This window comes from Rattus rattus, chromosome 4, assembly GCF_011064425.1.
Source record: "Rattus rattus isolate New Zealand chromosome 4, Rrattus_CSIRO_v1, whole genome shotgun sequence".
In the NCBI taxonomy this organism is placed as follows: domain Eukaryota; kingdom Metazoa; phylum Chordata; class Mammalia; order Rodentia; family Muridae; genus Rattus; species Rattus rattus.
Genome location: NC_046157.1, coordinates 3,686,226 through 3,757,586, shown reverse-complemented (window position 1 = coordinate 3,757,586; position 71,361 = coordinate 3,686,226). Strand labels below are relative to the sequence as shown.

Sequence of the window (71,361 nt, the reverse complement as noted above, 5' to 3'; positions counted from 1 at the left end):
GTTTGGGTAAGGACACAGGGAAGATGGTCACCCACAAACCAAGGGGAGTCTTTAGGAAAAAACCGCACTGCCTGCAACCTAACCTTGGATTTCCCCACTCCAAGGGGGAGACACGTTTCTGGTTTGAGCATGCACACTGCAGATTACAGGCCCACTCTGTCTCCACAGTGGCTCCCTCCAATGTAAATGGCTACTTACTCAGCTCAGTACTGAGTAACTCACCTGTGATGGTTTGAATAAGAATGGCCCCCATAGGCTCATACATTTGAATGCTTAGTCACCTGGATGTGGCACTGTTTAAAAGGATTAGAAGGACTAAGAGTGCTCTTGCTCTTGCTCCAGCTTCCTCCTGTTCTCTCTTGCCCCTTTGTCCCGTCTCTCCCCATTCCCCCCCTCCCTTCTCTCCACATGCTCATGGCTGGCCTCTACTTTTCTCTACTCTTCTATTTCTCTACTTCTCTCTCTCTTTCTCTGCCCTACTACCCTCTTAACTCCCCTCCTTATGCCTAGAATAAACTCTATGCTAAAAAAAAAAAAAAAAAAGGATTAAGAGCTGTGGCCTCGTTGGAGGAAGTACTATTAGCCCAGGCCAAGGCAAGTCTCTCCCTTTCTGCCTACAGATCAGGATGTAGCTCTCACCTACTTTAGCTGCTGTTTTACTGCCCCGTGAGCTACCATGCTCCCCACCATGATGAAAATGGACTAAACCTCTGAAACTATAAGCAAGTCCCCAGTTAAATGTTTTTCTTTTAAAAAGAGTTGCCTTGGTCGTGGTGTCTCTTCATAGCAATAAAACAGTGACTAAGGCATCATCCTACATGAGAAGGACCTTTGTAACTCAGGTACAGGTTTGTGGCTTCCTTTGGTCACAATAGTGGAGACTGGGTGATGCGGATCACTTATGACCCATGGTTCCCCATAGCACCAATTGGCTGTGTGGTACTTGTAGATGGGAGACCTGTTGGGAAGTGTTTCTGAGGTACAGCAGTAAACAGAGCACACCTAGTTTATTCCAAGACACACAGGATGAACAGCAAATGACAGGTGCCCACTCAGGTTACTGAGAATCTTAAGTTCTAGCTGATGCTGACAGAAGCTGTAAGAATGGCAATTTTACTCACCCAGCCCCTGCAACTGACTCTAGAAGAGGAACTCTTGTAGTTTTGTTGTTCATAATGTGATGACAGAGTCACAGAGGCTTAGACCTCTGCCAAGGCACAGTGCATATCATCCTCATTCTCCTGACCAGCCAGTGAGGACAAACGAAAAGTATTTTATATCCTCACCAATCGCACCTGCCATAGCCTTCGTAATCCTGGACACATAAAACTTAGCATCTTAGGAACTACTCACGTTTTTCTGCAGAACTGCTCTAGTTTGGATCTCAAAGGTTCTGCAAAGCACATGTGTTAGAGGATCAGTCCTCATCTTGACTCTGCTAGGAGGTGGTGGAAGCTTAGGTGGGGTCTCAGGGAAGATTTCAGGCCACATATGTAACTTTGAAGAGGATACTGACCTCTGCTCCTTCTCTTACCTTCTTATTCTGGATATGAAGTGAATGGTTTTACTACATGTTGTCACCATGATGAACTAACTACCAAACCTCTCCTCTTCACAAACTGAGATTCTCAGCACTTGTTACTATAGGAAGCTAACAAGCGTTTTTTTTGTTTTTTTTCTTTTTTTCGGAGCTGGGGACAGAACCCAGGGCCTTGCTCTACCGCTGAGCTAAATCCCCAACCCCCTAACAAGCATTTTTATGACCTTAAAAATAAGTCATCTTTGATTCACCTGGAGTGTATTGCACTGAGTAGGAACTCTGCCCTACTCCATATATGGTTCTGAATGATTTATCTATTGTTTCTCTCTATTCCAATATTCAAGCACTTCAAAAGTTGTAGCTTTACAAACCACTCCAACATCTCTGGGGGCTTTATTGCCATTACTTTCCTGTTTCCTTGGAGATTGGTCTTTTAAAAAGCTTTTGCTAGGGCCCGTGGCCTGTTGTCTGGAGATGAGAAGTCAGGGTATCTCCCAGGGAGGTTAGCAGCATACACTAAGCACAGGCATGACTGTCACCATTCCCAGGGGCAGCATGGGTAAATGACCCCAGGTCCTGCACACAGGCCTAATCTGACACAGCCATCTCTCCAAGGAATAGATCACCTGGTCACTGACTCTACTGGAAGCCGAATTCTGTTGCCACTGGAGACAAGCTACTTTGTTTTCATTTTAAATTTTTTTTTATTTATTTTAATTTTTTAAATTTTATTGGCATTTTGCCTGCATGCATATATTTGTGTGAGGGAGTTACAGGAAGTTGTGAGTTGCCATGTGGGTGCTGGGAACTGAACCAGGGTCCTCTGGAAGAGCAGCCAGTGCTCTTAACCGCTGAGCCATCTCTCCAACCCTGACAAGCTACTTTATAATGGTCTGGAAGACCACAATCCAAACTCTTGTTCCATCTACAGAGAGCCAGCGGCAGACAACCTGGTCACTGCAATTGTAAGGCCTCCTTTCTTAGGACCTAACACAGTAAGTGTACTTCTAAAGAGAACCCAGACTAATTTTCTAGGTCACCTAGACTCTGCTGAGTGCTCTCAAGCCTGCCAACCTTAGATGCCATGCAGCAGGCCTTCAGACATATGGCACACCATTACCAAGCCTTCAAGAGATGTCCCAGGAAGATCAGGGTCAGCAGGAGTGATGACAATTTCAAGCAGAGGGAAGACAGAGGCCATAGGGGCCAGCAACACGGCAAGAGCCAGTGAGTAATTAGAAAAATCATCTCGGAGAGCCATTCCAGGGTCCATTGCCAGAGTCACAGGCAGGCCCAGCCCAGCCACAGCCAATTAAAGAATAAGAGAGCAGTCCATTCTAGCCATGAGCAATCATGGAAGCAGCTGGGCAAACTGGAATAGAAGCCTAGTGCTACTGTAAGATCATCTCTGTTAGCAACATTCCCAGCTGTTTTATGTACGTGGACTCTGTGCTTTGAAGTAACTCACAAATAAACCACTGGGACCCAAAGCATCTCAGTAAGTAAACAAAGCAACACACCTGTTCCAAGTCTCACCAGGCGTTTGCTCATCATGGCTTCTCCTAGAGTAGCCAGATGTATTTCCAGCCTATGGTTCTCCTAAGTGTCTAGGACGGTTTCTTCTTGTTGCTTCCACAACTTTAAAACTGAAAGAGTGATGCTCTTGTCTAAGCGTTTCTAAGCAGGCACATTCTGTGTCCTGGGCAGCTGTGTCCCAGTCCTCAGATCAATTTGGCTCAAAGGGGCCTGCATGCCCAGCTCTCACTAAAAACTCACCCTTGTGCAGAACTGGTCTTTCTTCATTCCGATCCCAGGACTCACATTCCCATCTGCTACCTGCTATCCTCTCTACCTAAAGCTCCCAAGTCAGATCCCAAGGCCGCCCAACACCTGGCACTCCTTCCCTTCTAGCTCCAGCTCTTTCTGTCAGACCCTCTCACCTTCATAGGCTCCACTGAGACCCACCGCCGCACACCTGTGACACTCTGGCTCTGCTGACAGAATGAGTGCAGAATTTCTGTTCACAAAACAAGACTCTGTCAGCAGCCACCATACACTCAGCAGTTAAGTCAACTCAGATTTTTGAGATCAGTAATGCTTCCAGAAATATATATTTATGCTAGAACCCCAACACAGAGGCTCAATCTTTGCACACGAGTGTGTGTGCGGGGATGGGGGGAGGTAGGGTAGGGTTTTTGTTTTTTTTTTTTTCTCAGCATAACCAGGGGTAGTGAGAATACTGCCCTGTAAAAAGGGCAACAACTAGAGTTGAACCAAGCAAGAAGCTTAGATCCTACCTACCCTCTAGCATTCAAACCTCCCAGCTGCCCAGGGCTCCACAAGAAATAAGGTTCTCAGCCAAGATGTCATCTTATCCCTCAGAAGGAAGAATATGGTTGAAGAATATATATTAGGGTATTATCTAACCATTAAAAAAACAAAAAACAAATCCAAGCAACATGGAGCCAAAGGCACTGTTAATTGAACTAAACAGGTAGAGACACAAATGCCACATGTATCTGTATCTGTATGCGAAAGTTATCAGAGTTGATCTGACGGGAACAGAAGACAGATAATGGTAACGAGACAGGAAAGACCAGGAAGAGACAGGAAGATTAGATACCTCTTAAGCACAGTGCGCTTAAGAGTTAGCAAAAACATATTTCATCTTTTATAAGAAACCATGAGAGGGGTGTAAATACAATTCCATACAAAGAAATTATCAACATTTACGAAAAGGAAATGGTAGTCACCAGATTGGATCGCTATACATCTATATATCCAATTATACTATACTCCATAGATATACCATTTAAAGAAAAAGAGTTAGTTCTAGCACTCAGACGGCAGAGGGTTGAGAGTTCAATGCCAGCCTGGTATATATCAAGTTCCAGGAAGGACTATGCAGTGAAACATTATCTCAAAAACAAAAGAATCAAACCAACCAAAATATTTAAAAAAGGAGCAGCGGCTTCCTTCAAGCAGTCTTCTTTCCACTGTAGCCTAACATCAAACGTCACAGAGAGCAGGGCAGAGGCGGAGAAACACCAAGGTCACGTGTGGGGGCAGCACCTGGACACGGCGCTATAATCTGACGGTGGCTGATCACAGAGTCTTCCCTGTGAAACTGCCCAGGTAGAACAGCACGTCCAGTGTGGGCTAGGAACTCAGCTAGGGGCTCAGTACAGGGTAGGTGGAGTCATCTGTAGACAGCACTGTCCTGTCTGGGTGAAGGGCACTGCTGCATAACTAGAGTGTATTCAGAACACAGGGACAAGGAGTAGTGAACAGGGAGCTGGCTCTTGTGGGATCTCTGGAACATTGTTCACCCACCATGGGGCACCTGGATACAACTCCCGGTCTCCTTATGCTTTAGAATTCTTCTCTGTTTTCTGAGGTTCTAAGGTTTCCAGATAAGCTGGTTCTAGCTTCCAAGGAGAGGAGTTAAACAGATTTTAGAGGTATAAGTTGGGTGCTGCCTCCTTTAGATGGGAGCCATGTGGCCTCAGCACTACAATAAGGACTAAATGCAAAACAAGACTGGGTCAGGGACTCTCGGGTCCAGTGGAGCTCTCCTTGGCCAGCTGCTGCTGAGGTCAGGCCTCAGGGAAGTACCCATACTGAGTACTAGGGCTACTGAGAACAACTAACTAAATACTGCCTTACTGTGAGCAGCTATGGGGCCACCGGTGGCTGGCTTGAAGTGGAAGGCAGGAGACAGTGGCATGGTACACAACAAAACTGTTCGAATAACTTCTTCAAGATCCCGGCAGAAGAGTTCTTAATCATCAGGCAGGCAAGGTACCTACTGCAGTAGGGGGCGGCCCAGGCCCAAGCTAGGCCTATCAGTCAACTGAGGCTCTCTGACAGAGCTGAGATTGTCCTAACAGTGTTCAAAGTGGAAGACCTATAATCACCCAGCTGGGCCAAAAAAGCAGTCTAGTAGTCGGGAGAGCCATCAAAGGTACCAGGTCAGAGTCAGAACCCAGTGGAAGTCTGTCCTGAGTGGCCAAGGGTCTGGTATGCATCCAGCTGGAGGGCTCCTTTCTGCAGGCTTACTGCCAGGAGAATGGTTAGTTGTACTGTTCTGCTCCACGGGGGTGCACACACACACACACACATGGGGTCATGTCCTGAAGTACCGTCCATCTGCTGCCAAGGGTGTGCACTGGTGAAACTGGCTGCCATCTAGACAGGATTGCCAGGGCTCTGCCAATGGCACCTGCCATGAAGCACGCCAGGAGCAAAGGAAGGAAGTGCTGGTGTGGACAGAAGAGGCAGGCGCAACACAATAGGCCAAGGAACAGCTGGGCAGGGTGTAGCAGGCTGCCATTCCAGGTCAACGCTGAGGGCCAGGGGAGCTGAGCCAGTAAGAGTCGAGGGACTGTCAGATGCAGGCCATCATCCAAGGAAATCTGTCCAAAAAACAAGGTGGGGAAGAGCAGGAACCAGGCTCAACCATCACCACTGACTGGCAGGAGGAGGCAGCAGACAGAAAACCCTCAGGAACCTGATTAGTTGCTCTGCATTGGGGGAGGCTCCCAGGGGCTGGCCCTGGAACTTGGATACAGACAAATGCTGCCTGTGACTTTTAAGGTATGATGACAGATGCTGTCAATCCTAGAAGGGACCAGATCAGAACATCAGGGAACTTTAGGACAATGACAGAGGCAACTGTCATTTGTCCCATTTGTACTGAATGCTGACCACACACCACCCGCAAATTGGGTACTATTATCATTGCCAAGAAGAACGGTTAAGTGATGTGTATGCAGTCACATAACGGCTAGTAAACGGCAGCAGGGGAGCAGAACCTGGTTGCAGAGACAAGCTTAGCAACAGGTCACTTTGAAGGTTATGGGCTACCCTTCAGAGTGGAATGAGTGGGCTTGGCTGCTTGAACACTGTAAACTGCTAAGAACAGAGCACACCAAAACATCCCTGCTCATATAGCACCAGGCACGCCTGACAGAAGCAGGTTGCCTTGCATATCTGGATTTCCAGAGAGACCACCGCGGGCAAAGCTATCCAATCCTGAGCACTTTCCCCTCATCCTCAGCCCAGTCAATAACCTAGCACCCTCACCTCCAAAAGTGAAATTCTGAGTTCCACCCGGAGGTCCCCTCCTGTTGCCACCAGCACACGGCTGAAGCTGGAAAGCTCCTTTTGATGCTGGGGTCAGCATCATGCTGGGGTCACCAGAGGCCAGACAAGGAAAGAGGACAAGGAACCCTCCTCTAGGGTTCTCACACTCTGCTCCAGTCTCTCTAGGGAGGGAAGCCCACCACTTGAGACCTCCTCTCAACTCTTGGCTTCTTCCCAATACACATAGCCCAATTCTCCACAAGCTCTCTCCTAGGAGCACCGAGTCTTGCATGTGTCTTCACAGCCTGGTTTTTCATGTGTAAACCCAACCCAGAGTCAGTTTCTCCAAAAAGGTACAGCAAGGTTGATCTTTCTACCAGCATCTCCAAAGTGTCTTGCTACACTCAGCTGCCAGCACCACCAGCACTACGTCTACCACCCAAGCATTTTAGAACATCCCAGGTAGACACCTGACTCACACCTGAAAGCCCGGCCCTTGACCTGGGATTCCCACCATAATCATCAGCCAGATACAGTCTCTCAGCGAGACCTCGAAAAGCCCACAGCCAGGCCCCAATCCCAAAGCTCGGCTGCCCACAAACACCCGTCGCATGCCCAGAGGCCAGGGTGGCACCAAGACTTCTTGCCCCAACTGCGAACCTTAGATGTTATCTGCCTACTCACCTGCATGCCTCAGTGACCCTGGGCAACCTAGGAGAGAAGAGCCCCTACCCTTGCGCGAGCAGCCAACTTCTGCTTCTTACTAACTCTGAGCCAGTCACTAACTTTTTTGGGCCTCATGATCACCCCATGTCGCCCTCTGCATACCTGTCTGTTGAACTCTCTCGCTTCTTTGCGCCATCCCTGACTGGCACTAGGTAATTTCGCTCCTTTTCCCGGACTGGACAACAATCTACAGGAAGACGGAGGGCCGCGGCGCATGGTAATCCTTCTCCGCAGGCCGGGCAATACCTAATACTCTGGCTGAGTTCTGCGCTCCTGAGTCCCAGGAGACCCGGGAACAGAACTTGCCCGAAGCCAAAATGTGACTGGAGGACAGACTACCTGCACCACCCGTCCGCCAGAAACCGCCCTGCAGGACATTCAGATCATAAGCTCCCAGAAAGCGAAGCCCACCTACCTAAGACTGCGACAGGAGGGCCGCCAGGGTCAGAGGATCCGCTCAGGAACACCAGGCAAAGGGGCGTACTTCCGAGGGCAGGATCCCACAGCCACCTGCAAAGGGAAGAGCGAGATCAGGTGAGCGGGGACGGAACTCCTCAAGACAGAGCCCCCACCCAGGAGCCCCACCTCGCACCGCTACAGACCCCGCCGCGGAGATGCAAGCCTGACGCAGCCGGATCCTAGGAGCTTGCGGGTGCCTCGTCAGCCACGCCCCCTCGGCGTACGCGGCCACCCGCGACGTGCCCGCTCCGGAGCTCCGCACGCCCCAAGTTAGCCTTCCCGCGGGTCTGCGCGCGCACCTCGGCCCGCCGCGCCTGCGCCGTGAACAACGAACCTTCAGCCTCTCAGGCGTCCGGCGCCGGCGCGGGGAGTGATGGGAGCGCAAGCTCAGTACTAAGCAGAGAGGCCCGGTGCGCAGGCGCTGGGTGTCCTGGGTTCCGCAGGAGTAGGGACGGTTCCCACGCGTTCCCAGTCCTGGAGGACTTCCCAGGGACGGTGTGGGTCTAAAGGCTGAGGGCGTCTTGAGGCCTTCGGTACTGAGTGGCAGCTGAGCCTTGAATGGCAGCTGAGCCTTCAGGCCTGGGGAGCATATCTCCCTGAGTGGCAAGTGTCTGTGTCTTGTCCCTACGTAGCACTGACCCTTTGAGAGGCCAGGAGATGAGCCTATGTGCCCCTCACATGCTTTTGCATGGTTTGTCCCTGTAGCTCCTCCGCGTTCTTGTGGTGTCATCCATCCCACAACCCAGACATGTGTTTAGATAGGAACAGAAGAAGGCTTTGCTGCACCGTAATACTTCTGAAAGCAAGCACACACATAACACACCACCTCCCTGTTTGCCCTGCTCCGGTGACTCCTTTCATGAAAGATCTCTGAAACGTTATCTGCATTTACACCCAAACTCATTCTCTTTGATCCTTGAAACGGGAATCAAAGATCACATTGTACCTTCCAAGGGTCTGTGGGCCTTTCAGTAGCCTGGGCCAAAAGCAATAAAAGTGGCACCCGGCCAGGAAACACCTCCTTGAAGTGTGAATGAAACTTGGCTTTTTTTTTTTCTTCAGTTGTATCTTTCCTAATTGACCTGATAATTTAAACTTCCTCTCTTAAGGGAGGGGTTGTTTCTGTAAATTCCGATCACCCTCACGCCCCAAGCAGCTTGAGCCAGTTAACAGAGAGTGAACAGCAGGCTTGTGCAAAAGACTACCCACTCAAGCCCCTCCTACATAGGCCTTTTTCCAAATTGCCTTTTGGGTTTTAGGGCATCACCTCAAATGTCCACGACAAAATTTAACATAGTAACCATTGTAAAGCAGCAGAGGTAATGTTAATAAATTCACTATTGCCACCATTTCCAGAACTGTCTTATCACACTAGAAGCTATCCATTAAGCACTGACTCGTCTCTGAACCCTGAGCTCCCACCATTTTGAGTCTGAATTTGAAATGTCCATTTGTGAATGTATGTAATTTCGTATGTTTTCAAGGCTCACCCATGCTGTAGCATGTACCTAAATTGCCTTCTTTTTAAGTGCTGACTGAGAGACATGCGAGAAGGCTCTGATTGCTCTTGCATAGAACCTCAGTTTGTTTACCAGCACCTACACTGTGGCTCACAAATATCCGTAACTACAGTTCCCAAGTATCTGAGCACCTTTTCTAGTTTCTTGGGCTCTGAGCACATATATGGCCCACATATTACACGCAGGCAAAAGCACTCGTCCATATAAAAATAAACATTGTTTTTTAAAGAGCCAGTCTTTAATCCAGAACTCAGGAAGCAGAGGCAAGTGGATCTCTATGAATTCCAGACCAGCCTGGTCTATATATTTACACATCTGTATCAAAAACACTCAAAAATAAACAAATGAAAGCTAATTGATCCCTCCTCTGAATGTCTGCATTTTCTTTACCCATCATCCCTCGTGACACTGAACTGTTTGTCCCTTTGGCCATTATGGGTATGGAATAATAGTGTTGTGGAATCACTGTGTCTTACGGTTTTTATTGCTTTCATGAAACACCACGACCAAAAATCGAGTTGGGGAGGAAAGGGTTTATTTGTCTTACAAATTCAGATCATAGTCCAACATAGGAGGAAGTCAGGACTGGAACTCAAACTGGGCAGAAACCTAGAGGCAGGAGGTGATGCAGAGGCCACGGAGGGTACTGCTTTACTGGTTGCTTTTTGCAGCTTACTCAGCCTGCTTTCTTATAGAACCACCAGCCAAATGATGACGCCATCCACAATGGACTGGGTCCTCCCTCCTTGATCACCGAAATGCCCTACAGACTACCTACAGCCTGATCTTATGGCATTTTCCCAGGTGAGGTTCCCTCCTCTCAGGTGACTTTAGCTTATGTCAAGTTGGCATAAAACTAGCCAGAGCACACTATAAAAGATGTTTGAAGGAGTTGGGGATTTAGCTCAGTGGTAGAGCGCTTGCCTAGCGAGCACAAGGCCCTGGGTTCGGTCCCCAGCTCCGGAAAAAAAAAAAAAAAAAAAAGATGTTTGAGTCCCTGGTTTTAAGTTTTTTAAAGGGTTATTTATTCATTTTAGTTATATGAGTACACTGTAGCTGTCTTCAGACACACCAGAAGAGGGCATTGGATCCCATTACAGATGGTTGGGGGCCACCATGTGGTTGCTGGGATTTGAACTCAGGGCCTCTGGAAGAGCAGTCAGTGCTCTTAACCACTGAGCCATCTCTCCAGGCCGACAAAAGCATTTTTAAAAAGTCATTGGATACTGCATGCACAAGCTCACACACATTGCACACATGCTAGTAATCACAAACATGCGTTTCTTTATCTACAGAGCTTTTGTTTATTTTCTGTTGGTCTATGTGTCTGATTTAATGCCAATACCACACTGGTTTGAGTACTGTAGCTTTGTAGTTAAGTTTGAAATAAGGAAATATGGGGCCTTCAAATTTGCTAACTCTCTTTCTTTTTCTTTTCTTTTTTTCTTTTTTCTTTTTTTTTTTTTTTTTTTTTTTTTTTGCTAACAGTTCCTTTAGAAGTTATGCAAGTTTTAGCAACCCCCTTCTGTCTTACTGAGATAGTCTCATTCTGTAGCCTACATTGGCAGCTGAGGTATCTTGCCTCTTGCCAAATAGTTTCTATCACAGCTGTTTGACTGTGTTGATGCAAATCCACAAACACTGACGATTGTACGTGGGGTGCCTGTATTTCAACCTATGCACATATCACACACACACACACATGATTTATCTGAGATCCTGCTGTCTCAGCTTCTTCCCTCAAAACTGCAGGGATTACAGGCAGATACCACCACAGCTGGTTTAGAATAGGTTTTCTATTTTTTTTTTCCCAAAACACCATGGAAGCATTAATAGAAATCGCTTAAGTCATTAAATCACTTAAGGTGTATTGATGTTTTGAAATAATGTACTGGGATTCTGGGTGCGGTGGCACATACCTTTACTCCCAGCACTCAGAAGACAGAGGTAGGTAGATCTCTAAGTTCAATACCAGCCTGATCTACATAGCAAGTTCCAGGACAGACCCTGTCTCACATACCCTTTAATCTGGGGCTGAAGAATTTCATGTTGTTGGGGTTTTTTTTTTTTTCTCCATCTTTATTAAATTGGGTATTTCTTATTTACATTTCAAATGTTATTCCCTTTCCCTGTTTCCAAGCCAATATCCCCATAACCCCTCCCCATCCTCCCCCATTACCGCCTTCCCCCCAACAATCCCGTTCACTGGGGGTCCAGCCTTGGCAGGGCCAAGGGCTTCTCCTTCCACTGGTGCCCTTACTAGGCTATTCATTGCTACCTATGCAGTTGGAGTCCAGGGTCAGTCCATGTATAGTCTTTGGGTAGTGGCTTAGCCTCTGGAAGCGCTGTTTGGTTGGCATTGTTGTTCATATGGGGTCTTGAGCCCCTTCAAGCTCTTTCAGTCCTTTCTCTGATTCCTTCAACAGGGATCCGGTTCTCGGTTCAGTGGTTTGTCGCTGGCATTCGCCTATGTATTTGCCATATTCTGGCTTTGTCTCTCAGGAGAGATAAACATCCAGTTCCTGTCAGCCTGCACCTTTTTGTTTCATCCATCTTATCTAGTTTGGTGGCTGTATATGTATGGGCCACATGTGGGGCAGGCTCTGAATGGGCATCCCTTCAGTTTCTGTTCTAAACTTTGCCTCCCTATCCCCTCCTAAGGGTATTCTTGTTCCCCTTTTAAAGAAGGAGTGAAGCATTCGCATTTTGGTCATTCTTCTTGAGTTTCATGTGGTCTGTTCATCTAGGATAATTCAAGCATTTGGGCTAATAGCCACTTATCAATAAGCGCATACCATGTGTGTTTTTCTGTGATTGGTTACCTCACTCAGGATGATATTTTCCAGTTCCATCCATTTGCCTAGTAATTTCATGAAATCATTGTTTTTGATAGCGGAGTAGTATTCCATTGTGTAGATGCACCACATTTTCTGTATCCATTCCTCTGTTGAAGGGCATCTGGGTTCTTTCCAGCTTCTGGCTATTATAAATAAGGCTGCTATGAACATAGTGGAGCATGTGTCTTTGCTGTATGTTGGAGCATCTTTTGGGTATATGCCCAAGAGAGGTATAGCTGGGTCCTCAGGTAGTTCAATGTCCAATTTTTTGAGGATCCTCCAGACTGATTTCCAGAATGGTTGTCCCAGTCTGCAATCCCACCAACAATGGAGGAGTGTTCCTCTTTCTCCACATCCTCGCCAGCATCTGCTGTCACCTGAGTTTTTGATCTTAGCCATTCTGACTGGTGTGAGGTGAAATCTCAGGGTTGTTTTGATTTGCATTTCCCTTATGACTAAAGATGTTGAACATTTCTTTAGGTGCTTCTCAGCCATTCGGCATTCCTCAGCTGTGAATTCTTTGTTTAGCTCTGAACCCCATTTTTAATAGCTCCTTTTTAAGTTTTAAGTTTTAGTTTTTGAGACATATCTCATGTAGCCCAGGCTATTTTCAAGTTTGCTGTAGAGCCAAGGATGGCCTAAAATTCTTGATCCCCATGGCTTTACCTAAAAATACTGGGATTACAGGCACACATCTCTATGTCTGGCTATAATAATAGCTGCTTTAAATTTCAGTTCCAGGGGCTGGAGAAGTGGCTCAGTTATTAAGGACCTGAATTCACAATCACATGGTGGTTCCCCCCTCATATATATATATATATATATATATATATATATATATATATGTGTGTGTGTGTGTGTGTGTGTGTGTGTGTGATATGTATATATATCTCATATTTATACATATATATCATATATATCACACATATTATATATGTATATCCTCTTTGGGTAAAATAAAAAAAAACACCTTTCAGATACAGGATGGACTTTCTGTAGAAATCCTGAGCAGGTGCCTCACCTTGTCAGGTACTTGGGAAAACATCCATGAGGGAAACCCTGCACTGAATACTAACCAATCATTGGAGGAAAAGCCAACCGAGGCAGAAGGCTAAAGCGCCTCTCTGGGCTATGACAACCACATGGCAGAAAGACCAGCCGAAAGCTGACTCCGGTGGCTCAGTACTCGAGGCAGAGGCAGGCCGACCATAGGAAATCCCAGACTGGTCGGGCTACACCGAGACTGTTTCAAAAGCAAAAAAGAAAAGCTAGATAGAGTCGGTTGTGTGCTGTTGGAGAACGTCCATGGCAGAGGATCGCTTCGATCCACTTGGCCCCTGGTGGCATCAGGCATCAGGTCCTCACAGCAGTCTCTGGTGAAGTGGGTGGGGCAGAATGAGCTGGTGATTCTCTGTCTTTGTGTCTGGGTCTCCTAGTGGAGTTCCCCGCCCTGGCATGTCTCGGCGCTGGGAGGCTGACAGGTACAACACCTGAGAGAATAAGCAAGGGAGTGGAGACTTGGCCTTGCAGACAAGGGCTGATGGGAACAACAGATGCCATTTACACACAGTTTCACTCCCGAGACTTTGAAAACTAAATACTCCCCAAGCTATGGAAACCCAGCCACTGGCTGAGTGCTAGAACTTTATTATTATAATGGGTCGGCCCAATTCCAGCCACCACAGGCAGAACAATGAACCATTGAAGCTTTCTGAAGGTCTTGCTTCCCATCCACCCTCTCCCTCAGGCTGGAACCTGGTACTGAGGCCTGAGAGGGGAGGGCAGTAGGGCAGGCATGCCTAAGTCTTGGCTTTGCTATCAGCTCACAGGGACTCCTGTGGGGGGGTCTGAGAAGTGCTTTCCTCGTGCACCAAGCAGGGGCCCCATAAAAACTACAAGAAGAAAAGCATTTGCAAAAGGGCTTTACACTGACACTCCATTGTGCAGTGGGTCAGGAGCTAACTGTATCTGTTTCCACAGAAGTTCTGTGAAGATGCTGGAGACAAAAGGTGTTCTCATCATGCCTAGCATGTGTGCCTTTCTAACATACATACAACATGAAACATAAAAAATAAAACAACATGAAACATAGAACAAAGGAGACATCAGGGTACCTCCTGCCTCATGCCACGGTGCTCATCCTCAGACCCATGACCAGTGCAGAGCCCTAGGGTGGGTGGCTGGCAACTGGGGCAGGGAGCTGAGCCCCTCTGGCTCCCAACCCACAGTTGCTATGTAACAAGGTCACACTATATCTTGTTTATGGTCCTGCTTTATTCCCAAGCATTTTGTGTTATTTGATCATCAGTTTTAAGCCCAAAATATCCAATTTTATTGGGAGAGAAAAAAAATTTAATTTTATGGAACTACAAGGCCCAATCGCTGTCCCATGAAATCCTAGAGGGGTTTGGGCTGGGTCTGCCTTGCCCATTGCTTTTGCCTTTGCCCCTGGCTTTGAGTTTCCTCTCTGAGACAAGGCCTTACCCTGCCCAGTGAGGCAGCTGAGAGTCTGGTGTCAAGAGACTCCTCAGGTCTATCTGGATTGGATTTCCAGCCTATGAATGCCTAGCACCCTGCTCTGTCCCTGTTGAAGGTTAGTCTGAACACAGAGAGCCTATGAGGGGAGTCCTCTTACTGCCTATTGGGAAGGCCTCGTGTGCTCCTCAGATAGCACTGGGACGACTCCTGGGACCCCAGCTTGGGTTTCAGGATTAGGGTAACCCGAGTATCATAAAGCCCAGCAGGGCTGAGATTAAGCGGGCTCAGGTCTAAGATGCTTTGTCAGGCCCCCGGGAGATGGGAAGGTCTCCTCACTGCCCTTGCAGTCACAGGTGCTTGGCTGTGGACCAGAAACACGAGAGCTCTTGGAGGACTTAGGGAGCTGGGGATGGCAAGGGGAAATTGCAGAAGCCACCGCCAGCAGCAGGGATGGGTCTGCAGGAAAGTGAGGGCCAGCGGCTGCCAGGCCAATGTCTGAGCAGCCATGGCCTTGGCTGGCTCATCATCAAATGGTCCTTCTGTTCCTCCTCCTCCCAGGACAGCTCCCTGTCCAGAGTGGACAGAATCAATCGTGGAACACTGGTAGATCTGGGCCATACCAGGTGGGCAATGGCAGGCATGGATGTGACATGACACTACATGTCACAGGTAGGACTACCCTAAGCTGGTGGGTGAGCAGGGAAGTGTGGCTGCAGTTCCTTACTAAGGACCTGTGTGTGGCACCAATGGAGGTTCCGTCATTGTCTTCACCCACTGTCAAAACCTCACCTTGTCACGAGTTCTAGAAACAGGAGCCATGTCCCCAGCAGTGTGTCCTGGGCTTTGGAAGTAGGTTACAAATAAGGCATGTAAGACCTGATGCCTGGGGCTGGAGAGACGGCTCAGAGGTTAAGAGCATTGACTGCTCCTCCAGAGGTCCTGAGTTCAATTCCCAGCAACCACATGGGGGCTCATAACCATCTATAATCAGATCTGGTGCCCTCTTCTGGCCTGCAGGAATACATGCAGGCAGAAAGCTGTATGATGTGTACATAATAAATAAATAAATGTTTAAAAAAAAAAAAAGACCTGATGCCTCCTGCCGCAAGCCCTCTATCCATCAGCCTGTGGTCCAGTGCTATCTCCCAGCTCTCTAGAGGTCTCTTGGCACCCTGTGCTGAAGAATCTTCTGCCCAGTTATTTCATATCCTGACTATTTTGAGTCATGGTTGGGCAAGCCCTCACCAGCCTCTCTGGGAAACTTTTTTCTCTACCCTGTCTGGAATGGTTGCTGAGCAATTGGGCCAAGGCGATGTCAGGATAGAGGTGTCTCCACAGCTCTTGAGTCTCCTATGTCACCTGGAAGAAACCACTCACAGCACCAGGGAGACCTTCACCTGGCTGTGAGGGACAAGCAGGGACTGGGCCTAACAGCGCCCTCCTGCTGCCTTCTACTTAAGAGCAAGGCACACATGTGTGGTTCCATTTAGCCATTTGTGCCTTTGCCTAGTTCAGGAAGTACACAAGGAGCAGCCCACAGTAGTACAGCCTGATCCTGGATTGAAAATCACAGCCCTGTGCACTCTGCTGGCTCTAGGCTTCCAGCGGGACCAGCACTTTCTGGAGATGAGGAGAGGAGAGAGGATGAGGCCAGCTCAATGGATGGAGAGGCTTTTGTGCTGAGGGCTTATTAGGGCAGGTTTGGGAGCTGTGGTGGTTTGAATAAAAATGGCCCCCAGAGGGTTGGGGATTTAGCTCAGTGGTAGAGCACTTGCCTAGCAAGCACAAGGCCCTGGGTTCAGTCCCCAGCTCCGAAAAAAAAGAAAAAAAAATGGCCCCCAGAGGCTCATATATTTGAATGTTTAGTCATCAGGAAGTGGCACTACTTGGGAGGGATTAGGAGGTGTGGCCTTATTGGAGGAACTGTGTCACTGGGGATGGACTTCGGGGTTTCAAGGGCCTAAGCCAGGCCCAGTGCCTCTCTTTTCCTGCTGCCTGTGGCACCAGATGCAGAACTCTGTTACTTCTCTATCGCTGCTGTTCTCCTGCTAGGATGAGAATGAATTAAACCCCTAAAACTGTAAGCAAGCTGCAATCAAATGCCTTCTTTTCTAAGAGCTGCTGTGCTCATGGCGTCTCTTCACAGCACTACAACACTGGCCAAGACAGGGGTCGCTGCTTGAGTTCCCCAGATGACCAGGAGTCTGGAAACTCTTGTTCTAGCCCCTGCCCCAGTTAGTGTTGGGCTAAGGCTCTTACACTGAAGCCCTCAGGAAGCCCACAGCCTGCAAGTTTGGGGCCAGAATACACTTTCCTCCTGGACTGGAGGTGGCCCCCAGGAACCAGGCCTGTCTCAGGTCATTTGGATGGAGAATCAGTTCGCAGGTGCTTCCAAAGGGAGTCAGGCCTACGGCTCACTCCTAAGCATTCAGTGCCTATCTGCTGGCCTCAAGCTGCAGGAACGCCCACTTATGTCTGGGTGTGACTTCACTCAGTCCCTGTGTGTGTCCCAATTGAGACTAAGGATGGGCTGACTAGGGAGGTAGGAGGACAGACAGGCAGAGGTCAGGCCAGGCACTGTAAGGTGGTGGCCTTGCCTGGAGTATGTCACCCAAGGTTACTGGGTACAGAGAAAGCTGCATCCAGAGGGACGGGTAAGGCAGAGGGAAGAGGAAGCAGGTAAGGCAGAGGGAAGGGGAAGCAGGGACAGACAGGCCAGTTTAGATACAATCATGTGGGGGTTGGGGATTTAGCTCAGTGGTAGGCGCTTGCCTAGCATGCGCAAGGCCCTGAGATTGGTCCCCAGCTCCGGAAAAAAAAAAAAAAAAAAGAAAGAAAAAATAGATACAATCATGTGTTTCATATAGTAGAGCTTCTGATCAGCAGATCAGAAACCTTGAGCCTTAATAGTGACATGGCCTTGTTTGTTTGAGGCAAGGTTTCTCTGTGTAACTCTGGCTGTCCTGGAACTCACTCTGTAGACCAGGCTGGCTTCTAACTCAGAGATCTGTCTGACTCTGCCTCCCAAGTGCTGGGATTAAAAGCATGCACCACTGCCACCTGGGGTGACAATGGCCTTTAAATTCTGGATTTCCTGGAGGCACAGCCCCCTTAACAGATAGGCTTGACAACCATCTCAAGGTGTTCTAAGAAGTCTCGGCTGGCCCATAGCTCCAGGAAGCATGCAGTATGTGAGTGCTGGGAGTGGGGAAGGTAAGTTTGCCTGGTTCTGTATCACACTGGAGCTAGGGCCCCTGACCCTAGTGGCATCGCCTGGGTTCTGTTTTGGCACTACTGCTGAGGTGACTACTTGTGGAATGGAGTCATATGTCAAGGTAGCAAAGAACAAAAATGTAGATCTCAGGGGCAAGCTTGTATCTGAGGCCTCAGATAGACACTGTTGTTTCTTACAGGCTGGCAAGGGTGCCCAGTCGGGACACAGGGATAACTGTCACTCCCAGTAAGGTGGGAAGCGCGCATGCCCTCTGATGCCAGCCGAGCAGAGGTCGGATCCCCAGAGGGTTTTGTGATACTCAGAATGGGAGTGGGGTGCAATCTCAGCAACCGTTACCCTAAGAAGCAATAGCTCCTTTCCTATCCTCTGCTGAATGCTCCCAGAGCCTTACTGGGCTCTGACCTCCACTACTGTACCCTCAGTCTGGCCCTCAAAGCCACTGTCACCCTTCTCTGTGCACCTGTTGCACAGGGATCTCAGGACAGCATGCACGAAGTGGGGATGGTGTGGGCAAAGGCAAAATGCTAGAGATGGGCACTTCCCAAGACACTCAGGACAGTGAAGCAGGGAGGGGGCTCCTACCGCTCCTCTCCTTCACATCCTTGTGCAATCCAGAGCCACAAGCAGAGGTGTGTAAAACACTGCCGGGGGTAATTGCAGGTTACACGGAACAGTCTGAGGAATTAAAAACATATTTTCATTGCATCATAAAAACATGCAAAGGCAGGGAAGAGGCGGCCCAGGGGAGCACCTGGCCCTGGGTTGGGGAGCACCTAACCCTGGGGCATTCTAGCCTTTGTTGCATTTTCTGGTCCAGAGATGGGGCTGGCCATGCAGCGCTGTAGGGTAGACACTCAAGACAGATGCCATTGCTGCCGCAGGTCATCCACGGGTCCTGTTTCTGGCCCAGCTCTGCCTTCAGCACAACGGCCCTCGGTGAGTGGTCCAGGATAGTTACTCGTCTGCGCATTTGCCCCGATGGGGTCTTCCAGGTTTTGTTCTGCTCCACAGATAACTGAGTGAGGGCTCTGGGCCCAGGTCTCTCTTGAACACTGGGCTGCCTTTGTGGCCTCCTAAACCTCCCCCTTGTGCCCCACAGCCAGGCCAGTGTTTGCAGCTGTATGGGCCAGCTCACTCCTCTGGTGAGGCCTGGGCCTAGAGCCTTCCGTTGTCTGTGGAGCAGGACTAGGAGGACCCCAGTGGGGCAGTGCACAGACCAGTAGCTATCCTGAAGGGGCTTTGGGGACATGAATGTATGGATGTCACTGGCTGGCTGGGTAGTAGGCAAGAAGCTCTAGGCCAGTGTGTGCAAAGGACGAGTCGCGGCTGCCGCTATTGGATCATCACCAAGTACCAAGGCCACTTTCAGGTGCTTGCCCTCCTCCATGGCAGGGACTGGCCCCTCCAGGGCTGTGGTAGCCATGGAATGCACCTGGCCAGACTCCAGAAGGTTTCCATGAAGCAGCAGATGTTAGCTGACCTCTTCTGTCTCTGAGGCAGACGAAACCTCAAGCTAGAGGAGCACCCTGCCCCCCACCAGCCACGCCCCGGGATCCTGGCAGGCTGGGGCGCGCCACCAGTGGTGCATTAAATAGGACATGGCTGATCTGCCTCTGCACTTGGCACCTTAATTGGGCGTCTGAGGGAGACCTGCACACTTCCACTTCCAGCTGGGCTCCCGTAGGCCCATTAAGGTGCAAACACATTCCTTTGTTGGCTGACAAGCAGGGTCCCATCCAAGGCTCCTGGGCCAGGCTAAGTGCTGTTTTCTTAAGGAAGACATGAGATTAGCCTCTGCGAAAGCCTCAGCATACTGCAAGGCTCTGCCCCTCACCGTCAGGGCTGTCTCTCCCTACAGTGACTGACAGGCTCTCCCTAGCCCATCAGGCTTCAATGTGGAGGATTAGCCAAAACCAGTCCACAAGCTGACTTGGAGGGCCACAGTGGAAATCTCAGTAGGTGAATGAAGCTCAGTGCAGAGATAGAAAACCTCATACAACCCTGCTTCACCCTATCCTCCTATTCCTGACCCTTGATGGCTGCTGGGGCTAGGCCACCCTTGCTCCAAGATGTACACAGAGGCCTTACAGAGACGGTCCAGACCTCGGCAGGAGGTCCAGTGTGAAGCCCTAGAAGACATCTTCAGACCTGAGCCAGTAGTTGAAGGGAGGATGAGGATGGTGGGAAATGCTGGGTCCTACCAGGGTAAGGGTCAGGTCAGTTCAGGGCTGTTCCTCCCAGTGGCTGCTGGGAACTCTAAGACACGGCAGCTCCATATATTATGGTTCTGGTGATAGCAAATCCTGAGTAGAAGCTACTATCATGTGACACTGGGCAGTCCTGGGGACAGCACACACAGACACACTTTAGTAAAACACCCTCTTTATTAGCACTCCAGAAATGCCAGGGGTTCAAACCTGGGCAGCCCACGTGGGGGTTTCTGCGCAGGCCGTCATCATCTGACACTGGCAGTGTGTGAAGGCTGAGAGGATGTGGGGGCGGGGCAGCCATCCCTGCAGGACACACGCCATCTATTCAGATACAGATGCTCCATCCACATCTTCTCAGATCTCTGCGAGGCAGCAAGGCCTTCCAGTCCTGTCAATAACAGGTGGGGCTCAGCCTGGGCCAACCCTCAACTGGCCTAGCCATGTTTACCCCAAACCACACGAGCTCCTTGAGAGACTGAAAAGAAGCCCCTAAAGAGAAACCTCCCTACCACCCTCCCCAATCCGAACTAGGCAAAGAGAGCACTGCAGTTGCTACAAAAATATTTTGATAAAAACATAAACTGAGGGGGCTGGAGAGATGGCTCAGCGGTTAAGAGCACTGACTGCTCTTCCAGAGGTCGTGAGTTCAATTCCCAGCAACCACATGGTGGCTCACAACCATCTGTAAAGAGATCCGATGCCCTCTTCTGGTGTATCTGAAGACAGCTACAGTGTACTTATATATAATAAATGAATAAATCTTTAAAAAAAAAAAAAACATAAACTGAGTGCTTAACAACAACCACCAAAAACCCCTGAATGAGAGGAATAATATTCTGGGAAGAGCTTCCTTCCCTAGGGTGCTCGGTGTCAGATGCAGCCCTGGCTTGGAGACGCTCTGGTGGAGCAGGTGCACGAATGCCCAGACAGGCTCCTGTCAGAGAACCACTGCTCAGATGCTCAGACAGACAGCGGGCATCTTGAGGGGAAGGACTTTGTAGAGCCTCCTCAGTTCAGGAGAGTCATCACCAAGGCCCAGACCAGGAAGAGGTGACAGCCAAAAGAGACAACCAGGACGGGCTGTGGCTTGCAGATCAAGGACTGGGGATTCTGGAGGATGCTGTCAGACAGAGGTGTCACCTCAGAAAACTACAATGGCTGGTGATGCACTGGGACTTCTGGCTGCCCACTTGGCCAGCTTGGCTGCACAAGCAAAGCCATCCATGTGGTGGCCGGTGAGTCATGCACACGGCAGTGTCTCCACCCTCTGGGCACGGAGGAAATGAGCCCACATAGACTCACTGCCCACAGGGACAACTGGCACAAGAGAGCAGCACCTGACACTGCCAGCAGATACTGGGAGCCCAGCTCGTGACACCACTGCATGTGGGGAACAGCAATGACCAGGCAGGCAGGCATCTTTGATGGTTCCCCCTTTGGCCTTCTTTCTAGGCTCCAGGCCTGATGAAGGGGAGGAACTTACCTGTTCTAGGTAGCTTCACCATGTGCCTGGAATCAAGCTGGCACAGTGGCTCCCATGACAATAGCTAGGTCCAGGTGTCTGAGAGCCTTGTACTGGGCACATGGCAGGCACAGCGTGTGTCCTTAACTCAGCAGGGATGGTGACTTAACCTCAGCAGCCAGTCACAGTAGGATCCAGGCCAGAGCGCTTGGAGATGTGCAGCTTAACCACCTCTTCAGAGCAGGTGGGGTGGATCCCTACTGTCTGCATCACCTGTGCGTATGAAGCCCCACACCTGCACACATTGAGAGGGGAACAGTAAGTGGTCAGTGCAGGGAGGTCTGTCCATGGCACTCTGCCTTGGGGAAGGCCTCAGAAAGTGTGTGGTTTCCTTACTGAGTCAGCACAAGAATATCTATCCCCACCTATGCTGGACTGCCCACTGCCTCCCAGCAAACACCCACTATTCACAAATGCCAAGGTGCTACTCTCCTCAGGCCCTCCTAGCCAACCTTTCCTTGGGTTGCTGTCCTGGCTGCCTGCTCTCCAGTCCTAATTGCCCCTTCCTCGAGGCCTGCTCTATCACTGTCAAGTTATGGCAAGGATCGCCCAGTCCAGTCACTTTTGACTACAGCCTACACCGGCCCAGCCAGCTCTTCTGCTCAGAAATCTACCCATGGATATATGGCACCCAAGCACAAGGCCAGGAAGTTGGTTGTTCTGTGGATGGCATTCTGTCTACTCAGAGTAAGTGCATGAAGGGAGGTAATCTAGCCCAGACTAACCACTGGTCCTATGAGAAAAGCCTCCACTGTTAGCCATAGCATCTCTTGGCCTCTAAGATCTGGTCTTAACCCAGGTGCCCCAGCCTAGAGGCCAAAGATCTATAGATTACTTACTGCTGTGGGCATTCCACGTGGCTACATGTCCACCTGCATTAACACACATTCTCAATGAGTACGACCTAGCTCTTTGGAAGGTACAGCACTTACGGACACCCTGCTGTCCAGATGGTACAGAGTTGAAACAACAGCTTTCCTATGTGCGAGCCCTGTGCAATGCAGGGTTTGGCAGGTAAACGCCCCACTTGGACAACAGGTGCACACTTTTCAAATACAGCCAGGAGTTCCTAGTGAGAGGTCCACTCCAAGGCCTCCTGACCAGGTCTAAAATATCAGTGTGAGCTCTCCACCAGCCTCCTCAAACCACCACTGTCCCCACCTGCGGGCAGTGGAGAACCACTGTGCTCTACAGCCTCAGGGGTTGCTCTGCCACAACCAAAACTGTTCTCGGTATTTTAATAACATGGCCAAATGAGAGAGGCTGATTCCAGGCCTTGGTGTGCGAGGAAAGAGCTGCCCAGTGTGACTGTGTGTCTGAGTCCCCAGCTAAGGCTGGATGAGTTTTTGTGTGTTTTGTGTGTATTTATGTGGCATGTACGTGTATTCATGGTTCTGCAGATAGAACCCTGGAAGAAACAGAGGTGAGCAGGCATAGGGAAAAGCAGACAGGAGAAGGTGTGTGGATATCTAGGTCCCCAGTGGCCTAGGGGCATGTGTGGTCAAGAGCTGGGTTTTGGGGATGAGCGGTCTAGGGACAGGGGAGAGAGGATTTCAACAGAGGGACAGGGTTTGTGTTGAAGGACTGTGTGGGTGAGATGGGATTTGGGCCAGATCCCTAGCTGGGGCCACACCTATCATAGGACAGCAAACCTCAGGCTTACCTGACCTACAAATGTGTTAGGGCAATGGCTGGTGATAAAGTTCTTCCAGGCATGGGCTGTAAGTCCCAGATGAGCCCATCTTTGGAATGTGTATGTGTCATCCTTAGGAGACCTTCAGCAGAGCTACCACATGGGACTTTATTCCAGAGTAAACTACAGGACCCACGAGCAGGTGCGGCTTCTCCTGAGCATCATGCTGGAGCCTGTGTGGATGATGTCTACCATGGATGTGAGGTGTGGGTGACGGTAAGCAGAGCATCCACATGACCGGCTGGACCAGGGAGAGCCCTGAGATTGATGGGACAGGGCTGTCCCACAGCACATTTCCATCCATGGTGCTGCATGCGGAGTCACTGCCCAGATAATTCAGTTGCTGGAAGACTTTCTGAGAGTCTCTTTCTATAATATTGATATCCTTAACATGCAAAGAGTGTTTCATAACCCAATAATTGTAGCACAGACACTAGAAAGAAATCCACAGAATACACACAGACAATTCATAGACGATAGAAACAGAAACCAACAGTGGAGGGCTGGAGGAAGGAGGGTTCAACCTCCCTTATGTTGGCCATGCCCAGGGCTGCAGCCATCCCTGCTTAGGACCTTTGGCTAGAGAAAGTCCCTCTCCTGCCGTGTTTGCCATGGCTGAAGCAGGCTGAAGGATGCCTGCTGCAGACACGCACAAATTCCCCTCCCCCAGAAGTGTGTACCCAGCAGCTTCCACTATTGTCGAAACAGCAAACATACTGTACTATCAAAACACAGAGGGAAGCAGCTCAAAATGGCTGGGGTTCTTTCTATAGGACTTACTGGATCCCGAGAGCAAATCCTTGTGTGACTTCTCCAGCGTTGGGGCCAAGGAAGTGCAGGCCCAGTACCAGTTGTGGGGGCTCCCTCATGCATACCATCTGAAAGCCACAGTGTTTTTGACTATCACTTAGCCACAGGGGACCCACCCAACCGTAGGGGTCTGCTGTGTCCCGTCTCTGCAGCCCTCATGAGTTCCCATTTTCAGCAGTGAATATTTATAGTCAATTTGACAGGACCTACTAGACACCCAGAAGACAAAATCTATGAGGAAGTGTCTACATTGGCTTCATTGTGGTGGACAGACCCATTACAATTGGACAGCACCATCCCATAGCCTACCCATTGCAACTGTGAGCTGAACCACCCCATGGGTCACCCACTGTAACTGTGGGCAGTACCGTGACATGGGTCACCCGCTGTAACTGTGGGCAGTACCGTGACATGGGCTGGGATCCAGACTACATAAAAAAGAGAATATGAGCTAAGCATCAGCACCCAGCTGTTTGCTTCCTAACTGCAGATGCAAAGTGATCAGCTGTTTCAGCTCCTGCCACCACGCCTTCCCTTAAACTGTGAGACCGGCAAACCCTTCCTTCCTTAAGCTGCTTTTGCAGACACTCTGTCACATGGGGAAAGTGGCTAATATTTGCTGTTCTGCCCTGTGGATAGCAGAGCATTCTCCACTGGAAGCTAGCTTTTCCCCTTAGTCCCGGTGTACCCCACCCCTGGTCCCTAAACATGCTCACCTTTATGTAGCACTGCGATGCATCCCGATCTGCCACCGTGAACTCTAGGGGCTTATAATATGCATGGTAAACCTGGGAGACAAGACACCAGCACCCGGATCAGGGGCCATGCCCAAGACAGGTCTATAGTCTTATAAGATACAGACTTCCTGCAGGGAAGGCAGGATTCTCTGGGACCCAAGGGCACTGGTGTGACCCAAGGGTTATAGTACAAAATGTGGAGACATCTCAGCTGGTTGCAGAGGATACGTCCTCCTTTGTTCAGGCAGCCTGTCCCCACAGCCAGGTAGTCTGCAGACAGACCCTCGCCCGCCAGATCTCAGACTCCCCACCCACTGGACACCAGGGGACAGTAGGCATCAGGCTGCCGAGGTGACACTAGCCGTGAGACAACACAGAGCCAGTGGTTTGAGCATCCCCAAGAAGTAGATGTTGGGTGGATCCTGGCCTCCCCAAGGGCAATGCAGACTGGACAGGGAGACCTCGGGCAAATCGCTGGTGTGTGAATGGCCATCCTACTTGAGAAATGGCTCTCAGATGGCTGCCTGGTCTCCCCAACACACGCTGGTGCTGGCTTGGCCTGAGCCTCAGCTAAGAGGAGGGGCTGGGCAGGCCCCAGTCTCCCTGGAGCTGTGGAACAAGGGCTTTCAGCACCCATGAAGGGCTTGACAGTGTGTTCAGGGCTGCAGCCATATAAAAAATGAGCAGGGCCCCACATGTGCTACACAGCCATTATTAATTAATAGGGCTTCAGAGAATATTGTTCTAAGCAAGACAGAACTGAAGAAAAAACAAACAAGAATGTTTGGCCATTCAACATCATGAAACATAAAACATTATAAAATGCTATGAACACATGTCTCAGTGTACTTATGATGAATCTAACAAAAATAGCAAATAAAGTGTTGGGAAGGCAGGCCTGTCAGACCTGTCTCCATGATGGAGGGGCCTGGGTACATGGAGCGGGCAAACTCTACAGCCTAGTGACCTGGGCCTCACAGCTGCTGCATCAGGAAGGCCTGCACCAGTCTTTCAGCTTCTACTCTGTGGCAGCTTTCAAAGCTTCCAGCCACCTCAGCCTACCCTGAAGGTACCCTAGGGGCCACAGCCAGCCTGCTGCTGCAGACTCCCCAAAACATCCTGGCCCGATGAAAATCCTTTAGCCTAGGACGGTTCCAGTCTGAGCTGTTGGGCTTGGAGGCACTAGAAGAGCTTAGGAAGAGGACAGAAATTTGGGCTGGAGTCTTAGTGTCCTGCCTGTTGGAAACCTCAGGAGAGTCCCAGGAAGGTGGAGGGACAGGTGGGTAGGAGTGGACCAGCCTGGGCAAGAAGGTGGAGGAGCCATTCAGGTTAAAGGAGACTCTTCCCCCTAAGAGTTAGGGAGAGCCCTACAGAGCAGCACAGGACCCGAGACCTTCTGTTCCAAGCTTTCTGCACACTGAAGTAGAATGGGCACCAGATGTCCAAGGCTCTGGAGGGAATGCTAGGAACCCCAACAGTGCTTACTGTATATACAGTGAAGTCAGGGGCGGGGCACTGGAGGCTACCAGATCACAGGACCTCAGAGGAAGGCAGCAGAGACCCAGGAGGACACCCATACAGCAGGGTGGGACATTCAGTGGGACCACAGAAGCTTCGGTTGGCCACACTCTAAAGCTGCCAGAGCCTTCCCTTGTTCCTGGAGCTGCTCCCCGACGCTCCTGTCCTGTGGGGGCCCCACACTATGCCCTGCCAAGACCTCCAATTCATGGAGGGGCTCTGTGGGGGAGAGTCCCCTACCTCTATATGCTCCTGGCCGTGGAGAGCCACAGCCTCCTCCTCAGACAGCCCCACACAGCCATACTCCAGTGGTGTAAAGACAGTTGTGGGAACCTGGAAAGTAGGTCTGGAGTCAGATAGGCCTTTTGTGCATCGTTTACCCCTCACTCCAGCCCCACCCCAACACTCCCACATTCCCAAATTGAAACTGCATCTCCTGAGTGACACTTGAGCAGTAATCTGAGGCCAGGGACCCAGCCATACATTATTAGCATAGCAGGTGGCCACTCATTGTTCCTGGGCTGGACCAGGAGCAAAACTACATGCATCCCTTTCTCTAGAAGAGGGAATGAGCTGCCGGGGACAGCTCACTCACACAGGCATTACTCTGAACCCATCATACTGATGTGCTGGTCCCATGAGAGAGCTCAAAAGAGATCCTGCTCATAGTCCCCAATGACTAGAGGTCTGGTTCATATGGTCCTGAGGACTGTACCCTCCTGCTCATGGACGTACAGGTACTCACATTCACACGCTCACATCTGTGTGCATACACACCCATGCACATACACCTGTGCATGTATACATGTACATGAAGACACATCAGTGCAAACACCCCTTACCCCAGAAGAACCAGCCAAGCCTTTCCTAGCTTGGACTGGGTCCTTTAAAGGAACTCACGTTGCTGTAATTCATTAAGGTTGAGGATTTCCCGAAGAGCCGCTGAGACAGAAGCTTTCCTGCCTTGATAGCTGTGGGTGTCAGCTCAGGCCGCCCCTGGGGAAGAACACACAGCATCATACTGCAGGCAGCCTGTGCAGGCAGCCACCCATCGCCTTCCTAGCAGGTGGCTCCCTGTTGAAGACTCACAATGCCAGGCCACAGGCTTTGAAGACAGGGACATGAACTGTGAGGCGGTGGACATTACCACAAGCTGATGCAAGGCTGAATTCCCACAGTGACGATCCCAGGCCCCATCCCTTTCTCTAGAAGAAGGAACGAGCAGCCCAGATCATTGCACAGGCTTTTCTCTGAGTGATCTCAGAGTGCTGGTCCCATGACAGAGCTCAAAAGGGATCCTGCCCACGGTCCCCAGTGACTCAGGGTCTGGTTCGTATGGCCCCAAGCATGTCACGTGCTCCCGACACACAGCTTGACATGCATGCCATAGTCCATGACAAACCCCAAATCAGTGTCATTCCACAGGAGACCACTTTGTCTCAGGGCACACCTTGCCTCGGGTGTTCCTGCTTGCAGCAGCTCAGACCCCCACTGCCAATCACCTCTGTAGCAGGAAATGCAGATGCTGTTTGGCATTCCAGAAATGAGTAGAGATCTACAGAGATAAACTACACTTCCAGCCCGTACATTCCATGGGGCCTGAGTAACCCAGGAAACACCCCCCCCACCGCCCCCAGCACACCTTACCCCATTAAACAGTACCACTACTTCACCCTAGGCCCTGCAGCGCTGGCCTGACCGATGTTGTGGTATTACTCTATTGCTTGCAATTGCCCTTTAAACTGTGTATTGAATTTTTAAAATAAAGACATCTTTCCTGTGCCACATGCTGGTGGCAACCTAGCACTGTGGGCTAAACAGAGACTCACTTGATGTCTCTCTTTTGAGAGAACACGGGCGCTCTCTCACAGTACAGCGCTCACAGAACCACAGAGCTGAAATCTACAGTTGGAGAGTACAACAGCCACACCAGCAACAGGCAAAGACCAAGAAACCACACTGCCCAGGTTCATGGCCTGAGCCTCCATTAGACAGTGATGTGAGGGGCTAGAGAGGTGGCTCAGTGGTTAAGAACGCTGCTTGCTCTTCCAAAAGACCTGGGTTTCGGCATCCGCATGACATCTAACAACTGTGTGTAACTTCAGTTCCTGGGCATCTGATGCCCTCTCCTGGCTTCTGTGTGCACCAGGCACACATGTGGTACACAGATAGGCATGCAGGCGAAACACCCACATAAAAGAAAATTCAGGTGGTAAAATAACCAGGAAGGAGTGGGGCTCGGCAGAGAGCTCCGTGGTGTTCTCATGCCGTCCTCCTTGGAACTGCTACCTCTGAGGCCTTGTACGTAGCAGCAGTGGGAGTCAGAAACCTCTTAGAGAGTCACATGTTCCTAAACTTCGAACACCAATGACGGGCCTGATGGTATCTTGTGCAGTGGCCATGGCCCCTATCTGAGCATTTTCACGGTTGTGGGGGACCCCTCTGGTACTCCTCAGAGTCCAAGAGACAGGCTGACCCAGCAGGAGTCCCGCTGGGACCCATTAGACTCAACCCCTGGCTCCATCTCCCCAGATTCCACGTTTCCCAAAGTAAGTTCCAAAGGGGACCAAGGTGGCACAGCCACCTTCTCACTCTGGAAGGCACAGATGCCAGGCTCTCTTTGCTTTGCTTCCAGTCAGAACCGCCAGTTACCCACCTCACGGTCTCTCTATAACAACAGTGATGAACAAACCCTGACCCGGAAGTAGTTCCCCAGCTTATGTCTCCTACCCGGATGCACGCTCCCCCGCCCCCACAGTGCATGTCTCTGTGGTATAACTAGCGGTTCCTTTTGGTAACTAGGGTTGCTCAACACTCAAAAACTCAAGGTAGGAGCCCACCGGGGTGGGTTAAACAGAGGCCCCACCACCAGCAAAGGGGGAAAAACCTGCTTAGAACTTGGAAGTTGAGTTTATTTGGAAATGGGGTTTGTGTATAGCATACAGGGTTTACATGGGTCTTCAGTCTGATGAAGGATAATCTGCAGGAGACACAGGGGAGCATACAGCACCCGGGGGAGACTGTCAGCAATGATGCCACAGAGCTGGGGTTCAAGGACCACCTATGCACAGCATGGAGGAAGCTGAAAGTAACACCTAGAAGGTACCGAGGAGGACAGCCTGCCCACACTCAGATTTAACCTCAGGCCTCCGAGAGTGAGTGCTCTACACTCCTGAGTTTCTGGTGGCATAAACCACTTGTTACAGCAGCCCGGGGACAGAAACATACTCATGGGAGATACGACAAGAGGCCTGGGGACTCAGGGAGCATCCATCAGCATGTCTAAGCAGGGGCTCCTGAGCACCTACCTTCCCTGCGTTGCATCAGGATGGGTCTAAGGACGCAGAGACCCAGGACTGATGGAGTAGGAGGGGCCAGTAAAAGACAGGAATGGTGGTTGGCTGTTTCCCAAGCCAGGGCCTCACCAGGGAGGTGCTGTGGGCCATGATCTCCAAGGAAGAGAGGGATGCAGAGGGACATCCAAGAAGTGTCCACAGCCACAGGTCCAGTCAGTAGGGATGAGGTCCAGAGCCCCAACACCTTTCCTACACTGAGCCCCTCACCCAAGAAAGATCAGTTACAGCCTAGTCAGCAAGGGAACTGAAACGGCCTCAGGATCAGAGAGGGAACCATAGCAAGCACAAGGTCAGATGGCCTGACCTGGGGCTGGTCTCCTGTGGCCATAAGACTTCTCCAAGGTCATGCCCAGCAACAGCTAACTCCGTTTTAAGAATTACTTTGTGGGGCCTGAGGGATGGCTCAGTGGTTATGAGCACTGACTGCTCTTCCAGAGGTTCTGAGCTCAAACTCCGGCAACCACATGGTGGCTCACAACCATCTGTAATGGGATCCGATGCCCTCTTCTGGTGCGTCTGAAGACAGCTACAGTGTACTCACATACATAAAATAAATAAATCTTTTTTAAAAGTGCTCAGTGCTTAAAAAAAAAAAAAAAAAAAAAGAATTATTTGGGCTGGAGAGATGGCTTGGTGGTACTGTCTGTTCTTCCAGAGGTCCTGAGTTCAATTCTTAGCAACCACATGGTGGCTCACATCCATTTGTACTGGGATCTGATGCCCTCTTCTGGCATGAAGTATACATGCTGACAGAATGTTAATATACATAAAGTAAATAAATAAATCTTTAAAAATTTATTTTGCGTATGGGTATTTTGCCTGCATGTATGTCTGTGTGTCACACATGTGTGCTTGGTTCTCAGAGGCGAGAGAACTGAAGATACGGATGGAACTGAAGTTACAGTTATGAACTACCATGTGCCTGCAAGGGATCCGGGTGCCCCGGGAGAACAGCCACTGCTCTTAACTGTTCAGTCATTACTGCAGCTCCCACGCTTAAAGTGTCCCACCTTGAGCTTCCCAGAAAGGCAAAGCATCAGGAGGAGCAAAGGTCGGTACTCAATCCTTCCCAGGATGCACCTGATAGTCCTTAGAGTTGAGTCCTGTGATTGGTGCTCTGGGATTAGAAAGACACATATTGTTCCTGTGGACAGCAGAGCCTACGTCATGTCCATCTCAAGGCCCAGCTGAATCAGGGGAGCATGGAAACAGGAGCAGTCGGCCAGACAGACATACAGCCTACCTCAGCAACATCTCCAATGGCATAGATGTGGGGGACGGAGGTGGCCTCCTGGGCATCCACAATGATCTTCTGATTCTTAGGGTTGGTATTAACACCAGCCTTCTCCAGATTCAAATTTCTGGTCTCTGGAACTCGCCCTTATGGAAAGATAGAGAAAATTGAAAGATTTGGGTTAGCAGTTTTGACATGGGTTAGTTTTATTTAATATATTTCAACCAGATGTAGTGACGCACACATACGAAATCCTAGCTCTTGGAAGGCTGAGGCAGGAACATAACAGGTTCAAGGCCAGCCTAGGCTAAACATACAATCTATCAAAATACAAATAAACAGGGGATTTAGCTCAGTGGTAGAGCGCTTGCCTAGGAAGCGCAAGGCCCTGGGTTCGGTCCCCAGCTCCGAAAAAAAGAACCAAAAAAAAAAAAAATACAAACAAACAAACAAACAAAACAACCAGGGCTGGCTGGATATGGTGTCGCACGCCTTTCATCCCAGTACTGGGAAGGCAGAGGCAGGCAGATCATGGAGAAACCCTGTTTCCCAGACAAGGGTGAGCAGAGAGGTCAGCAGTAGACCAAGCTACATAAGGTTCCAGTTTAAATCCCCGTACAATAAATGGATCAGTCGATTGATAAGCAATCTAGCAAGCATTTCTCAGAGCTAGAGTCTATGCCTGGCTTACAATCCCAGCTACTTAGAGAGGCCGAGGCAAGATGATTGCTTGAGGACAGGAGTACAGAGCTGGCCTAGACAACATAGTAAGACTGTCCCCAAAAGAGAAAAAAAAAAATGATCAGAATAGTCACTGAGAAGCTGACAGGCCTGACTGCAGAGGGGCGGAGTGTTAGTGCAGTCACTGAGGACTGATTCTCTCTTAACATGGACCTTACATAGATATCCATGCGACATTCCAAGAGGACTGTTAACATCCTGTAACGTCAAATTTGTACAGGAAAGTCATGGTTTCTTCTCTTCCAAAATAAGTAGTTTTGACCACAAAAAAGCCTTGAAGCACGAACAGGCCTGGAGTGGCCTTGGTTTCAGCCTGGGCTGTCCAAGACCTCCCAACCACTGAGGGAGCCAGGCTCCACTGAGCTGCAAGGACACGGCAAAGCATGATCAAAGAGTCCCTCAGAGAGGCAGCCTGTCTCAAAGGAAAGATACCACTGTCTGGGGTGACCCCAGGGAGGTGGCTGTCCTATCTGTATAAACTGTGGGGTATCTGGGTCCATAGGCCTCATAGGAGCTAACTGGCTGGCACATGGTTCTTTACTGTGAGGGCACTCTTACACTGCCCCAAATGCCTAGGACTCTTGTGAAGTATTTGATCCTTCCTATCTACCCGGCAAGCCTCCTTCAGACAGGCTCCAAGTGTCACCTCCCACCAGCAGACTATCTATCTGCATGGACAGACTAGGCCGTGTCTCCAGAACTCACCAGCATAGCCTGCAGCATGTGCCGTGCAAAGAGCATGCTAACTGGAGCCAACGGTGAGAACAAGCAGATTCATGCCCTGCCCAGACCCTCAGAGTAGGCTTGTAGACCAGCAGCCGGCAATGGGGCTGAATAAGGAAGGCCGGCCGGCAGCCAGCTCTCCAGAGCACAGGGCTCTGCCTTCCCTCTCCCGCACACCCTGAGCTGTCCAGCACACTGCTCAAACAAATGTGCTTTCAGACAGTGTGAGCTGCACCATGCTCACCCTCCACTTCAGCTTTTGGGTGCAAAGCCCAGGACCAGGAAGAGACAGACTTGTTTCTCTTGGTGTCAGTGTATCTGTCTCCTCATGCTCCACACAGTTCTGGGCCTTCAGAGAAGGTAGCATGTGAACTTCATCCTAGCTCAGCTGCCCGGGGAGGTCCCCTCTGTCTTGAGTTCAGATAACTGTGACCCCTAAGCAAGTGTATGTCCCCCAGAGCCAGACTGCTTATGCCTCTCAGGATCTCAAGACAATTCCCCACGGACAGCGGTGATCTGGCATCAAAGGCACAGTTCCCACAGTTCTTGGAATCTGGGACAAACTAGACTTCGGTCTGAGATGCCCAGGAAGTGGGTGGCGCCCACCTAAACATCTGGCAGATGAATCTTTAAGTCTCCAGCTGTTATGCTGGATTGGGGAAGTCAAAACACAGAGACTAGGCTAAGCCTGGCTACTATCGTTGGCTTGGGCCTGGCTCCAGCCTCTTGGCACTGCTCAGCCACAGGAACTGGGTGTGGGCAGGCAGGCACCATGGGGATCAGCCTAGACTCAGGCAGTGGGAGGCCACATCAGAGGAAGGAGCTGGGCCTATGGGTAGGGCCGGAGCACATAGGGGGAGGTAAAGGATTAGTAGGTCAGGGTCCTGTGGTTCAATCCTCAGCTCCCTTCTCTAGCCGCTGGGTCCAGCCTGCTGTACTCACTGCCTCCCGGTAATCGTGGGAGCTGGAGTGGCTAAGGGAAGAAGTGGTAGGCTGTTCTCCACGCTGGCCACACTAAATTTATGATCTCTCCTACACATGTGCCCACCTAGTCCTGGAGGCCAAGAGCATCTCTTTGTGCTCCTTGTGGTAACTATGGTAACTACTGCTCTTGCAGATGCCAAGGGAGTCGTCCTCATGAAAATAAAAATACAATTAAGTGATGCCTAATGACAGAGATGCATTCTGATGAATGTGTCACTAAGCTGTTTGTAACCTCCATGCTCTAGACGACCTCCCAGGAAGACCTGTGTGATACATATGTGTAGCCTTTTGTTCCTGGGCTACAATTGCATACAACACTTACTACCCGAATGCCTACAGGCAACTGTAGCACAGCAGGTCTGTGCCTCTAAACAGGTTCATTTCCATACACATTGCCACGGCATTACAACAGCCTTGGTGCCTGCCACTGTGATAATCTTCCGGGAAGGCTGGATGAGATACGATCTACACACATCTGAAAGTAGTGCCAGGAGAAAAGGTAGGGGAGGAACTAGGAGCCCTTCACGGTCTACTGCAAAGCCAAGATTTCTTAGGACCTGTTGTGTATATACATTTGGGAAGTACACAGGCATGTGAGCCAAGTCTGCAGTGTGAGGAACAAATTCTGGCTGGCTGGAGAGAGGAGAAACTCAGTATGGCAAAGAACTTGGCTAAGTGTGACAAATGATTTGTTTTCAGCATGGTGTGGGCCCCAGGCTGGAAGAAGCCATCCCTCACCAGGCATCCTATATCATGGAGCCGTTCACTGAGGCTGAGACAAACTCTGAAGCCAGGGCACAGACCGCGGGGAGCAGGGAGCACGGACCTAGGGCTCCGTGACCTAGGACATAGCCTCACAGTTCAACCAAGCTCTGCTCTCTCCCTTGTGATCAGAGCTGAGTCCAGTCTCCCTGCTGGCACTGAGACACACACACACCTCCCCCCCAGTTGTAGGTGCCTCCTCAGCTCAGGTCTGGAACCCAAGGAAAGTAAAAAACAGGTGCCAGGCGCTAACCCAGCAGCCACCCCACCAATGGGCTTCCTGGCTTGTGGCAAGGCTTGTTTGCTTTGTTTTTAACACTCTGGCCTTGACACAGCTGGGCGCCTCTCCTGCTGCTTTAATTTGCACTTCTCTGATTAATAAAACTGTCCTCTGCCTCCATTTCTTAATAGCGTTAGTTTCTTTTGCGAACGGCCAATCCCTGCCTTTGCCTGTTTGCTGCCTTGCTTGCCTCTAAGAGCTTCTTCGCATGTAATCCGTACACCATGCTATGCTGCTCCTACAGGGACAGTGCTCAAATGCAGACCTGGGCCCTGGGTTATCTGCCCCAGGGGCACTGGGCTGGGAGCTCTGGCTGACTCTTCTGCAACACTCCCCTGCCCCCACACACACCTCCGGAAGTCTGCCACCATCCCTCCTTAATAGCTGACCCTACTCCAAGGAGTGGCTAGAGAGGGCTGCAGGCCAAATGCTAAAGCAGCCATCAGTCTTTATCACCTACAATGTGGGATAAGGGCTGTGCAGGTGGAAGGCCACAGGCGGCACCCTGCGCCTCTCTGATCCACGCTAGTTAAACGAGCATGCCCTCCAATTTCATGCCTGCCTACAGCACATGTTCCCACCAGGGAAGGGCAATCCGTGAAATGAGGTGAGATTTAAGTGCCAGCAGGAGTGGGGAGGGCGGGCGAGGGAGGAGCTGTGATCCAGACTGATATGGCCACACCAGGTGGCACAGCGTTGGACAGAGAGGTATACACTGCGACTTCAAGACAGTCTGAGGGCCACCAAGGCCTGTGTGGAGAGCCTAGGCAACCGTCCCATGAGAGCCCTGCTGTGCTGAGCCTGGCCTATTGCTGCCTGGTTCCTTGAAGCTGTGTGTTAAATTGATCTTCTTTCTCCTTATCTGTGTTTATGGGGTCTTTCTGTAGGAAGGGTTTTATATAAACCATGGTGGTCTGCAACTCACTTTGTAGCCGAGGATGATCTTGAACTGATCCTCCTGCCTGCCTTCCCAGTGCTGCGATTACAGGTATGAGCCTGTTTATACCGGTTTATATGAAGCCAAGGACTGAACCCAGGGGTTTATGCTTGATAGGCAAGCACTCTACCAACTTAGTGACATCCCTAGCCTTTTCTCTTTTTTGGAGGGGGTGATATGTGGGGTCTTGCTCCATAGCCCAGGCTGGCCCCAAACTCTCATCTAGCTCACGTTCCCCTTGGACTCATTGGGCAGTCTTTCTGCCTCAAAGTGCAGGGTTTACAGGTGAGAATCACCAGGCTGGCTCCCTTATTTGTTTAATCATTTACTTAGTTCTGGGGAAAAGTAACCCACTTACTTAGTGCAGCCCCTCCAGCACGTTAAATATGTCCACTTCTGAATCTCCCCTCTCTCTCTTCATCCTTCTCTTTATCTGTCATAGCCGTGACTCAATACAGCTCAGGCCCACCCACAGCTGTGAGGGCCCCACTACAGTGGGACAGACACTCCAGGCTAGGCTGTATGCTTGCTCTGCCCTCCCTTCTCAGAGCCTTAGCTTAGCACTCAGTCCTGGGGACCAAGCGACCCCTCAAAACTCCCAGGCAGCCTAAAGCTGCCCCTTCCCTTTTGCTGAGCTTGGATCATTCCCGGTGGTCAATGTCCAGCCTTGAGGAGCTTGGTTCTGTTTCTTCTCCTGCCCCTTCTCCTGCTGCCTGGCACTCAGTGCTGGGTGGGCCCGTGCAGCTGTGGCTGGAGTATGGGAGTGCAACGTGCATATATAGATAGTCCTGGGTAGGGAAGGAGAGCCAGGCAATCAGCTCACCCTGGGCTGACGTCCCAAGCACTGGGTGTCCCCACACGGCTTCCCTGGGTCCTGCCTCTCTGCTTGTGGGCCGAGTGCCCAATTATGGATGAGCTCTATAAAGCCTTCCACATGGGGTCAGATAGAGGCTCGGAACTCTGGCTCCAATACCCCTAACGGTCAGGACTGTCTGGAACTTGTTCATGATGATGATGATGATGATGTCTAGGAGGAACGGATATGCCACAGCCTTGTCATCTGTCCCCGGCAGGGACAGAGAACTGTCAGGATGTGTGGGCTCTGGCAGCACAGGTCAGTTTTAGTTCCCAAGGCCAATCCCCAGAGGCTTCACGTGCCTTCCTTAAAACCAAATCAGCTTCAGAGAAGGCATCTGCTGGGGGTGGGTTGGGGGAGGGGCAGTCCCGGGCCAGCTCCCCAGACAGCACCGACTCAGGCCACAACTGGTTAACTCGCAGATCCCGCCTGCCTGGACTGTGCAGGCTGACTGTCTTCACTCAGCGCTGTAATCGGCACATCTGCAGACAGGAAATCCTCCGCGCTGAGGTTCCCAGTCTATTATCTGAGACACCTGGTGTGGGCGGGTGATTCAGAGACAAACAATGAGGGGCCCCTGCACAGCAATTAACTGCTTTAACTGCTAATGTGTTTAATCCACCACTGGAGATCAAGGCTGCGTGGAGGAAAAGGCTGCCTGTCCCTCTTGGCTTCCAGAGTGCAGCACCGCTTTGCCAGGCCTGTAACCTCGCATTCTCACCAACCATGGAACACCGGCCTGGTCAGGTGTGAGGTGCTGGGGCCTTCTGTCCATGGATGTCATGCAAGGCTGGAAGGGCGTCCATCCCTTTTATTAAACGTCCCTCAAAGTGCAGCTTGTTGGGAAAGAATCAGCTGCTTGCTTGGGTGGAAAGCACAATCCACAGAGACTGTCTGAGGGACCAGCCATGCAGCACCCCCGGCCCACCCCGTTTTATTTAAACTCCCAGAGTGCATCATCTTACAAGGAAGCAGAAATAATGCTTCGTTAGAGGCTTATCAGTACAAGCAGCAAGAAATATTCCCAGTTGTTCAAATGGGAAGTGGCTCCTGAATGTTTACAAAACCTGGCTCAGATGGGGGTGGTGAAGTCTGCACATGCCCAAGCGCCAGCCCCACCACCCAGAAGGCGTGCCAGAAACCGCTGCCGCCACTGCCACAGCCCTGGGGAAGAAGGGTCAGAGGCCAAGGGCTTCGAAAAGCTTCTACCCACAGCATCAATCACCCCTGCAGCCTGTCTGGGGGACACTCTTTCGGAACATACAGAAAGAACAGATTCGCAGCAGGGGAGGGACAGAGGCTCTGCCTGATGGAAGCCCCTGGAAGCCAGGGGACCTGGGCTTTCCAAAGGCACAGACTCTACGAGCTCTAGCTGTCCAACAGCATCTGGCTACACGGTCCAACAGGACACAGGGTGGGCATGGTGAATCACTGGTGGGTCCAGCACTTTGGAGACTGAAGCAGGAAGACTGCAAGTTTCAGGCTAGATTGGGCTACACTGTGAGTTCAAATCAGCCTGGACTATGCGTATGTAGAGAGGCCCTGTCTTACAAACCAAATCGAACAAGCAAAACAACGAAGACAAGACTGGGTTTTGTGTGCCCTCAGGGAGGTACACAGAACATTGGGGTGGGGCAAGACCCAAGCTATCTCCTCACCACTTAGAAAGGTCTAACAGCCAGGCAGTGGCGGTGCACTAGTGTGCACACGTTCAGTCTCAGCACTTGGGAGGCAGAGGCAGAAGGATCTCTGTGAGTTCTAGGACAGCCAGGACTACACAGAGAAACCCTATCTCAAAACACAAACAGACAAACAAAACATGAGACAGAGGTTTAAGACAAAGCAGACACTCTAAGGTCTAAGATGTCACCTAATCTTTTACACTGTACATAATGAACTTATTTAAAGATTAATTTTTACAATGTAACTAAGAATATCGTCTTTGGTGAGTGGTCACTTGGCCAAGGAGACGCTGGGGCACTCAGATCCTCACTCACACCCCTGTCCTGTGTCTTGGTATGACCCACTGGTTCATCTCCTCTGGATTCAACCCCATCTCCTTTTTCCTTTTATTGAGACAGGGTTTTACCAGGTAGCCCTGGCTGTCCTGGAACTCAGTCTGTAGACCAGGCTGGCCTTAAACTCACACAGATCTGGTTGGCTCTGTCTTCCTAGTGCACCACTGCTGCCTGGCTCTCATTCTGATTTCTATGCATTTGAACAACTGAGGAAAAAGTTTATCCAGAAGCATATTGCTCTGTGATACAGCCTGAAGACCAAGTCTGGGGCCTACAGTGCCCTGAGCAACCCCTGGAGACCCCCTGGCACAGCTGGAGACCACCCGCCTCATTGAGATGGAGCCGAACGAGGCATCTGAGGCGATCTGGTTCTGAGCCCTGGTTCACATGAGGCAGACCCCAAAGACCCAGACATTCTGGGACAAGGCAGTGAGATCAGTTTCTATTGTTCCAGGCATTCCCTGTGACAACGTGCAAGTTCATGAGGAAGCTAGGAAAACTAGAAGCCTGAACTAGAATGTACTCACACCAAGGCAGGCAGGGATGCTCACATGGGAATGCATTCTGCGAATGTCACCCTCACCAATGAGGACCATGGTGCTTCGTGCAGACCCCGCTCACCCTGGCCACAGTGCCCTAGTCTCCCAGCATGCCCGTGACAGGACTCTTGGATCTCTCTTCTCCCCACTGGCCTCTGGTTGAGCCTCTACAACCTTCATCACTAGATTCAGGCCCCAGAGGCATTAACCCTAGCTACCCCCTCTTTCTCCCTAGTGGAGTCCATCTAGGGAGCCCATTTATCTAGTAAAGCCAGCAGCAGCTAAGTAAACAGCCTCACCTGCTAGGCCTTTACCCCATGAAACACTGGGCCTACCACTCATGGAAAGGAAAAGGATGAGAGCAGGGCTCTGGCCTGGCGTGACAGCCAGGCACGTGTGCTGGTGAGAAGCCCTGGGCCTGGGACACGCTAGGCATGCTCTGGCGTGACAGCCAAGGCACGTGTGCTCTGGCCTGTATCAGTACAGCTGGCCTGTGGACACTTGTGTTCACTACAGTATCACTGACAATAACCAAAAGGTGACAGCAGCCTGCATGTCCATCAACAGCTGGATAGATAAACAAAACTGTTCAGCCTTGAAGAGGAAGGAAATTATGACACATGCTAGCACATGGATAAACCTTGAGGACATTATGATAAGTGACTCAGGCCAGGAACAAAAGGATAAATGCTGTACGAGTCCACTTATGAGTTCCTGGAGTTATCAAATTAAGATAGAAAGTGGTGTCTGGGAAAGATAGGCCCGGTCAGGAGGAGCTAGCTAGCGCTCGGTAAGTAAGGGGCTTCAGAGGGGGGCAATGCTCTGCAAACAGATGGTGGCGGTGGCTGCACAGTAGTGTGAATGCCCTTAGTGCCACTGAGCTAGGTACCAAGTAATTAAAATAGAACGTTTTATGTTATGTGTGACCACACTTTAAAAACTTAAAAATATGTCATTATGTGTTCCTATGAAAACATGTGGGGCTGGGGATTTAGCTCAGTGGTAGGGCGCTTGCCTAGCAAGCAAAAGGCCCTGGGTTCGGTCCTCAGCTCGAAAAAAAAAAAAAAAAAAGAAAAAAAGAAAACATGTGTATTGGGTATGCATGTGTATGTGTGCAGATGTATAAGTGTGTGTGTGTGTGTGTGTGTGTGTGTGTGTGTGTGTGTAGGCATGCCTCTGTGTATGTGTTTGTGTGTGTAGGTATGCATGCATGTATACATAAGTGTGAAGGTCAGCTGTCTACCTCAGGTGTCACTCCTCATGGGCTGCCCACCTTTTCCTTTGAGGCATACTGGCACTCACTGAACAGAGCAGGCCATCTGGCCAGCCAGCCCCAGGGACCTGCCTGTTCTGCTTGCCCAGCTCTGGTATTACAAGGAGGTTCCACCAATGTAGCTTCTTAGTTTGGGTTCTGGGAAGCAAACTCGTACTTAAGCAGGAAGCACTGTACCAACTGATAGTCTCTGCACCCCTCCACATATCATTTTTATGAGGAAAACAGCGGCTTAAAACAGCTGGGGCGGCACACACCTACGATCCCAGTACTTGGAAAGCAGAGACAGGAAGATCTGGAGTTCAAGGTCATCTTTGGGTACATATGGAGAGTGAGGTTATCCTGTGCTATGTGAGACACGGCCTCCAAGTGAACAGAGAAAACTAGCTTGAATTTACAATGCTAATAAAGCAAACATCTAATTCATTAAAGATAAATCTATCAAGGTTTGAGCCCTAGAGGGAATCTCTAGGTTTTATACTGAAGCCGTATAAACAATCTGTGAAGGCTATGGAAGGCCTCACACACCTTTGCTAAATGATGGCCCCAACAAATCTCTTTTATGATTTGCATTTCCAGAATATCATATAGCAACGAGGAAAGAAATAGAAGGACAGTGTGCCCGGCACAGCCAGGGGCGGGTCGTGTGGTCTGGAAGTGTACCTGACCGTGGTTAACCTGAGCAGCCAGCAGAATGGAGGATCCGAGGGGTAAAGGGTAGGAAGGTGAAGGAAATATGGTTTCCTTGAGCTAGAGACCATGTATGAGTGGCTCGCCGCATCCTTACCTATGGCCCACAGGACAGTGTCAAAGGTGCCCATGTCCTCCTTGCCAGAAGCGAGATCCTCCCAAGTGACCTGCAGTTGGTTAGTCGGGAGTTTTCTGACGAGGGAGGGGACACAGCCTTTCAGGAACCGGGTGCCATGAGACTCCATGTGCTCTGTGACCAAAGACGACATTTGCTGCAAAGCACGAAGAGACGCCATGAGGACTAGGTCACTCCTGGCAACAGACACCGAGAGGCCCTAACTTCCGCCTTGCTCTCAGTGCCTTGGTAGGGCTCCAAAAGGGTTCTGCACAGAGAAGAAGGTGGGGTGCCCACTACCCCACCTCCGGGTCCCCTTGCCAAGTCAGAGAAGCCCTCAGCTTCCTCCTGGCTCCCAGGTCAGACCCTAGGAGCAATGTGAGGACAAATTCAGCCTTCAGCCTCCTCTCAGGCTCATGGGATCCACTTCCCGCCCAGTCCCCAGTGACTGTCACCAACACCCACTCACTGCCATCAGGAAGTGGATGGGGGAGGGATGGTGTGTGTGTGTGGGGGAGCACTGTCAGAAGATTCTTATTCCCAAGAAATGCAAAGACAGCAGTGCAGGCCCGGATTGGGGGTTGGCGAAGGTGTCGCATTCACCTCTTTGTCCAGGGGCCCCAGGTCTCCCCAGCCCAGCTGCAGCTGAGGCCAGTTCCCAGGCCAACAGCAGGGACTAGACACAACTTCTTAAAGGGCATAATAATCACCATTTAAATCCTGTGACATCTGCCTATGCAAGGTGGTGCATGCTGGACTACATGTAGGAGGAGCCCTTTATACCAGGGGCACATCTCAGCTTGTCCAAGCAAGGGGCTGCCTAGCACTCTACACGCCAGCAGATGCCTGAGGGACTCAGACATACAGGTCTCCAAGGGCGTCTACGAGGCTGTTCGGTGCCCAGAGGGTCTGTTCCCACGTGGCCTGAGCCCCCCTCTCTATAGACCCCTTTACATCTGCACCCTGTTGGCTGCCAGCATATCCCCTGGATACTCAGACTGGATGTTGTATCCCTGTACAGGGGCTTGGTATGCACACCCTCAGCTATGGTGGCCCAGCTTTAGGATGAAGCCACATGAGATAGAAAGACATTTGTGGGGGAGGGTGATGGGGCCAGGGGTCATGAGACCATGGGTCCAGTTCATTGTATCTTCAGGTGACTTTCTAGGCTTCTGTCACCGGAACTTAACATGACTTGGGGTTGAAGTGTCTTTGGCAGAGGACACAGAATATTTGACATCTCAGCGATAACTCAAACTTAGGTTTTAAGGAATGGCTTATTTGGAGAATGGGGCCTGAAACACTGCTCAGGTCGGCTCATTCTCGGGCTTAGATGACCCTCCTGCCTCAGCTTCTCAAGTGCCAGGACTGTAGGCTGGTGCCAAGATGCCTGGCTTTAAGGAACTGCTTCTGAGGATCGAGTCTCCCCAAGGCCATAGCCGCACCTGCCGGGGGCAGTACTACCTGGTCAAAGCCTCGGAGGGGCACACTGCGCATCATGACCGTGGTATCCAGGCCAATCCCAGTGAGGAAGCCGGCACACTCCAGGGCCACATCTGCAGCAGCAGGCTAAGGCTGACTGACTAACATGAGAGGGAGCAGAAGAGCAGAAGACCCTGGCCCCTGCTCTCACAGCCCAGGGTCCCGTGTTCCTGCTCAGCACCATCAGAGGCCTCCGAAGAAAGCTGCAGGGATTCCCTAACCCCAGGTCTCAAGTGCATAAGCTGACGGCCCCAGCTTCAAGCTCTCCCAACAGCACCCACAGGCCAGATAGTTTATGCCTCCATGGGGCTTCCATCTGGCTCTGGTGTTTCGTCTCAACCGCCAGGAGAGAGGGTGGAGATTCAGTGGAGAGCTGCTGGCCAGACCCAAGGAGAAGAGCCTTGTGGTAGAGCCACAGAACACTGCCTGTGGCCTGTGCTCCTATGTCAGCCTGAGACTCCAGTGAGGGCTTTCATCTTCCCTCCCACATCCTGTCCTGACCCTGAGCCCCTCAGAGTTCCCCTCTTGACCCTTCCTGATCTGACTGCTTCTCCCGCAGGAGTGAGGTCAGATCAGGGCTGCTCTCCAGGGAGATGCTCATCACGGCCTTCCTGACTGCCTTGCAGCCCTCTCCAGCTGCCTCAGCAGGCTGTGTGAGGCTCAGGAAGCGGCAGCCTTCAAAGGTCAGACTCAAATCGTTCCCTGGGCCCAAACCCCTCTTAACAGGTCCAGCTGAGTCCCCACACAGGACAACAGAGTATCTTCTGGGAGGGAGAATGGGAGAGGGGCTGAGCACCCTTCCTGACGATGGCCATCTGCACTTTGGCAAAGGATACAACTGGCTCCAACCACCAACCTGCAGAGAAAAGCAGCAGAAAGCACGCTAAGTGAGTACCAGCAAGGCCACAAGCTGTTGTTCCGCGGCTGGGGCAAAGACGAGCTCTGCAGGCTTCCTACCAGGTACTCCTGAGCCAGTGAGAGTGGGAGCAAACAGTTGATACCGGTGCAGAACCCACTTCCCAACCGCTACAGCTATGGAACAGAACACAACAGTCAACTGAACCAGCAAATTGCCTGGTGCTGAAGGGTGCATGGTCAGTGACAAATGACACCTGGCTTGTGAAAAGTCAAGGCAGCTCCAGGCCCCGGCAGACATGTTGAGAGATGTCCCTCAGAAGCACAGGTTTCTTTCTGACCACAGGTGAGTCTTGTCTGAGGCTCCTCAGAACCTCTTGATCCAGGATGGAAGCAGGGGTGACCCAGGACACCAAGAGGACCAGAATGGGGACAGTGGCTTATGAGAAGCAGCAACTATGACCAGGGCCCATGACTGTCTGCCTAACCTTACAACGCCTAGGCCCAAGGCCAATGGATCATCCCCCGCCTTCCTGCCAGAGCCAGGACACTGTGACCCACTGGAAATAGTCATTTTAATGCTCTCTTGTGGCTGGCTCCACACTCCACATACATGTACATGCATTCACACACACATGCACATGTGTACACACACACAGGAAAATGCAAGCATGAAAAGTCATTTGTATGCAAATACACACTATAAACACACTGGCATAGACATGTAGTCACACACACCTGTCCACATCCTCTCATGTGCACACCCATGCAAACACACAGGCACATATGTGCACACTCATGCAAAAGGACTGAGGAACAGAGGGTTCCCAGCCAGGGCGACTGCACGTGGGTGGGCTCGTCAGATCACCCTTCAGTCTTTGAACAAGAGCAGGTGATGTAAGGACGGATAAGCCTGATGTCAGTACTAATCCTGGCAAGTACTAATGATATAATTCCATTTCAAAAAGCGGCGGATCCCTCGGAATAACTTGTGCAGGTGCCCTGCGGGAACCATCTGGCATGCGGCTCTGCACGGGAGCTGGGGACAGAACCACACTTACTGGCTGAGTACAAGATGGTCCCAGCTGGTCATACAACCCTACTCAGCATTCGATGGATATGGACAGGGGGTCCTGGGATCCCCAGCAGGCAGGGAGAACAGAGGTGCTTTCTAGGCCCCTGAAAACACCCCCTGCACACGCCCACACAGGTGCAGCATGTCTGCAGGAGAGGTGCTTCCCAAAGTATAAAGCCTAACACTTTTGCATTTGATGTATACAGTGAGAGCTCTGAGCCACTTAAGATATGAAACTACGAGTTATTTGAGCTGCAAACAGAATGGAGCTGCTTTGATCATCTTCTCTCACCTGTAGGACGGATGGTAAGAAAGTCTGTGAGCATCCAACAAGCAGTGCCCCTTCTCTCAATCCCCTAATAAGCAGTACCCAGCCCACCCCTCCCAACAAACCACGGAGACTCCAGCCCAGTGGGGCAACATCAGTGTAACCCTTCTGTTGATGACTGGGCCTCTCTATTTATCTCAAGCTCCCTTCAGACTCCCCCCAAGCTAGCTGTATCCCACAACCCCCATTCCTAGGCCCTCCCACCACACTGCTGAGCATGAAGCAAGCAGTCTCCTGGATCTGATTCTCGTGTTTCTGCAGTCCACGTGTGCCTCCCAGCCTCCCACAAAGCAGGCTGGGTGTAGGAGATGGGTGGGCCGGCAGCCAGGGATCACCATCTGCTCCAGCAGAGACCCATGAGCACCGTGGACCTCCTTCTGAGGTGGCCCCATAACAGAAGGTGGGGCACCATTTCCCAGGTGCCCCCAGCCCTCAGGCCACCAAGTCCAAATTGTGAACCCCAGAGCACACACAGGAAAGACAGACACCCACAGGCAGGCACATTCCTGGGGGTGGGGGAGTCTTGAGAGTGTGCTAAGGCCTCTACAAAAGCACACATCTTGCTTGAATGGACAGTGACCTTGGGCCATTTGTTTTATGAGCTATGATGATGGTCAGCACTGGTTTTCTTACTCCGCCTCTCCCTCTAATTGACCAATTAATGGGAATGCTTATTCTTTGAAAGATGAACACAAGAACTCAGAGGACTGAGGTTCTAGGGATGGCCACGCATGTCAATAATCCCAGCCCTTTGGAAGTGGAGATAGGAGGATCGTAAGTTCAAGGCCAACTTGAGCTACATAGTCTAAAGCCAGCCCCGACCTTATCCTGAAAAACAAACAAACAAACACCACTGGAACAAAAGCAGAGACAAAACTGAAGCTTCCAGATCCCGAGTCAGTCCCAGAGAGAGGCTGGCAGCTGTAGGTTGGCCCCGACTGGCCACACTCTCCAGGACCAGCCTCGGAGGCACAGTGACCAGTGCAGCTGCAGCCTGGGAGACAGCAGTAATGGCAGTCTGGAAGGCTGTTTGGAAGTCCGGGACTTAACACCACATTTAAAAACCAGCGCACAGATCTTTGTTCAACCAGTAGTCACCATCCTACACTCTGGTAGCCTTGAACCCTGTGTGTGTGTGTGTGTGTGTGTGTGTGTGTGTGTGTGTGTGTGTGTGTGGTGTCTCTGTGCCTTTTATTGTGCCAGCATTCTCCATGGGTGCATGAGTACCATGAGATTAGTCTAATCACAGGGTGGCTTGCTTGTCAGAATTGAAAGCAGGAGGAAGCAGACACAGAGCATTAGCACAGACCTGTGAAGCTAGGCTTACAGTCTGCCTCTCAGCCTGGAGGACCCTAATCTTCTCTCCAGGAGGCACAGCCACACAAGTGACAGTCTCACAAGAGCACCTGGCCTCTTGGTAGCACTACCAGTCCAGGAAGTGCCAGTCAAGCCTCAGAGCTCCACGGAAGCGGCACAGAGGAGACACCACAGTCCTGGATCCTGGTGGAGCGGGCTCCCGACCTGCCTCGACCTGCCAGTAGCACCCAACCCTTGGGGGCCTGACAACCCCCACCCCCGCCCCCACCAAGCCCTGAGTAGTGGAAGCTACCCAAGGTCCTTGCCCCATACAGGCAAACAAGCAGAAAAGCTGAGAATCAAGTGCTAGGCTGATAGCTGCTCTCCCTTCTGCTATACCAGACTATCATGAAATAGAAACAGACTGAACAGAAAATGAGACTACTATACAACCACGACTCTTGTGGCTCTTCTAGATAAAATATGCCTTCCCATCTCCTGTGCTTAGCATGACAGGAAAATGGACACAGTACCCTGGGCAGCTTCCTGACTTTTTGAGGGTCAGAGCAAAGCTACTTCCATGACCAACTCTGACGACAGCATTAAATCAAGCCCATTATAAAAACACTCTCTAGTGGGGCACGCTGACTCACGCTCACTCAGGAAAGTGAGACGGGGTGGGGTGGGGGTTGTCATGCAATTGAGGCTGCCTCAGGCTGCACAGCGGCTTCCAGACTGCACTAGAGACCCTGTCTCAAAATACAAAACACCATCTCGGCTTCATAGTGCCCAGAGACAGAAAGCTTCACGTTGGCATGGGCACATGGGAGTACAGTCATGGGCAGTGTGGTGAGTAGCCAGGACACTCTGAATGGGACAAACAGCAGTGGGAGAAGTTAGCCCCATGTGCTATAATAAGCATTTTGGGGGCCTGAAGCAGTGTGAAGGGACATCAGGAAGAAGTACCGGGGGACAGCATCTCAGGCCCAGCATGGGAGAGGCTGCTAAGCTTCTTCACCTGCCTCGGGTGCCCAGAAACAGTGAGCCTAGCAAGAGCACCCACTGGTCAGCCTGCTGGAGGCAAGGGGGTGTGGAAGAAGGGGACTGTGGAGCCCAGAGGATTCCTGGGGGTACGGGGAGGTGGAGGTGCGGGAAGACAGCCTGAGCTCCAGGGTTAGAGGCAGGGCTAGCTCTTGCTACTTCCTCGTCACTACATAGCCAGTTCAAGCCCATGAATGCCAATGCCAAGTCCAACCTCCTTAAAGCAGGGTTAGGAGCAAGCCCATTTTTTCACCTCCATCCTCCCATTGCCTGGGCCTTGCTGTATCAGGGGAACAGGTTTTCTGCAGGACACCAGTCACCTTCCATTGTCTCTTCCCTCTCTTTCCCCAAAGGGACCCTGCGTTCTGGCCTCTCTAGCTCCTGACTCCCTCCTCCAACCTGTTATGGATGTTGGCAGTCAAAGAGCAACTGAAAAGGCAGCCCAGGCACACACTGGTGGCTGGGTGACCAAGACTGGGCAAGTACCAACTTGCAGTCCTACCCTGAGCTCCATACTGCTCAGTCTCAGCCCCTCTAAGATAGGATGAGGAGTCTGAAGCCACCTCTGCAGGCTCAGGGCTGAGCCCCCACTGATCAGCCTCACTGATCAGTTCTCACTAGGAAGTTGCTAGCATCCTGGTTCTAGCTGGGTGCTCCATCAGCTAACAGGTGTGGCAGCCTAGCCAGCACCCAGCTGCAGGGTGAAGGCTTAACCATGTCCCCTATAGACAAGACTCAGACGTAGGTGCCTCATCTCTGCCACTTGGCCAGCCCTGGGTTCTCTGAGACCCAGATGTCATCTAAGGAGGAACGGGACCCCTCATTTGATGCGCAGGGGCAAAGGCAGTGGGAGGCAATCCTGGGAGCCCAGACAGGTATAGTCACCGTGCTGAGCTCAGCTCCCCTCATGACTAGCTGGTATTTATCACCACTCCCCATATACACGCACTGGAAAATAAGTCCTGGCTGCTGCCCCTGCCAGGTCAACAAAAGAAAAAACATTCTGAATGTTCTGTGCACCCCGCCAAGGATCTGGGTCTAGACCACATAGATGGTTCTTCCTCAGCAAACGTTGTTCAGAAGACAGTGCCCACTGCAGGCCCAGGCCCAGAAGTGCCATGCACCCTTGGCCGCTGACCTGGCCTCCTAGATGAGCCATGTCAAAGTGTCACCCGGCTCTGGAAGGCACCCTGGGGCCATAGGGACAGCCCTGGGATCCATATTAATTTCAGCTCCATTTTAAAGGCGAGTTAAAATAAACACAGGGGATATTTATAAGGCAAATAAATCTAGCAGAAACAGCCCCTCCAAGTGTGAGCAGGGCCTCCCCCTCTGCCCCAGCCCAAGCTGATAAAATACAGAAATGCTACTGTAGACCCTGCAGGCTTATTTTGACTGCACAGAGGAATGTAACATGTAAACACTGCCTCCCTGCCGCACTGTTACAACTTGCATTAACAGCCTGGACAAAGCCGCATTTTCACAGAAGCATCCTACAGGGATAGATCTCCAGCTTAATTTAAAAAAAAAAAAAAAAAAAAACCATTTCCTCACATAAATCATGCTCAGAACTAAACGGGTGACTGATGCACCACAACACTTTTTTCTTAAACAATAACATACCTAGATTCCATCTACACGAAGGAGCTTAAAAAAAAAAAAACCTCTAAGAAATTTTTTTTCTGAAGAAAATAAGCATTGCAGTTTTGTTCCTGACTAAAATATCTGCGGCCATATCTTACCAGCTGAGCTGGCTGCCCCCCAGCGAAGAGTCACGGGAGAGAGGTCCCACCCCTAGGCTACTGGGGATGGGAGTTGGGGGTGCTCTCTTGCTGGGCTGCACTGTTGCATAGCACTGGGTCAGCTTCCCAAAAATGGTTCTGACTAGAGCTCGGAGAATTCTGGTCTTCGGAGACATGGCCTTCCGACACATAACAACTTGAGCCCAGGAAGGGGCCCAGACTAGACAAGAGAGAGGCAGGGAGAGCTTGCTCCCAGGGTCACTGCAGCTCCAGTGTTGCTCACGTAGGGTCCAGCGCAGAGCATTATGGGAAGGCAAGAGAGTAAGAGGCACCCAAAGAACCAGGGCAAGGGAAACAGAGAGGGAGCGGGGCAGGCTTACCAGCTATGAAGAACAGCACTGCTTGCAGACAGGCAGTGGGGTACGCAGGCACTGTAGCAATCCCACTCCACAGACAAGGCGACCAGGCCCCAAACATAAAAAAACATCCAGCCAGAGGTGACTAAAAACCAAACCAAACCAAAAACCATGCTGGAGGTGGGACAGGCCCTTCTGAACATGTCATAAATCTAAAAGCCATTAAGAGCAAAGAGAGAGTTAGGTTACATCTGAAGGGGAAAGAAACTATTTGTACATCTATAAGTTACAAAGAATCTTTATGGTGTGCAACACAGGGCCATCTCTGATATTTGAACCAGCTGGAAGATAAAGAAGAGATGAGGGGAGGGGGGACCCAGCCAGATACAAGGCCAAGGACCACAAGGTTATCCACACAGAGCCACTCTGAGGTTCAGGGGAGGCCAGGAAATACACGAAAAGATGACCCATGGAATCAAAGTGTGTTCAACGTAGCAGACAGACAAAGCTGAAAAACAGACAAGGGGCTGGGGCTGGGGCTCAGTAGGAGAGACCTGTTTCCTGGTACTAAGCCCTGGGCAAAGTCCGTATCTTTCCACACCTAGAAATTATTATGGCATAAAAGACAGTGCTAATTACTGACATAAAAATTAAAACTTTGGGTGGGAATGCCTCGTAGAGCATTTCATAGGATGTGTAAGGGCCTGGGTTTGGTCCTCAGCTCTGAAAATAAATTTAAAAAAATAAGAAGAATCTGAGAAATAGGGGTAGTGGTGCTACATACTTGGTAAGCTGAGGCAGGAAGATTACAAGTTTGAGGTCAACCTGGGCAGCTTAGTGAGTTTCAGACCAGCTGGACTCCATTCTGAAGCTGTCTAAAAATGAATGCATAAAACTGGGAGAGGGTAATGACTGGACTGTAAAATAATAAAAGTAATTTTAAAAACCTAGATAAATACGTATTCAAAAAAAGTCAGAAGACAAAAGGCAGGGGCTGGAGAGATGGTTCAGTGCTTTAGAGCACTGGTTGCTCTTGCAGAGGACTGGGGTTGCAGTCCCTGTACCCATAGGGTGGCTACAACCACCCATAAATCCAGTTCCAGGTGATCTGATGCCCTCTCGTGACCTCCATGGGTACCAGGTATTATGCAGTAATAACAGACAGAAAGGACAGACAGACAAAACACTCATACAGATAAATAATCTTTTTACAAAAGGTAAATCGTAGTGGCAGTGGTTTCACACACCTTTAATCCCAGAACTCAAGAGGCAGAGGACAGCCTGGTCTACAGAGTGAGTTCCAGGACAGCCAGAGCTACACAGAGAAAACCTGTCTCAGAAAACAAACAAGGCGAATCACAGTCTGGTGATCCAGTAGACGTTATCATGAGTCAGGGTGAGGGAGGAACCGTGGGTCACGGTTATGGTCATACATTGGGAATGAGAAGAGGGACAGTCCATTCTGTGTCTTAAGAAAAAAAAAAGCTTGGGCTGCAGAGATGGCTCAGAGGTTAAGATCACTGACTGCTCTTCCAGAGGTCCTGAGTTCAAATCCCAGCAACCACATGGTGGCTCACAACCATCTGTAATGAGATCCGATGCCCTCTTCTGGTGTATCTGAAGATAGCAACAGTGTGCTTATAGATAATAAATAAATAAATCTTAAAAGAAAAAAGTTGCCAGTGCCCAAGTTGTGGGAAGGAGGGGAGACCCGCAGCAGCACACAAGCAACAGGTTGCAGCCAGCCTGTCAGCGAAGTCCCTTAGACTCCACTTTTCTGCTTTTAGGAGAGACTTCCTTATTAGGTATATATAAACCGTCTAAGGTCATTGCTCTTCAAATGTGAACATGCAGCGACATGGACCCTGGTGTACCACCCGTGGACACCACCCGTGGGGACACCACCTGTAGGAAGTCTGATAGCATAATCCCCTTCCAGACCAACAATTCCACTGTCACGCTCAAGAGAGTGGAGAGCAGGAGTCAGGTAGACATCTGTGTATCCTTCACAGCAACGCCATTCACACTGGCTGACCATGGATGAGCAGGTAAACAAGATGTGAGGTGCACTATGTGTCGGCCATAAAAACGCAGGAAGGGCCGGGCAGCTGGCTGACGAGTGAAGCACATGCTGCAGGCCTGACGCCCACGTTCCATCCCCAGAGCCCACATGGTGGAAGGACAGAATCGGTTTTTGAAGGTTGTCCTCTAACTTGTACATGTGACATACCATAAGTGTATGTGTGTATGTATAGATAAATAAAGCAATAAAAAAACAAGTTCCGCTGTTGTTGTTTTTAAGGAAAAAGCAGCCAGGAGCGTGCCTGTAACTGCAGAGACCAGTTGTACAGACAGAGGGATCAGAAGCCCACACTGTGAGTTCAAAGCCGGTGTAAGCTCTGTGAGCGTCTGCCTCAGAGGACAGAAGCTGGGCAGTGGCACGGTTCAACAGGAAAAGGTGCTAACGACCAGCTGGACAGCCTGATCTTGACCTCTGAACCCACAGGGTAGAAGAACATCGACTCCTGTAAGTTGTCCTCCGGCCTCCACATGCACAACCCTACACTAAACAGACAGACAAACAGTGTGGGCCAGATGAGCTGGCCCAGTGCAAGGGCAAAAGCACTGGCTGTGCAGAACTGACCGCCACAAATGCACTGTGCACGTGGGTGAGCATGTGAGCGTGCACACACACACACACACACACACACACACACACACACACACACACACACACCACCATGGTCATGCCTACACGCAGTAATAAGCGTTTGGTTTTCTTTTGCTTTTCTGTTTGTTCGGTTTTGCTTGCTTTTAAGGATCCTGACAGCTAGACAGGATGAGGCGTCTACACCTTTAATCTTCGAGCCTGGGAGACAGAGGCAGGTGAGGCTCTGTGAGTTTGAGGTCAGTGTGGTTTGCATAGCAAACTCCAGGGCAGTCATATCTACACAGAGACCCTGTCTTGAGACAACAACAACAAAAAGGGGCTTGGAGCCGGGAATATAGAGTCTAAGACAGAGTGCTTGCCTAGCATTAGCGAAGCCCTAGGTTCGATCCCAAGTACCATGGGTGTAGGGGGCAGTGTCTTCCACCTGCTCTAACACATAGAAATTGGGGATCTGCACTCTCTGAAATAAGTCCATACACGTTAAATCCTCACACTCCAACATGCACACCATTTATACTTACATACATGTGCATATACAAGCATACATATGTGCACCCGTGCACACGCCAGCCCACCACTGTTACTGTTCCCCACTGGTTTGCTTGGAAATGCACAAGGTGATGAACAGCTATCAAGCAAGCCTCTGCCGCCCTCTTGTGGCCACTCTGGTCCTTACAAGCAGGAAGTCTGCACGACACAACTGGAGCTGGCCGCATCCAGTATCCTCTGGGCAGGCTGGCACATTTAGCACACGTGTTCTCACCTCCACACTTGGCCATAGCTTAGAGCATGCTCAATATACAAAGCAGACAGGAGAGGAGATGATTTGCTATACCAGGGCTGACAGCCACTGCCCTGTGTCATGAACAGCTGACTCTGTAACACTCACTACCCTTCGAGATAGTCATGGCACATGGGGAATGTACAGCCCTGCAAAGGGTCTGCAAAGGGCTGTCATTCCTTCTGTTAGAGAATGACCTTATGGCTCCAGTAGGAGAAGAAAGCAGATACACCAGTACAACATACCCCAGGCCTTACGTTTTCCCAGGGGACTCCTTCAGCCAGAAGATGTCATCACTTGTGATTCCGTGTTCCAGGGCTCCTTTGACCTATGGAGGAAGAGAGGACTCATGCGATAAACTGCCATTGCCTGAAAAAGCAACCTCCATTCGGCAGAAATAACTCAGTCCCAGGATGAGCGAGCTTCCATGTTGGATACCTATCTTCAGGTTGTGTCTCTGGGGATGGGAGGTGACTGTGCACGTTATGTCTGGTGCTGGAAGTACTGGGCTCTTTCTCAAGCATGCAGCCTGCCCAGGAAGGCAGGGCTAGAAGTCCCATCCTCTTGATGCAGAGCTAAGATGCACTCATGCAGAACGAACGCAGGATGGACTGATGGCTCCTACAGGCAGGCAAAGACTGTGTGGCTCCTGATTTGAAAGAAAACCCCCGGGATTGGGGATTTAGCTCAGTGGGAGGCCTTGCCGAGGAAGCGAAGGCCCTGGGGTCGGTCCCCCGCCCCGGAAAAAAAAAAAAAAAAAAAAATGGGGCCTAGGTAGACTCCAGTGACCACACATGACGAAAAAGAAAGGTTTTACAAAACCAGCTCAGAGAAGTCACCGATCCCAGTGGGGAGGCATACGTAATAATACTTGAAATATTCTGCTTTCAACCAAAAACTTGAGGTATGGGAGGAAATAAGAAACTGACTTCCAGATACAGTTGCAGGGGGATAAATATGGCCTCACTGGAAAACAAGCTAGTGATCGCTCAAAAGATTAAGCCAAATGAGCTAGTGACCTAGTTCTGTTCTTAATAAATACCCAAGAGAAGCTAAAACAAACTCCAGAAAGGCCTTTCACACGGGTGCTCATAGCACATCATGATTCAATGCAGCTACAAAGAGGAAGCAACTGAGGCATTCCCGGAGGGGGAGGCGGATTAACAAAAGGCAGTGTTTGCATAAAATGGAATATTATGCAGTCTTAAAAAAGAAGACTCTGATACATGTAGGGTCAAACACTGAGCACATTACACTGATAAAATAAACCAACACCAAGCACGTATGTCATATGTTGTATGAGGCCCCTGGAATCTAGAAACCAGGGAGTTGTAGCAAAGAACCAGCTTGGAATTCTGAAAAGGATCTAGAGACGGAAGGAATGGGAAGAACCACTAAAAATGTATTGAACCATTGTGCCCCCCAAAGAGAATTAATTTCTGGTGAGGGGGACAGAGGAAGGCGAAGGGTAAGACTGGATGAAGGCCCTGGCGTTCTGAAGTTAGGAAAGCAACTGGCAATGCAGGCCAGGTGTGATACCCACCACACATTTCAGTCACAGCTAACTTGGGAGGCTGAGGTGGACAAACATGGATCCCAGGTGATCGGAAGCAGCCTGGACAACACAGCTAAACACTGAGGGAGGAGAGAGGACACGGCCCAGGAGCCCGCAGTGTGCAGTGGCCCCGAGCCACCACCCTGTGGCGTAGATTCAGAGAGGCCTGAAAATGGCAAAGTGCAGAGGAATGAGGGTACAACAAGCCACTTACCTGTGTGGGGTACTTCGGCCGTCCTCCTGTAGCGATGACTATGTGCTTGGCTGAAAGCTGAGTCTAGGGATAAACAGAATCATAAGTCAGTGAATGGTCGACTGCCAAGGAGCTCAGATGCCTGTGGTGGCTGGGGCAGCAGTTTCTACTGTAGCGAGACGTTCTACTCGTATGTCATAAGTCACAGAGCAGGGATCTCACAACGTCCACTCAACAGGAGGGCCAGGCAGAAGGGGTAGTGAGGTGTTCCGGCTCCAGACACTCCACAGTGTATAAGGCCTTTGCAAATACTGCCTCCTCAGAGCCCCACAAACACTGCAGGAAGGGAGCGACTCTCACCCCAAACTGCAGGACGGCCAGCTGTGGCATTTGAACTGCTTAATAAGGGGTGTGTGCAGCTAAAGACTGATCTAGCTCAGGTTAGGGAGGCCACTAAACTGCACCCCACCTCTATTCAGTCTATGTCTGCGTCTGTGTGTGTGTGTCTGTCTGCACGTGTCCGTGCACAAGTCTGTGTGTGCACAAGTCTGTGTGCATGTTTATGCTCGTGTGCATGTGTCTGTGTGTGTATGTGTGTCTGTACATGTCTGTGCACATATCTGTGTGTGCACAAGTCTGTGTGCATGTTTATGGTCGTGCGCATGTGTCTGTGTGTGCATGCATGTGTCTGTGTGTGTGCACATGCCTGTGCGTGCGTGTATCTGTTTCCATGTGTGTACATGTGCCTCTGTTGAGGAGACATGGTCCCACTATGTAGCCCAGGACTGGTCTAGGACTCGATTCTGTCTCTGCCTCCCCAGTGCTGGGCTCCCGGGCTTGGCGACTGCACCCAGCTGTTGAATCACTCTGAAGAAGTGTGACGTCAAAGGCAGCTGTTAACACCAGATCAACACCCAGGTCAAACAAAACTGGAATCAGGTGCCACAGGAACCATGAGAGGCAGGCTGACGGACACTTACCACTTTCCCGGCTTTGTCGACACCGTGAACTGTGTGCTCGTTGACAAAGCTGGCTTTGATGTTAAAGTACTTGACTTTCCTGCAACATAAAGATAAGACTGTCTTTTCTCTTTTCTTTTCTGAGACAGGGTCTCGTGTTTTCTAGGCTAGGCCTCAAACCCTCTAAGTTAGGGTTTCTATTGCTGAAGAAACACCGTGACCAAAAGCAACTTGGGGAGGAAAGGACTTATTTTCCCTACACTTTCCCATCACTGTTTATCACTGAAGAGAGTCGGGGCGGGAACTCGGAAGAAGGAGTTGATGCACTGACCATGCACAGGTGCTGAGTACCGGCGTGCTCCTGTGGCTTGCTCAGGTTACTCTGTTGTTTGGTTTTTTTATATTTTTTGTTTTGTTTTGGTTGCTGTTGTTTCGAGACAGGGTTTCTTTATAGCCCTGGCTTCATTATGTTGACCAAGCTGGTCTTGAACTCACAGATACGCCTCCCAAGGGTTGGGACTAAAGGTATATGCCACCACCCACAATGGGCTGAGCCCTCCCCTGTCAAACACCGATTAAGAAAATGCCCTACAGGCTTGCCTACGCCCAATCTTATGAGGGCAATGCCAATCAATGTTCCTTCCTCTCAAACGGCTCTACCTTGTGTCCAGTTGGCACAGTCACTATATGGCCAAGGACGACTCTGAACCCCTGATCTTCCGGCCCCCACCTCCACAGAGCCTGTAAACCAGGATTACAGGTGTGCACCACCACCACACCTGTCTCTAAAATTAAGATTCTTCAAACACTTCCTCTGCAGACTCAGCCTCCGGGGCTGGTTAGATAGGTAGGGCCATGCGGGCTGCTGGGAGGCAGAGTTGGAGCTGGGCAGCACACATACACAACATAAACAAACACATGTAAAGATCTTTTAATGAGCAAGAAAGAAGAAACACAGCTCCAGCCCAGGGCCAGCTGCCTGCGGCCAGACTGGGACAAGTAAGTGGGAAAGCACACGGGAAGCCAGAACACCTTGCCTGTCACTCGGGTCCCTGAGACATGGCAACCACAGATGTCAAAATAGGGACAGAGCCATGCTTGGTACATCCAGAGAGCCCAAGCTGTGTCTGGCAGAGGGAGGGAACCAGGTCTCCAAGAGGAAGTCCCATGGGAACTGAGGTGCCTACCAAATACACTTAAGCACAGAGGAGGCCAGGAGAGCAGGCATGGTGAGGCTGTGGCACGGTGTAACAGGCATGTGGTAAGCAGCCACCCATCCTCCCATCTCAAAGGACACATGGTAGCAGCGGTAGTCAGTGTCCGGGTCCCTCTCCCTCCCTCTCTGGTCCGGCTTTCACTTATCTTGGCAATCAAGAAAGAGTCTTGGTAACACAGACACATAGTGGGCATGCCACACTGGACCTCTCCAGTGGTTAAAAGCACTCACTGGCTGTTCTTCCAGAGCACTGGGTTTAAGTCCCAGCACCCGTAAGGCGGCTCACAACCACCTGTCATTCCGGTTCCTGGGGACCCAACATCCCTTTGTAGGCACCAGGCACACGGGTGGGACACAGACATAACACGCAGGAGCACGTGAGCAGAAACACCTGCCCCTCAGATCCTTTGCTGCCTGACTTGGGGCTCATCAGGCTCCATGCTCTAAACTGTGAAGGGACACAGTGGCCTGCTCCAGGGTGACCAGCCTGTCACTGCTCATCAACCCACCCAGTTCCATTCACAGGCTCAGGCCTGAGACCTCTCCTGCCTCTCACTCTCTTGTCAGCTCTGAACATTCAGCCAGCACACCCCTCCTTTACTGTCAGTTCCAGGCTTCGGCGGCATCCCCACGAGAACTCTCGTGTAATTACTACCAGGGGTACAGAATGACCACAAGAAGGCTAGGAAGGTGGTGCCTGGGCCACATCACATGGCCACTGGGTCCTGAGAGTTTCGATACCTGTCCTGAAGTTGGACACGATGACCCCAGTTCAAGGACTTCACATGGTTTTGCACGGCTTCGGCCATTGCCTTCCTGTTGACACACACAAAAAACATGAAACCCACAGCAGCGGAGTTGGCTGCAGCGTTCATTCAGGCAGTGAGAAAAGACCATGTACCCCATGACTATCAGGAAGTTGAGGTGTGGAAACTTTATATTTTGGAGGGAGGCAAGGTTTTTCTAAGTAGCCCAGGCTGGCCTCAAGCTTCAGATCCTCCTTTCTCAGCCTTCTGAATCTGGACAAGTGTGCACCACCATACCCATTTTGCAGACATGTTGAAGGGGCTAAAGTCTGACACTCGTCCTCCATGGCTGCCTATCTCTGACTGGGGTTTGGGGCTGTAGAGTCCTGGGCTCTCTCTCTTCCCCAGGGAATTTAGCATGCTCCACCTTTGTCACCAGAAGTGTATGGCAAGCTGGCCCAGCTAAGCCAGGACTAGAGATGTTCCCTGGGATGAGAGTAAAGAAAAATCTCTTGTGAACTGTACAGAAGCATCACCTGTCAATAAAAAAAGCCTATGGCCAATGAACTGAGACAGGAAATAGGAGGTGGGACTTCCAGCAGGTGGGGGAAGGAGGATTCACCCAAACTCTCCTAAACCTGAAGAAAAGTAACTAGCTAAGTGGTGGGACTTACAGGTAGTTAAGTCAGGGAACAAGTCAGGGCTTTTATTCATATATATGAAGTCTCAGAGTCATTATTTTGGGGAACAAAGAGGCCAGGTAGAAAAGCTCACAGTTACAGATGAGTGGCAGAGAGCAAATCTCTCCTCTCAAGGGGACCCCATAGCAAGGGCTCCTTACCAGTTGTGCTGGACAGGCTGGGCCACCTCCCAGCCGTAGTGCTGAGCATCTCTGATCATGCCCCCCAGCAGTGCGGCCTGATGCATCAGCTTCTTGGGTATGCAACCCACGTTGACACAGGTGCCACCAAGGCCCCATTTGGTGCCTGGAATATCAGAAAAAGCATATATGTATGTGTATGGATATATATGTGTGTACACGTACGTGTGTATATGCATGTGTACATGTGTTGCAGGGGTCAGAACCCAAGCCCTTGAACACGCTAGGGAAGTATTCTGTCACCAGGTCACCCAGGCCCTGGTAGGGGTGGATTTGAATTCCCATGTAGGGGAGTACCAGAGGCTTCCATTTTACAGGCTCAGAATGCCTTAGGGACCTTCTATTGTGTGACTTGAACTAAGCCCAAGTGAGCCTTTCCATGTGGATTTGCTCCCTGTGTCTATACTCAAGAGTCGTTTTCTTAAAAATTGAGATGCTGGAGCAATGGCTCAGCGGTTAAGAGCACTAGTTTCTCTTCCAGAGGACCCAGGTTCAATTCCCAGCACCCACAAGGCAGCTCACAGTGGTCTTTAACTCCTGTTCAGGGGATCTGATTCCCTCACACACACAAACAAAACAACAATGTACATAAAATAAATTTTTTAATTAAAATTTTTTTGAACATTTTATTATTTTTGTGTATGAGTGTTTTGTGTACATATATGTGTATAAGCCACATGTGTGCAGTGCTCACAGGGGCCAGAAGAGAGTGTCAGATCCTCTGGGACTGAAGTTATAGCCATGAGCCATCTGGTGAAAATCAAATCTCAGTCCTCTGGAGGAGCAGCCAGTGCTCTTGACCACTGAGCCATCTCGCCATCATTTTAAAATAACAATACTGTAGAAATGTTTGTGTGTTGAGCGGGACACTCTGTGGGACTATGAGTGTATGACTTCAGTGTAAGCTGAACGTGAGCTGTGTCCCGTGTCCCTACTCTCCTACCTTCCCCTAGGAGTCATGGCTCCTGTCTGGGCTGCCTACCTCGGGGAGAGGGTTCCACATAGTCAGCCACAGCCACCTTCCTTCCCAGCTGAGCCGCTGAAATGACAAGGACATCTGCAGGTGAGCACAGCAGGAAACTGGCACAGAGCTTCCCAGGAGCCTATGAGACCCAGGAGGTAGGGGTCCTGTCCAGTCCCTGAGCACAGAGGCAGGAGGGTGTCCTGGTTCCTTCCCTGCACCCATGCAGCTGCCCACCAGCTTTGCACCAGCCCTTCCTGGGACCCACCCAGCTCGCTGCCTGCAGGCAGGAGGCCTGCAGCCTCTTTGAAGACTCCAGTGTTCAGTGAGGCAGTGCTAGGATGCCTCACTGCCAGGGTTCCTGCTCCCACCGACTGTTGGATGTTCAGGGCGAGCCAAGTCTAGACTTATAGCACACAATGTCAGCCACCCCAGCCACTGACAGATACACAAGGAACACCTGTAAGGCCGAGCTGAGGTGGGGAATTGGGGTTGGAGGGAACGTATGACATTACTCAGCATAAAAGGAAAGTCTTGAGACACGATGTATCATGAATGACCATGGATGATGCCCCAACAAGTGAAAGAAATGGCAAAGACCACAGGGTCCCATTGATATGAAGTAGGGAGAAGCAGCAAAGCCACTAAGACAGAAAGTAGTGGGTACAAGGCTCAGGGAAGAGATGGGATGAAAAGCTGGGGAGGGTGATTACCAATGAGTAATAATAACAATAACTACAATAATAGTAACAATAATGAGAGGTACCCAGGTGGAGATGAAAATGATCTAAATGATGGTGGTTATGCATTATTAGGAAGTGTGGCTTTGTTGGAGGAAGTGTGTCACTGTGGGGTGGGCTTTGAGGTCTCACATATGCTCAAGCCACGCCCAGTGGACACGGTCTCCTCCTTGCTGCCTGCGGATCAAGATGTAGAACCCTCAGCTACTTCTCCAACACCATGTCTGCCTGAAAGCTGCCATGCTTCCCACCCTGATGATAATGGATTGAACCTCTGAAAACTGTAAGCCAGCCCCAATTAAACACTCTTGATAAGAGTTGCCTTGGTCATGGTGTCTCTTCACTGCAATAAAACCCCAACTAAGACAGCCAGTCTGTGGGATGTTTTTTCCATTAATGATTGTTGTGGGAAGAACCAACCCATAACAGTTGAGCCACCCATAACGGTTCTGGAGTATATAAAGAAGTAAAGTGGGGGCTGGAGAGACGGCTCAGTGGTTAGATCTGACTGCTCTTCCAGAGGTCCTGAATTCCATTCCCAGCAACCACATGGTGGCTCACAACCATCTGTAATGAGATCCGATGCCCTCTTCTGAAGCTGTCTGAATACAGCTACAGTGTACTCATATAAAATAAATAAATAAATCTTTAAAAGAAAAAAAATAAAAAAGCAAAGTGAGCAGGCCCAGGGGAGCAATCCAGTAAGCAGCACTTCTCAGCAGCCTCTGCTTCAGTTCCTGCCTCCAGGTTCCTGCCTTGAGCTCTGGCGCTGCTTCCCTAAAGACAGACAGCAACATGGAAGTGTAAGCCAAATAAAGCCTTTTCTTCCAAGTTCCTTTTATTTTTTTTTAAAAGACTTATTTATTATATATGAGTACACTGTAGCTGTCAGACACACCAGAAGAGGACATCAGATCCCAGATGGTTGTGAGTCACCATGTGGTTGCTGGGATTTGAACTCAGGACCTCTGGAAGAGCAGTCAGTGCTCTTAACCACCGAGCCACCTCTCCAGCCCCTAAGTTCCTTTTGATCGGAATGTTTTATAGCAGCAGAAAGCAAACGGGAAACCGAATTCAATATGAGGACTGTGAGCTATTGCTGTGGGGACCTGACCATGCTGTTTTGGGAGGACTGTGGCAGTGTCTGTTTGAAGCTTCAGGTTGGAAAAGCCATTGCGTGTTCCGAGCTTAGATGGCTGTCCTGTGGGAGCCTGGAAGATGAGAACGTGGAGAGAAATACAGATGATGGGGCCTGGTTTATGGCGTTTCAGAAGGAAGACTATCTTGTGGTATATTTGAATTAAGGCTATGGTTTCTTGTCAGCGGGATATGAAGAATCAGCTGTGTCTAAGAGCCTAGCCCTGCTGAAGTGAAACTTTTGCGTTACTAGGGCAATAGATGCTGGTCAGCGGGAACTGAGAAGTTAGCTTCAGTTAAGAGACCAGCATCATTAACCAGCAAAACTCTTCTACTCTAGATGTAGTCTACAGGGGTCAAGGCTACCTCTCAAGCTGGCAGCCCAACTTGGTAATGTCTAAGAGTATGCCACAGAGTACCGGTTTGGGGGATATGTAAACTGCAGGACTGAAGGAGAAGTTGAGCCTGGTACCATGTGGCAGGGTCAGAGCCTCTGCAGAGAGACCAAGAGGCCATTAGTGAGGGTCAGCCTCACTTGTAGTGAATGCCTTAACATACTGGAGATGCCAGGACCACAGGACGACCAGCGAGGACAGAGCAGCTGTGGTGTGGAGCCTACCAGAAGGCCCGTGTGTGTGGAGGGCAGAGCTGGAGAGGTGGAACTGCTTAAGCCCTTTAGAGCCCAGCGATCGATCGTGAGTGAGCCCTAGACCTTGGACAATGAGTTACAGGGTTTGATTTATACTGCTGGATGTTGGTTTTGCTTTGATCTAATTGTAACCGTGCCTGGTCCCTCCCTCTTGGAATAAGAATGTAACTTTTTTATTTTATAGGAGCCTGATGTTGAAAGACTTTGAACTTTCCAAGAACTATTAGATCTTAAAAGAGGACTTGAACTTTCAAAGTATTGACATTTTTAAAGACTGGAGCTTTTCACATTGTATTGACTTTGACATTGTGATATTAACATGAGATCTTGGAGATAAACAGAAAGGAAAGTTTGTGATTTGACAGTGTTATCTTCGTGTATGAGGGTGACAAAGGGTCAATTAGGCTGGTTAGTTCTTGTCAATTTTATAAAAGCTGGGAAGAGGGAACCTCAATTCAAAAAGTGCCTCCATCGGACTGGCCTGTAGGATATTTTCACAAGTCCGTGAGGGCATTTTCTTGATTTGTAATTGATATGGAAGAGTCCAGACCACCGTGGGCGGTGCCATCCCTAGCCAGGTCGTCTTGTGGTTTCTTATAAAAGAAACTTAGCTGAGCAGGCCAGAGGGAGCCAGCCAGTAAGCAGCATTTCTCAATGGCTCTGTCCCACTTCCTGCCTCCAGGTTCCTGCCTTGACCTCCTGCCCTACTTTCCTCAAGGACGGATGATCTGTGTCATGGAAGTACAGGCCAATTAAAACCTTTCCTCCCCAAGTGGCTTTTGGTTAGAATGCTTTAGCATGGCAATAGGAAACAAGCCAAAAAATTGCACAGTAAAAACTGTAGGGCACAGGTAGAATGTAATGCATGAGAGAAGGATAAAAACCAAAACAAAACAATGAGGTGATCGCCCGTAATCTGAGTACTTCAGAGATGTGGGCAGAAGGATTGAGAATCTGAGGTCAACCTGGGCCACATAATTGGACTCTGTCTTAAAACAATTTTATTTTTATCTTTATTTGAATTCTTTTTTTTTTTTTTTTTTTTTTTTTTTTTGGAGCTGAGGACTGAACCCAGGGCCTTGCACTTGCTAGGCAAGCGCTCTACCACTGAGTTAAATCCCCAACCCCAGATCTGCCTGCTTCTTGAGTGCCAGGATTGGAGCCATGCACCCCCACATCTGAGCCAGCAGTGTGTGCACCTCATGGCTAGAAGAGGGTACTGAATCCCCTGTGACTAGAGTTACAGGCAGTTGGGAGCGGCCTGACAGATGCTGGGAACCAAGTCCAGGTCTTCCGCAGGGGGGGGGGAAGGGGGGGAGAGAGAGAGAGAGAGAGAGAGAGAGAGAGAGAGAGAGAGAGAGAGAGAGAGAGAGAGAGAGCTGCTCCAGTTTCCCTAGAGAATTTCATGCACATCTATAATCCAAGCACTTGGGAAGCTGAGGCAAAAGATCAGGAGTTCAAGGCCAGACTCAGCTAAATAGCAAGTTTTAGGTCATCCAGGGCCACATCAGAACCTGTCCCATAGAAACCCAAACAAGGGGAAAGGAAACTGGGAAGAGTAATGAACTGAACTGTAGCCTTCCTGCTAAAATTCATAAGTTACTCACAACCCTCGGTACCAAAGAATATGACTATATTTGGAGATAAAGCCACACAGACACAGACACACACGTTCATAACACCAATGTTGACAACAAAGATGAGGGCACTGGCTGCTTTCCCAGAGGTTTGGTTCCCAGCACCCACATGGCAGTTCACACCCATCTGTAACTCCAGTTCCAGGGAATCCAACATCTTCTGGCCTAAGTGGACACAGGCACCAGGCATACAATGCATACACACAGATAGAATAGTCACAACGCATTTAAACAAATGCCCACATGCAGGTGAGTAGATAAACAAGATATGAGCTCTCCACGTGCTGCTGTCACCCACAGTAAACATGAACAAACTACATTCACTCAGTAAATAGCACAACACTCAAAATAACAACGCTGGGGGCTGGAGAGATTGACCGGTGACTAAAAGCACATACTGTTCTTCTGAAGGACTGAGGTTCAATTCCCAGCACTCATGTCAGATAGCTTACAAGCTTCTTGAACTCCAGCCCTCAAGGAATCAGACATCTCTGGCCTTTGAAGGTTCCTGCACTCGCTCACACATTTACAACCCACAACCAACCTACAGTGGGAAAATCAGGTCAGAGGTTGCCTTGGGATACAGGAAGAGAAAGGCAGAAAGAATTACCGTGGTCTGTGGAAGCTGGGCATTGTAAAGTGTGTCTCCACCCTATCACACCCAAATCCATGCTACAGTATTACCTTCAGTACGAAGGATTATGGCTATATTTGGACATAAAGTTAAATGAGGTTACAGGATGGTCTATGAGCCAACTGACTGGTAGGCTGTAAGGAGAGATTAGGATACAGGGAGTCTCCATGACGACATGAGAGACACCACCTATAAGCCAAGGAAAGAAGTCCGAAGGAGTCAATCCTACTGATTGTTTTTCCTTTTATCTTTAGATTGCCAGCATCCAGGACATGGTTTGAATATGCTTGGCCCAGGGAATGGCACTAATAGGAGGTGTGGCCTTGTTGGAGTAGGTGTGTCACTGTGGGCGTGGGCTTTAAGACCTTCATTCTGCCTTGAAGTCAGTCTCTTTTTTTTTTTTTTTTTTTTCTTTTTTTTTTTTTTCCGGAGCTGGGGACCGAACCCAGGGCCTTGTGCTTGCTAGGCAAGCGCTCTACCACTGAGCTAAATCCCCAACCTCAAGTCAGTCTCTTTATAACAGCCTTCAGATGACGATGTAGAACTCTCAGTTCCCACCTTGATGATGATGGTTTGAACCTCTGAAACCTGTAAGCCAGTTCCAACTGAATGTTTTTACGAGAGTCATGGTGTCTGTTCACAGCAGTAAAACCCTAGCTAAGACAAGAACCTAAGTCGAAGCCAGGCCGTGGTGGACACACCTTTAGCCCCAGCACCCAGGAGGCAGAGACAGTCCAATCTCTGAGTTGAAGGCCAGTCTGGTTTACAAAGGGAGTTCCAGGACAGCCAAGGGTAAACAGCGAAACCCTGCCTTGAACTGCCCTCCCAACCCAAAAAAACAAACAAACAAACAAAAAATGAATGAAAATCAAAGCCTCAGTCAATACGAGGCTATAGTTTTGCAGCCCACACAGACTGATGAGAGGCAGCACAGACAGTTTCCATCCTCACTGTGGTACAGAAGGAGGTAACACGGTGTGTTTCAGACGCGCCCACCTGTCGGATTACTCACTTGATTTTTGTTGCTTGTTTACTTTGAGACAGAATCTTACTATGTCACCCCAGCTGGTCTCAAGCTCCTAGACTCATGTGCTTCCCCCTGCCTCAGCCTCCTGAATAGCTAGTATCACAGATATTTATGATCAGGCCCGACCTCACGCTATTCCCTATAAATATGTACCAGTTTATTGTCTGTCAATTCTAGCTCATTCAAGTAAAATACCATCTCAGAAAAACAAAACAAAACAAAAAAACAAAAGTATGGGGCTAAAGAGATGCCTTAGTACTGTTCACAGCAGGAAAACCCTAACTCTCTTTGCAAGAGAGCAGGCCTAATCTTGCAAAGGACCTGATTTCAGTTCCTGGGACTCATGTCAGAAGGCTCACAACTGCATAATTCCAGCTCCAGGGGATCTGGTGCTCTCTTCTAGAGTCTGCAAGCGCCTACACTCACAATCATATACTCCACTCACAATCATATACATAATTTCAAAACAATAAAAATAAACGTAGGAAAAACAGACAGGGATGGACTATACCACTCTCAGGAAAGAGCGGACTCAGGATCTGTGTGGATTCCAGATTAGCAGGGACACCTGTTCCTAGAACATTCTGCTCCTGGACACAATGGCCCATCTGCACAGCACCACCCTATCCTAGGAGTCCCCAACGCTTCGAAGCCCCAACACACCAAAAGAGACACAAAACACAAGCTACATACCTTCCTTGGCACAAGCTAGGCCACCGGATCCCCCACCAATCACCAAGAGATCAAAGTTCTGCTGCCCTGTGGGGAAGGGACCAGAGGTAAGAAGGTGCCAGACCCACACCGGACCTTGCTCTCGCCCCTTCAATTCTGTGTGGTGCAAAGTTTTATCAGGATAGGGAACCCTATCCTGGGGCAGCCAGGGGTGACCACACTGTCTGACAAATGAAGCATCAGAGAGCACCATGAGGCTGTTAGGGTGCATGTCCATCTTTGCAGAAAATCTCCCCAACTTCCAAAAGGAGTCTCAGACTTCACTCAGTGTCCTGAGCCAGACAGAACAAAAACATTTTCATTCTACATGCCTTTCAGTGGTAAAGGTGGCTCTTCATTATAGCAGCCAAGAATATGAATATATATGTGTGTGTGTATGTGTGTGTGTGTATGTGTGTGTGTGTATATATATATATATATATATATATATATATATATATATGTTCTCTCCCACAGTCAAGAGTCTCAGAGTTGTCCTCAGACCTCCACATGTGTGCCAGGAGTATGTACGCACCTGTCCCCATGAACACACTAAATAAATACATTTGTCAAATATAAATTTAATACTTTTAAATGGCCACACCTGTTTTTGTATCCACCTTAAGTAAGCAAGGCTTCAGAGAAAACCCTGGGGCTCCCATATACCTCAAGGTTACTGGCTTGCACCCCAACACAGAAACACACAGATGAAGGTCAGAGGTGGCCCATGGCTTGCAGCTCCACATCTGAACCTACCCCAGGTTCGAGTCCCTGAAAAGACCTGAACAGTTACAAATTATTTGATGGCTTTGATGTGATCCTAGAGGGGAAAAAAGGTGGCAATTCAGCCCTAGGGAGGACCCTGACAGGCAGAGCCATAGATAGGAGATCCTGTATCTTTACCCTGAAGAAGGATCTTACCTTCCATTGCTGATGCCTGTCCTGTCTATTGCCTGAGTGGGGTTCCCATTGGGTCATCCTCTGAGGCCCTACACTGTGCCCTCTGCCTTTTTGCTATCAAACTATTGGTAGGGCTGGCTTATCGTGGGCCACTTGCTTTCCCCTACTGTGCACACCCAGGAGCCTCCTCTTTGATAAACACTTAGAGGAAGCCCGCAGTGAAAGTTTCGAGGGTCAGTATGAAGAAGGATATGAGAAGCCTACTGGGGTGGGTTTGCTGTTCTACAGAGCATAGCCTAGGCAGCAGATATCACAGAACACCTCAGCTGGGTGGTAGCTTCCTGGAGGAAGCCCTCGAATTCTGGCTTTCACACACTGTGCTTAGGCCTACTCCTTCTGCCCACATCTCTTCTCCAAGAAGTCTCCGCTTCATTTTTGCCTCTGGACTCAGTGTTCCTGTTTTGGTTCCTTTCTATTGTCTGGAACAGGGCAAGCAGAGAGTAGGAATCTAATGAACACACTAGATGGATGCTATGGGCTCTAGCATCCAGTTCAGTCTTGCCGGCTGTCCTTTTGGAGCAGGAGTAGACCCCCCCCTCCTAACAGAACACTGGTCTCGTGATACCCCGGCCTGCGCGGGCACGCCCACGCGGACACGTTCCAGCAGAGCCCCGCCACCGCGACCCCCTGTGGACACTCGCACAGGCGCCCTCTCCGCGTGCACCGCCCACGACCCCACCCTACCTCCCGCTGCGCTCGCCGCGCCCGCCGCGCCCCGCGTCCCGCGTGTTAAAACCCGTGTCTGCGGCCGGAAGCGCTCGCTGGATCCGCGCAGCGCCGCCACAATCGCGGCCATGGTCCGGGGACCTTAAGCGGTTAGGGCTGCCCTTCGCGCTGCCTGAGCCGTTCATGCGTCGGGATCGGACCTGTGCGTGGCCTTGACGAGGTGAGTGCTGCGGCCCGCGCTTTTGCACTGCCCGGAGCTCAGACCCCGGGTTGGAATCTGCAAACACGGAACTGGGACTGGGCTGAAGGACCCATACGTGGGAACTGGGCTGACCTAGGGGAGCGCGAGCCAGGGCTGGAGAATGTGGACACTTGTAAAGGGTCTGATCTTGGCTGGGGGTCGGTGAAGCGAGGCAAGTCTCCACACTTCTCACAGGGAACTTGAGTATTAGTGCTGGGGTGAAAGATGTCCTTCAGTGAGCCTGTGGAGTTGGGCTTAACCTGGACAGGATGTAGCACATCCAGGGCACGGCCCATCCTAAGAGGATCTGACTTAGTTCTTGGATTGGGATGCAAAAATTAGGGTCAGAGTTACAGGACCCAGGGATGGTCAGTGGAGTTGGAAACTGTTGAGCAATCTCCTCAACAGGTGTTCTCTGAGACAGGCCTTAGGATGCCCGTGGGTCACTCCTTGCAAAAGAATAGGTTACCCCACGGAAGGGATCCCCTTGGAGCTCAGGGGCAGTAAGGCAGGAGCACTAGGACAGGCTTTGGGTGTGTGCTAGAGTCTCATGGGGCAGTGTTATTAAGTCTTCCAGCCAGGGCCTTTGGGTCCTTGTTGGCCCTCCATGCATTAGGAGTACAGTGGGAGCTGTCATGACTACTTGTAACCTCTTTTAGGGGGTTTGTGGTGGGGTGAGGCCCAAGAGGACAGCTTGTCACAGCACTATCCTAATTAATGGCTGGGCAGATTTTACTGAGGAATTGCTGACGGTAGGGGACCGGCTGAATCACCTCCACTTGAGCAGATGTGACAGGTGGGTATGGTTCCAGGGGAACAAAGGGGTGCAGAATCAGTGAAGGGAGCAGTTAGAAAAACCAAGGGAAGGTTAGGGTGGTTTATGGGTTTGCTGCTGGTCTAATTCCCATGCTCCCACAGAAGCTGGGGCTGGGAGCTTCTGGCTTTAGCTGCAGGAATTCAGTTCGACCATCTTGAGTTTTCTCAAGCAGACACTCTGGGGTCTGAAGATGCCCTAGGGATACAGCCTTGAGCTCTCTGAGATAAGGTTAATGTTTGGGTCTTTAGAAGGAGCTCGGCCTTCTCCTTCAGCGAGGGGGATACTTTTCCAAGGAGGGAGACATCCTTCCTACTGAGCAGAAGTCCATTTTCTGTTCCGTGACCTTTTTCCTCACAAGGGCTAACCGGCAAGGTTTTGTGAGGGTCCTTCTTAAGAAAACACATAAAGGTTGGTGTTAATTTACAAATAAGTTTTCGAGGCAAATGTTGAACACATTTCTAGATGCCAAGTGTCTGAGATGGTAGTTGAGGAGCGGTCTGAAGGCTTTACCGAGCTGTCCTCTGAATATATGAGGTGTCGTTTGAGCATAAGGTTTCAGTCGTGATCATTTCCTGGAACTGTGTGTGCACCTAGTAGAGGACTCCCCTTGTCGTGGCCCATGTAAATGAGGTTCCTAGCAGAGAGTTGTCCGCAGAGTGTTTCATGGGTTGAAATCTAACATTGCTTTCCCAGAGCCTAGTGGGATGGGACAGCTTCATCAAGCACTGTCCCCGCCAGGACCCATATACCATCAGCCTCTTGTTCCAGTGGTCAAGTTAGGAAGAGGGCTGGAGCAATGGCTCAGCGGTTAAGAGCAGCGACTGCTCTTCCAGAGGTCCTGAGTTCAATTCCCAGCAACCACATGGTGGCCCACAACCATCTGTAATGTCTGAAGTCAGCTACGGTGTACTCACATACATGAAATAAATAAATAAAACTTTAAAAAAAAATTAGGGAGAAGAATTGAAAACAGTTTGGAGAGTTGTGGGCAGATATTAACGCCAGATATAGTGTATGGATGTATTTACATACAGCTTTAAAGATGAAGCAGCGTGTCGGTCCCAGCACTCAGGCAGAAGCGAGAGAAGCATTTTTTTTTTTCTTTTTTTTCTCGGAGTTGGGGACCGAACCCAGGGCCTTGTGCTTGCTAGGCAAGCGCTCTACCACTGAGCTAAGTCCCCAACCCCCGAGAAGCATGGTTTTACGCCAGTCCACTACACAGTGATTTCTAGGGCAGCCTGGGTTACCAACCAGCCTGGATTACAGAGTCTGTCTTTGGAGAAAAAAAAAGAAAGCAGCACCGTTTTCATTTTGCAAATGAAACTGTAAGATGGCCTTCTGATGTCCATGTTTTTATTAGGGGGATGAGAGGGTCCTACCACAGTGAAACTTTTAAGTTACAGACGTTCTGGCCTGTAAGTAAGCACAGGTCTTATTGTTGATTTCACTTTTCGAACCTTGCCTAAAACCCCCACCAGCCTCTCCTGGGTTGGGGTGACACTCCTGAGCCACCGTCCCTGGCTCTGTACATGTTCGTGTGTGTGAGTACGGGCAAGCACATTCCGTGACGAGCATGTGGAGACCAGAAGACTGATGACTGCGGGTGTCCTTTCTCACCTCCCGCTTTGCTGGGAGCGGGCTCTTTTCTCTTGTTTACTTACGCTATGGTAACTGGCCCACAAGCTTCTGGGGATTTTCCTATTTCTATCTCTGGGATTATAGACGTGTATTACCATGTTTGGCTTCAAGTGGGTTTGGGGAGTGGACCTGGGTGATCGTTCCAGCCCCAGCTGTTTTACCGTCATTTGAATGCCTTTAGGAAAGCACTATTCTTTTCTCTAGGCAGTTTTGGTTTTTACCAAAATTTGTATTGAAGTTTCTTGACTTTCAGCCAACACAAACTGAACCCTAGAGTAAGGGACTTTTCCCCTTTTCCTCTTGAGTTTTTCTGACTTCCGAAGAGAAGAACAGGGGCCGGGGAATGTAGGTCAGTTGGTAGAGCGTTTGCCTGGCATGCGTGAGGCCCTGGGTCCAGTCGCTAGCACTTCATTAAACTAGGCATGGTGACATATGTCTGTATTTCCAGCACCCAAAAAATAAAGCAGGGGTATGATAAATTCAATGTCAACCTCATCTCCAGAGCAAGTTTGAGGGTAGTCAGGGCTACATGAGATCTTATCCCTCATCCCCCAACCCCTAAAATCAACAAAGCATGTAATAAAACAGGATGAAACAGGAAGTCATAAGGCCTCAAAGATAGCGAACAGGATCAGAATCTGAAATTGGGGCAGGAGGGAGTGTGGGCGTTGGGGAAGTAGGAGCCGCAGGATCATGAGTTTAAGGCTGCCCAAGTCCAGCGAGGATACATGAGACCCTGCCTTATCCTAGCATTCGGGAGTCAGAGGCAGGCAGATCGCTGAGTTTGAGGCCAGCCTGGTCTACAGAGCAAGTTCCAGGACAGCCAGAGATAGACAGAGAAACTCTGTCTCAAAACAAACAAACAAACAAACAAACAGAAATGTAGGTCCTGGAGAGATGCATCAGGGTTAAGGGCAAATACCGCTCTTTTAGAAACCTCGGTTTGTTTGCCAGCACCTGCATCAAGGGACTCAATACCCTCTGTAACTCCAGCTCCAGGAGATTGGACGCCTTCCTCTGGACACACACACACACACACACACACACACACACACACACACACGCATGCGCACACGCATGCAGTCACACAGACATATAGATAAAAATAAAAAAGGATTGTAGCTGGGCATACTTTTAATACCAGCATTCAGGAAGCAGAAGCAGTCAAATCCTTGTTAGTTTTTTTTTTTAATTTATTTTTTTTTTAAGATTTTATTTTATTGTATGTGAATACACTGTAGCTGCCTTCAGACACACCAGAAGAGGGCATCAGATCTCATTACAGATGGTTGTGAGCCACCATGTGGTTGCTGGGATTTGAACTCAGGACCTCAGGAAGAGCAGTCTGTGCTCTTAACCACTGAGCCATCTCCCCAGCCCAAATCCTTGTTAGTTTAAGGCAACCCCAGGAACCTTAGGATGCTTTAACCTCAGTGAGAGCAAGGTACACCCACATTTTAGAGGGCGTGTCGCATGGAGGGACGGTGGC

At 50.2% G+C, this 71,361-nt stretch overlaps 1 protein-coding gene across 1 annotated transcript; it reads right to left on the bottom strand.

Annotated features, from left to right (window-relative positions):
* Nucleotides 1-20,245: 20,245 nt before the first annotated feature.
* On the bottom strand, nucleotides 20,246-67,433 carry Txnrd2 (thioredoxin reductase 2). Its single transcript, XM_032899921.1, has 18 exons — nucleotides 67,195-67,433; nucleotides 65,533-65,598; nucleotides 59,037-59,093; nucleotides 58,016-58,160; nucleotides 57,170-57,244; nucleotides 55,234-55,312; nucleotides 54,275-54,337; nucleotides 52,763-52,833; nucleotides 43,197-43,216; nucleotides 42,343-42,434; nucleotides 40,861-41,035; nucleotides 30,970-31,106; nucleotides 27,271-27,366; nucleotides 26,611-26,703; nucleotides 24,832-24,903; nucleotides 24,086-24,183; nucleotides 21,574-21,847; nucleotides 20,246-20,478 (listed from the first exon to the last, which is right to left on the bottom strand). Exons 1-17 carry the CDS (start codon nucleotides 67,304-67,306, stop codon nucleotides 21,724-21,726), a joined length of 1,575 nt encoding a protein of 524 aa, XP_032755812.1. The 5' UTR covers nucleotides 67,307-67,433; the 3' UTR covers nucleotides 20,246-20,478; nucleotides 21,574-21,723.
* Between the last annotated feature and the right edge of the window lie 3,928 nt (nucleotides 67,434-71,361).

Bases quoted from the DNA above. Each gene is read 5' to 3' on its own strand.
- Txnrd2 (XM_032899921.1), bottom strand. From the start codon at position 67,306: ATGGCCGCGATTGTGGCGGCGCTGCGCGGATCCAGCGAGCGCTTCCGG. The intron at 41,036-42,342 runs GTAGTACTGCCC...CGTGCTTTGCAG, and splicing joins CCCTCCGAGGCTTTGACCAG to CAAATGTCGTCTTTGGTCAC. The intron at 26,704-27,270 runs GTGAGTTCCTTT...CCTACTTTCCAG, and splicing joins CCTTAATGAATTACAGCAAC to GTTCCCACAACTGTCTTTAC.